Below are 60,948 nucleotides of genomic sequence, written 5' to 3' on the forward strand. Positions count from 1 at the left end.
TTGGTTTCTTTTTGGATTAGGTGGGTAATCTTTTTTCTTTGGAATCCATTGGCTGTTAGTACGTTAGTGAGAGTGTGTAGTTCAGTGTTTAGGTGTTGTTTGTCGGCTAAGCATTTTGTTCTGGAGATGAGTGTCTCGGCTACGGAATTCATCTGTGCTGGGTGGTGGTGTGAGAGTGCGTGTAGATAGAAGTTTGTATGTGTTTTCTTCTGGTAGATGGTGTGTCCTAGGGAGCCATTGGATTTTTTGTATACTAAGACATCTAGGAAGGGAAGTTGATTGTTAGCTTCTGTTTCCATGGTGAATTGTATTTTGGGGTGTAGGCTGTTGAGGTGTGTGAGGAAGTTGTTCAGTTTTTCTTTCCTGTGTGGCCAGATTATGAAGGTGTCATCTACATATCTGAGCCAGAGTTTGGGTTTGTGATCATATTTTTCTAGAGCTTTTGTTTCAAAGTGTCCATGTAGAGGTTTGCGATGACAGGTGAGAGGGGTGACCCCATGGGTGCTCCTTCTATTTGTTTGTATTTTTGTCCATTGTAGGTGAACCAACCTACTCCAAGACCCCACATTCAAACCCCTAAACACAGACCCCACCACCTACCTAGAAAAAACCACCAGATCCAAAATAAAAGCCTCCCCCATCAGTGAAGAAACCCAGCAAAGAATCATACCCAGAGAGAAATCATTCAGATGCCCTAAGCTTTATGGTCTCCCCAAGATACACAAAGAGGGAACCCCACTCAGACCAATAGTCAGCTCCATAGGCTCACCTCTACAAAACCTAGCCAAATGTCTCACCAAACAACTACAGCCCTATGCAGAATCCATCAACTCACACATAAGAAACTCATTCCAGTTCATCGAGATCATAAAGAAACAAAACTTACAACCCAGAGACCTACTAGTGAACTTCGATGTCATTTCCCTCTTCACCCAAGTGCCAATAAAAGAAGCCTTGACAGCCATCCAAAACAAATACAACCACCCCAAGCACATCCTAGATCTGACCAACCACTGCCTATCCAGTACATACTTCACCTACAACGGACTAAAATACAAACAAATAGAAGGAGCACCCATGGGATCACCCCTCTCACCTGTCATCGCAAACCTCTACATGGAACACTTTGAAACACATTACTCCGAGAAGCACAAAGCCGAAGACACAAGCCTGAAGATGATGAATGAGACTTCATCGAAACGTTGCCTAGATACTTCCAATTTTATGCGGGAGAAAACCCGAATAACCAAAGATACACACACACACACACACATACACACACATTATATACTACATTATATACTTTATATATGGCCCAGGCAAAGCAAAATTGAACATTCACATTCTACAGCATTCTTGACAGTTTCTCTTACAGGAGAGTTTCCCAAATTATAAGCTGTACCACTCTTGGGGAAGTGCAGGCATTGTCCAGGAGAGGTGTGAAAAAACATTTAGTTGGACATTATTACAATAAACCCACCTTTCCCAAAGTTTCATTGTATTGTTTTTATTGTTCATTTGTATTCATTTTGGTGTTTGGATTTTTAAGGGAGGTGTGTGTGTGTGTGTGTTTGTGTGTGTGTGTGAGATGTAGGTAGATATAAATATAGCCAACAGCATGAAAACTGTCCAATGGGGTACTGTAGTAGCCTGCAGTCTGGACCAAGTATGTAGGTTGCTGCCAAATGACACAATCTGGACAAGCAGCAGAAGCATGGGACAGCAGTAGCTTAAATGGTAAATAATAATGGTAAATAATATATGCTTCCCATGAATGGGATTTTCAGGCAAGAATGAGCTCATGGGCAGATCAGGCCAACAGATTCAGCACACTGGTTTACCCCCTGGCTTATGCCTCTCCATGTTAGCTAATACTCTAGAGAAATCAGGCCAATGCGGTTTTCTAAGACACTAGTCCACCCATTCAGGTAATGCTGGTACATTTGATCAACTGATTATCCTAACTAGATAGACCTGCATACTTGTGCTATTCTCTTCCCAAATCATGATCCTTTCTTCTAATACACACTGTCTCTTCATTCTCCCCTTTCATCTTGTTTTATAGGAATCAGTATTAGGGTTGTATCTGGGAAGATTCCAAACTTTGTGTTCCGTGTTCTTTAAATCAGCCCAATATCACAGTTCGTGACTGCCACAAAAGAGTCATAGTGCAAAGCTGTACCGCAGTAGGGGTTATTATACAGAACAGACTTCCACTCCCCCAGATAAAATGTTTAAAATTCTTCAAATATTTGCTAAAAGTCCTGAAGCTTTCAAAACCAACCCCTAAAGAAAAAGTTAAGGAGTGAAATTGTGTTAGCTTATTGGGATTGACATAAAAGTTTATGTAACATTTGCTGGATTGGATTTTGGCTTTGAACTGATATGGATGAGAAAATAGTTTTCCTGAACTTGGACCATTTTCTTCTAATCTCAATGTTTGTATAAAGTGAAATGTGCGTCTTGCACAAATCAAACACACTTCAGAAGAATATTTAAACTATTTAGCAATTCAGATAGACTGTGATTTATTTATAGATTTATTCTTGCAGTTTATGGTATCTTTCTTGGAAAAGTCAAATTATTGTTGTTATAGTTGTTTTATCTAGAAATAATTTAGTTAAAAAGTTAATTTCTTTTCAGCGGGATAACAGATTGACATTTTAAGGCTTTTCCCCCCAGAGAATATGAATGAGTATTGTTGCACACAATGTACATTCTTGGCTTTTTTTCTTGCCCCTTTAGTATCTTGATTTGGCAAATTTTTATTCTGCTTCAAGGAGTGGAACATTACTTATTCAGCTTTACAAATCCAATCTGTATGATACATCTTTATTTACATTAACTCTAACGTTGTTAAAATTATCTAAAATTCTATTATATTTGTTACTTCATATAATTCAAAACACAAATTTATTTAAAGTCAATTTACTTCAGTGCTATCAAAAAAGAGGATCCTTCTATATCTCTGTTGATGTCATATAGAAAATGATATGAGCACATTAATAATCTTGTAGAAATGCTAGTGTGCTATTATTAGGATTGAACAAAGTGGTACCATATGTGGGTGGAAATTTTCTGATTTTTATATACGTGTAATATAGCTGGCTCAGGAAATTAAGTCAAATTTTATATCCCTCCCCCCCATCCCCCCAAAAGGGAGAAACGTCTGTATCAAGAGTGTATAACTTTTTATGGGCCAAAAACAGTAGTTGGTTTTTAAGCGGCCAAGTTTACACTACCAAAACTATAGGATAGAAGAAAATCCAATTTGGTTTAGTTGTATTTACATCAACATTAGAATTTAATTAAATATAGTCAATACTGTTACTCTATCATACATTTAAACAATGGTCTCCTACTTTCACTTTACAAGTGACTTATTAATATTTATATTAATACTCATTAAGCTAAGGCAGCTTCCCCATTCTTGGACCCATCATCAGATATATTAGAATGATTTCCATTATTTTCCCCCAGCATATTTACTCTGACTTGATTAGGAATTAGCTAAAGCATTTTGTTGTATGAGCTTTGGGTTATTATATTATTTTGCCTATTATAATGTTTTGAAAGCTGTATTAAAAATCACTCAATCAAAAGATGAATCTAAGCCTTCTAAATAAGCAATACATTTGCCTATCAGTGTGGATCTGGCAGAAGGGTTTTCATAGGATCTCATTATAAGCTCTTGTTCATACATTACCTATTCACAGGTATCAGGCCATAGTTTTCATGTTTAAACCATCTGTTCATTTTCCTCACATACAGCCAGTCAGAAATGGCTCTTGGGAGGGCGTCTTTGAGGAATGATTCAAAGCGAGTTACAATCAGCATGTCCCAAGGGTATCCTTTGTCCCAGACACGACTCATTATCCAGGATCCACTTCTAGAGCTGATGCAAACCTTTAAAAAACAAGGAGAGGATACCAAAATATGAAATCCATATTCAGGGGCCATGCATACCACCCTCTCAACTCCCTTCCATATTCAAGGTATTTTTAATTACGTTTGGAGGCTTCTCACACTGTGAGAATCCAGAGTGTATAAACATTTTCTGTTTGCAGAACAATTAGGCTTCATTGTGGCTTAATATATTATGTTAACACAGTCCCTATCATTCTAACTATCAACTATAGCTTAATATTGGCTGTATACCTCCAGTTAAGATATGGTTTAACACAATGCGAAGTCATATTAGATCACTATGACAGATTGGCAAAGGTTTTCCAAGGTTTTAGAGTGAAGTGTCCATATTGGACTAATGGAAAATTCCTCCTTGTGGATGTATTAGAAACTGAACTTGAATCCTAACCCTAACCCCAACCCTAACACTCTTGTATAATCCCCAATTTACCTCATTATAATCCCTATTTTTTCTCATTACACTATGTGCAAATCAGTGTAAGCAAAAAACACTTTTAAGATTTTTTGAAATAGACCTTCTAGGAAATGGCACAGCTTTGGATAGGTTACTCTGAGAACTAGAATAACTAAAACTAGAATTGAGGACCATCAGGGTAGAGGCAATACCTGAGAGGCTGTGTGACTGAGCTCAACAGCAATGTCGCTCCCAGAATTGCCTAGGCCAATTACCAGAACTTTCTTCCCCCTGAACTTTTCAGGGCCTTTGTATTCCCGGCTGTGGAAGAAGGCACCCTGAAATTTCTCTAATCCTGTGTGAAAAAAGTTTGAAAACAAATTATGATTGTAACAATTGCAATCTTCCAGCAAAACCACTGATACAGCAGACTGAAAGCATATGGAAGTCTGACTTGGATGTACATCTTGAGTTTTCCCACTGATACTATTCTTATCATCTCACCTTCTATTATTACTGTTTCCTAGAGTAATTGGTCTGAATGCCCCATTGCCCTTAAAAATAAAGCTTACTGCTAGCCAAAGGGATTTTCTTTATAGCTTTGGAGGGAAGAATAGTGGCACAGGAGAAAATGGTTTTAAAATTCCTTCTCATCTGCCATGATTCCAGTCCAGTTCCCCATTGCTAGCAACTACTGTTAAAAGTAAAGCTGATATATTAATGTAATGTATTTAACTTTAGGCTCAGTTTTGCTTTCAAATAACTATGAGGAAGAAGATACAATGCACTTGTATCAAGAAAAAGTATGAGAATCTCTTGTATAGAAACAATTAGAAACAATTCACAAATAGAAACAATTCACAAAGTATGTTTCATCGTTTGTGGTTTATCAAAGGTTGGTTCTGTTTAGTCATAATGAAAAACATAAAACTCTCCATGTTAAGAATGGAGAACCAATCCTTTTAAGCTGTGCAGATTAAGTCAGAGACAGGCATGTTTACCACAATATAGATGCCTGCCCAGCAAACACCTTACATCTACTATTGTATGTGAATTGGATTTCATGTGAGTCCAAAACCTGATAGGCAGGATCAGAGGTAGTGTGGAAACACACATATATATACAATATTAAAGGGGGCAGGGCTGCTCCCTCCAGTCAGATAATAACTTCCATTGATTTTAACAAATCCTAAGTAGGACATGTCTTCTTGCTGTTTTTCCATATCTATTTAATATATTTGTCACTTACCAGGAAAGCTATCAACTGGGATACTTGGATACACATGATGTCCCGAGCAAACCATGACAGCATCAAAAGTATGTGATTCCAGCTTGCCATCCTTCTGTGTCTCAACATTCCATTGGCCAGAGATATGGAAATCTGAGTGTTTCTTAATATTGGTCACATGTGTCTTTGAAGAAACAGTCAAGGACATATTTATTTATTTATTTAAATAATTTATATGATTGCCTATCTCACAACTGTGGGTCTGGGCTGCATACAAACAAAGGTTGTGTTTAAGCAACACTACAATAATCAGTGATGCCCAAATATATCATACATTATATCCCTGTCATAAAAATCACACTAACAACACAGCTGGCTTAACTTCCTGGCCCTAATGCTTGAGGAATTAGTATTATTCAAGATCCAAAGCAACTATATATAAGTGACTACTGATGACATCTAATTGGTATGAATGAATGCATCATGTATGAGATATATGTGCATAGATATTATATATGGGTATATATAATTCTTCTCAGTGGTATTAAAAAAATGACAAAAGGATCGTGTAATCCAATCCTATACAAGTTTACTTGTGTAATAAAACTGATTCCTAATCTCTATTTATGTGATTGCTAAGAGTTGAAAGTGACTTAATGGGGCTCAATCAATCAATCAATCCCTAATAAATAAATTTAGGATTGAAACCTGTAATATCTATGTCTTAATCTGTGCAGTATGCTAAACCAAACGTTGACAATACAGCACTCAGTAATGCCAAAATGCCCATGATGCTTTGGATCATGTATAAATAACTCCAAATTATTAAATTTTACTTTAAATGGCAAAATTATTGTAAGATTGCTAACCCTTGCAAGATATCTTTTGAGAACAGTAAGGACTGTGGGATTTTAGGATTGATATTTAAGGCATGTTCTTTAAAAACAAAATGGGGGCAAAGCTGTATCGAAATAGTTTCCAGTATCTGAAAAGCTTGCCAAGTCTGCATGAAGCCATAATAGTGAAAACACCATGATTTATGTACCTCAGTATATGATCAGCCCCTTAAAGGAACCCAGTTTAAATAAATTATATTAGGAACACAGATCTCCTCTCCATAATTCATCCACAGCTTGAATTCAACATTTATAGTCAGAGAGAAAAACAGGCTCTATTTCAGATCTTCTCTTGTGAAAATTAGAATAATGTTCAAGTCAGGAGTTCAGCACATTAGGATTATGCAAAAGGTTAAACCAGTGCCAGTTATTAATTATATTTATTCGTTACAAATTCAACTGAGAGAATCTCGTGAATTATAAATTTTCACTAAGCCAAAGAAAAGGCAATGCCAGGGATATAGACAGAAGAAATGCAAGGTATTATTGTTATTCTGGTTCAAACAAGAACTGAGACAACAGCAGCCATTTTTGTTTGCTCTTCTAATCCTATCATCTTGCTTTACTCACAGAATGTAATGAGAACCCTAGAATGCTTTTTTCCCCTTCATTTGTTATCCTCTCATTATTTTTCCCTTCTTCAATCAATTTTCCATCCAGAAGTCTTTCAAGACCTAGTTTTGTCCCAGGAAACTGGTGAGATCTTGAGATGTCTCCATTGCAAATCAAAGTGTTTGTGTTCACGGTTTAGGTTTTTGTAACTTTTTAATATGATTGTGTGTGGCATGTATATTGTTTTACACTGTTTTTGCTCTGCACTATCCAGAATCACTTCCTGACTATATAAATTTGGTGAACAAATAAATAATAAAACATATTTTGACTGTTATCCAAGATCCATAAGCAGCAGCACAGATCAGTATTTTTGTAGTCTACAAATTAAATATGAACCGGCAGTGAAAGGCAATTGTTAAAAATCCCTTCTCAATCAGCTTATAATCACTTACCTTAAACTGTATGTATTTAAGAAGATCAAAATGCTTGGCATATAGTTCAATATATTCTTGAAGTTTGGAGTTGTGCATATAGTTAGGAAAATTCTCTGGGAAAGGGAAGTCCATGTAGCACATCATTTCTTTGCATGAGTTGGTAAACACAGATCTGTAAATGCTGGCTCTCCCTTCCTCTGGTGACTCCTGGCAGAGAAAGGAAAGCAAAGATGAAATTGAAATTTATTTAAAGAAACAGAATTGCAGAAAGTGGAAATATTTTCTGTTAACTTGAAATTTGAGGTGCTAGATTTTTCTCAGCTGTGTTTGTTGTACAAACAAAAAAGGGCAGGTAAGGATGGTATTTTCCATTGAGAGAAGTGATGGATCATTTTGAACTTGTCCATAAAATCTAGGCTTGCTATCCCAATTTTATTTGCTTGCAACAACATGGCAAGGAAAAAGTTCTTAAATCAGCCATTGGGACACCCAAACAAAAGGTGGGCCAGAACCAATCAAAATAGCTGACTGACACAAATAAAATACATTATTCATGAAGCAAGCAATACTTATAAAACAAGATATATCTATTTTTTAAACAGACCTTTCTATAGCTATTGTAAACAACACTGTAAATAATTAGCACAGAAAGCCCCAAGGGGAGCAGTCTTTCATTATTGCAGCTTAAACATGGTATCTATATGCTAATGGCCAAATAGAAATGGAAATTAGATTATCAATTGGATTGGGAAGATGCATCCAATATGCATAGAGATATATGCAATACAACAGTTACCCAGATTGGATCCTGCAACATTATCCTTCATTCAAATTTTGCCTTCATTTGTGAGAAGCTAGTACTTCGAATAGTTCGACTTTGGGAATCCTTCACAGCACGTGAGGTGTCTACTTAATGCATAGAATAGCCCAAAGCACACATTCTGGTGAGAGAGAAGTTCCCTGAGGATGGGCTCCAGCATGAGTCTGAAAACTCAGAAAACCAAACCACTGATCCTGATGACTGACCCATTGACTCCTGCAAAAGTAGTTACTGTTTATCTCAGCCTTGTGATTGCCATCAGTGGCAGCTTCATTGCCCTCCCCCAAGAGTCTAGTGCAGTATTTCCCAACCTTAGCAACTTTAAGATGAGTGGACTTCAACTCCATGGCTGGCTGAGAATTCTGGGAATTGAAGTCCATTCGTCTGAATTCTACAATTGAGAAACATTAGTTAGAAAACTCTAGGACTTCTGAGGCATTTTTTATCCCATGAAAGATAAGGCTAATAGTCCTATGAATCATACAATCACCAAAAGGGCAAGTAATTGAATTTGTTGGAAGAAAGCCAGGTTTCATAAGATTTTTTTTGTCAAGAAAGAAGAAAGAAAAGTGGCAGTTTTCTCTTATAGATTCTATTTAATCTTTCTTTGTTTAAGAAGAGTCTTTGTGAGGCTGGGAAATACTAATCTACACTTGCCTCAGGCAAGTTCTCAAGAGTACAAATTGTTCTTAATAGGGATGGGGATTATACTTGCAATTCTATCAAAAACATTTTTAAATGTCAGAAGAGGGATCAGTAATCAGTGACATGTAAGCCAGATAACTACCATAGAATGTCAAAATTCAAAGTTTAGAGCGCAGCTTATTTCCAAAGGGAATATATATCTATTTCTGAGCATTGGGTGGCTGACTATAGTCAGAAGAATCTGAAGAATATTTTGGGGATGGCAGCCAAGAATTCTTTTTTCTGGAAAAAAAATTAGGAAGAAGGAAGAAAATGACTGCCTTTGTGCCACAGGCAGGACTAGAACTCATAGTCTCTTGGTTTTAGCCTGGTGCCTTAACCAGTATACCATTTCTCATTTAATAGACTGTACTTTTGGGCCTGCTCTAATTTATGGGAACTTCCCTGATTTATTGCCTCAGTGCTAGCCTTCAATCATTTCTTGAGGGCAGGAATGTACAACATTGTGCTCTAGCCATCCCTCGCCCACTGAGAAGGCAATCTCCACTCCTCATTTTCTGCATTGCATAAAAGTGTTTTCCAAGTTGTGCTGCCTCAAGTGGAAGAGTTTAGATCTGCAACAGATTTCCTGCAACAGATTTCCATAGAAACAAACCTGTAAGCTTTCTCAGAACCAACTCTTTTTTCTTTCTTTTTAAAATCCTGAGTCAGATTGACAAGATTTCTGCCACTTTCCCCTTGTAGCCTGAGTGGCAGAAAAAACAAGAGCACTGGTGTTTTTGTCTTTTTCTTTTGCTGCTCCGGGGGTATTAAAAAAACAGGGAGTTCTACAATCAGAAGCTGTGGAAAATGCAATCCAGACAGAACATCAGCCCAAAGGAGGAATCATCTGAAATCTGGACATGAACTTCTTAAACCTTCATTTCCAGCTCGTTTACTCTTAGGAGTCCAGCATTTTAAGGCTGAAGTGCAGAAAAACCCTACAGCCTTCACAAAGAGCTTGTTAGTTTCAAAGCAATCCAAAAGATTAAGATGGCCAGTACTCAGTCAAGCAGCACTTCATGTTACTCAACATGTTTGCACTTGGATTAATATTCTGCAGATGGCTATGAAAGATTGCATAATGAAAACAAAGCACCACAGCTTATTTCCAGGCAACAAAAGGAAGACAGATGTCAAAGTCCTATCAAATAACACTTATTAACTTGAAGAGAGACTTTTCATGTTATGAGCTGTCCTAGCCTTGCAATACAGTTAATTTTTTCCTGCTATTTTCTGCATTAACTACCACATTGTCTTTTGCAAACATATATATAAGTAACAATTGCAAACTACCATTTGTAGTAATACTAGTTTATTGAAAAACATTTATCTGGAGTATTTATAACTTGCTTTAATCTTCCAGAATGGGAATCCTTACTCACATATTTGCAGTATAAAATATACAACCAAACAAGTAAGCGGAAGCAAAGCAAAGTGAAACATGAGCTTTCAGATACATGAGCTTTCCAATTCTTGTTTTAAAATGGATCTTTAAAATTTAGCTGTAACATTTAATGCTTTTGCAAATTGGAAATAGAAACTGTTCAAAGAGATTACAATATAATAACGATTTGTTGAGTTAAACTTGACTCCTGGGGATTTCCTATACCTTTCTTGATGAACTATGGAAGCAGTTGGCCACTTCTTAATCTAGCCTACAATAAGATCCATAAATGATTTCCCAGTTAAGCCAAGGGCTCTCTCCCTTATGCCTTCTCACACTAGAGCCAGAGGAAGAGATAGCTGGATGACATGTGGGAGGTGGGAAGGAGATAGGAGATAAAGCCTGATGGACCCAGTGAACAGAGTGCTGTCTGAACTCAATTGTTTGCTTACAGACATCAAGAGTGCCAAAGTTACCTAATCAGGTAATGAAACATATGAAAGTGAACAACCAAGCTCAAATAGCACCAAGAACTCCACAAAGTCTGATGGAGCTATTGAGGGTGGAGATCATTTTCATTTCTGCTCTTACTGAATCCTAGAAGAAGAGGTTTATGGCTCACCCAGTGGGATCAAGATTTATGAACTTAATCAGCTGAAATTGTTCATACTATAATCCATACAATCAAAAATGTCAATCCATCAACCAGCCAACTAATTTTAACAGCCAACTCAAGAGAAATAAACTATGTGAAATATCACTCCTTTTCCATTTTCAGTTTCTAAGTCTGCTTCAGTATCTCATACAATTGTATTCCATTTGGAGAGAAATCTGATGAAGGGTACTTGGAGCCAGCCCAATGTGCTTTCACACAATATGTAATTAGATTTATTAAAATTAAAAAGGACTCATTTGGTAAACAGGAAGGAAGGGCAGCAGGCAGTAATCTTATGGGCTAGCATTTCAAATCTTCCCCTCAAATCTCTAATTGCAATTTCTTACACATTGGAGTAGGGGGTATTGTTGCAGAACCATTACATCATCATCCTTTGATGACACTAGCTCATATTTGACTGTGAATTTTTAGGCACTGATCTCTCTCACCCCTTCTATCTTTCTTTCAGATTCCAGGAGTGACCAAGTCAAGCATAAGTCATCTATCTATTCCCAACTTCCATACCTTCAGGCTATAAGTCTGAAGAGGAACTGTGCCCATTTTTTCTTGAATTCTATTATAGCTCTGTGTGATCTGAGACCTGCTCAATGCAAAGAGTAAAGGAATGGAGTAAAGAGATACAGCAATATGAATGACACCTATGCTCTACCCAAGTTTCCTAGCCTTGGTGATCTGAAGATATGCAGACTTCAACTCCTAGAATTCCCCCAGGCTGGTGAGTGTGGGAATTGAAGTCTACACATCTTCAAGCTGCCATGGTTCAGAAACATTGCCCTACCTATTTAAAATGTACCCTGAACTGAATAAAACTGTGGTCAGTACTTTTGCATACACTCTAACACGTTTCTATACATTTTTCACTACCCACTACAAACAATAGCCCTGCAAATCTAAGATATCTTGAGATAAGATCTAAAAAGATATCAAATAATTTGCCAACCAAAGGAACAGACATGGGGTGCACCAGGTATAAGAAGAGCTCCAGCATACCCAAGTAAGTTTCAAGCCCAGTACATTTGTCACACAAATGGGATATTTAGATCTCACCATGAAGCTCCACAATCCGCCAATGTTCTCACTCCTCTCAAAGCATGTTGGTTCCAGTCCCTCATCCAGGCAGCATTTGATGGATGCGAGGCCACTCACTCCTGCTCCAATAATTGCTACACGGCATACCATGGTTACCTAATAGGAAAGGAATTGTTCAAACCAAGCTTGTTCTTGCATTAAGAGCCATGCTGGCACAGTGGTTAGAATGCAGTGTTGCAGGCTAACTCACTGTTCACTGCCAGGAGCTCAATTCTGACCGACTCAAGGTTGACTCAGCTTTCCATCCATCTAAGTTCAGTAAAATGAGGGCCCAGATTGTTGGGGGCAATATGCTGACTCTATAAACTGCTTAGAGAGGGCTGTAAAGCATTGTGAAGCAATAGATAAGTCTAAGTGCTATTGCTATTAAAAATGAAAATGGTATACAACAAAATCACAGCAACCAAACATTGATTACAGTTAGATATCCACTGTTGCCCCTTTATTTCTCCCCAGTGATGCCAGTTTACCCTTGTGAGTCATTTTCCTTAGCCTCTAAGTTCTAGGCAAACATTTTAAAGTATCAATAACTTTTAGGAGCCTCATAATCCAAATAGATACACCTGGATTTTCCAGGTGGAAATGCCTCTGCAAAGAAGAATCTTTCTCAGAAAGATTTTTGGCATTGTCCTGAAGCATGGACATCCCTTCCTATACTTTTGAGTTTCAGGAATGCTGTTCTAAGGAATACAGAACAAGAATCAGAACAGAAATATTGGTATAGTTTTTCACCCCCTCCCCTTCCAGCTCTTGACCTGTTACTCTTATATTTGCCACTGCCTCTACACACATCACCTTACTTCTTTTGGCTGTTGCCCTTCTCCTTGTTCTGTCAGCTTCTTTACAGCACACAAGTGACCCTTGAAAAGCCAAATGTATTTCTCTACTGGTTTTGGAGGTTGGCTCTGAAAGATAGGAGGAGTTCCTCTAGAGCAAGATTACATAACTTGTGGGCTGATTGTGGCTCCTAAATGTTGGCAGCCTTTGGGAAAAGTGCAATGCACTACACAAAAGGGAAATGAGCAGCTCTTTAAAGAAGAATGGGAACTACCTGACTCCTCAGGTGTCGGTTGTGGAAGGTTGACTTTTAACTTGCTTCTAAATGATTAGAGTTAGGAGTGAGCCAGGGGCTGGTCAAGTTTGTTAGAAAATGGATACTAACTAGGCTAAAACAGTTAAATGTCATCAAATGAAAAGTGATCAAATCAGTTTAGATTTGATACATTGATGTTCAGCTGACAATCACTGAAACTCATAAAGGAGTTGTGGGTTGTGATCACTATATGATAAAAACATTAACTAAGTTAATGGTTGTTACCAAAAATATACCCCATGCTAGAAATCATTAGGAAAGCTTCCAAAGTTGGCAGATTTCAAATACTACAAGCCATTTTGATCACTGCACTTCCAGAAACCTACTGTAGAGCTGGTGACATTTCAGAAAATGGAAATTAACATTATTGAAACTTTTAGTTAGAAAGGGATATGTCTTTAGACATGTTTTAACTACCTTACATATTTTGTGCACACTGTATTTGACTGGGCCAATATACTTTTTAAATAATATTAATAATATTAATATTAATAATAATATTAATAATAATATTAATAATAATAATACAATTAAATATACATAATCTTTGTCTTCCAACTTCCAACATTAATATGCACATTATAATTGTAATAGATTCTTTTATATATCAATGTATATAATACTATTTTCCCAATATGTGCTTGGTTTTTTTTAACCATTTGTTAGGGTTCCTCTATATTCACATATATGTCTGTAAACAATACCTTTCTCTCTTTATAATGCTTTATCACTTTATCACTTTCTCCATAAATATATTTAAACATCAATAACATTTCTTCATACAGAAGAAATGTCTCTTCATACAGAAGAAATTTCATATAGAAAACGATAGGTTGTTTGTACTCATTTAAGTAAAAAACAAAACAGGAAAAGGAAAACAAGCCTCAAAAAGGAAATGGATCTTCCCAATCTAGGATCACAAAAGCAAACTAAATGAGAAATTTGGTTCATACATTTTTTAAACAATACAGGGCTAAATTATGGAATCTGCTAGAAGAACATGAAGGGATGGCCAACTTGGAATGCTTTAAATGTGGATTAGAAAAAAATAATGGAAAACTATGCAGGCATATACTACCTCAGGGTCAATAGGTATAGCTCTCACCACAAGCTGTGGCAGAAATAAAGGGGTGGGCCTCAGTTCAGCAGAATGCTGGCATAAATAAGGTTTTGATACAGTAAAGTTCTTTAATGCAATGGTGGGATGCTGCCAGTCAGACCGGTTCAAGCAAATCGGTAGTTCCAACCATCAGCTGGCCCCACTCACCCACCCCTGCCCTATCCTGTCCTTTATTTCCTTCTTTTGGGCTCAGTTGATTTGCATGGCACAGCTGATTTCCATGCCTCAGCTGTTCTACTTGCTGGGGCTGCCCTAGAAGGTAAGCAGTTGAGCTTCAATTTGCTTTATTTTGAATGCTCCACGCATGTGCGAAGTGTGTGTGTGCACTCACAGAACCAGTTGTTAAACCAGTTGCAACCCACTACTGTTTTAATGCCTGACCTCTTGAATCCACCGTTTATATTTCAAGTTACTTAAGTGTAACTACTCTGAGAAAGAAACTGCTAAATGGCAGATTTTTATTTCCACTCAGCAATCAGGAGGTGGTTCTGTTGCAACTAGAATTTAAGGCAGGATTATATCATTATTAGCCAAGATATATATGCAGAGAAAGGGGCAAAGGTAATGAAGGGGCACCGAATGCAACATGTTTGAACAGGTTGCTTCAACTTGCAACTTGCTTCAGCAGCTTGAACACTGACGTAAATTTGAGAAAATGGAGGTCTCTTGTGACAATCTGGGTGAAAGGAAATGCAAGGCAAATGTTTATAGAAAACTCCTGTAGCTAATTCTCCTTGAAAAGTCTTTCTTGGCAGAGAAGAGGCCGTTTACAAACTGAGCTGCAGCCACTCAACATTTTTATTTTCCAACTTAGTTAAAAACCAAAGGAATTCTGGAAACTGGCCTTTGTTTTTGTGGCATGCCAGCATCCTTCAGAATGGCATTCAAAATTAAAATCAAAATTTAAAGACAATTACAAAGTAGAGAGAGGCAAGAAACGTGGGAGCATCAAGGGAAATTTCAGTGGGAACTTTGGACACCATGCTGGGATCCCAACTTAAAGTTACAAGTGCTGCAGCCACTACCACTTATTTCTTTCATCTACAAGTGTCCAGTACTTCCTTTGGTATAAGGGAGGTGATTTGTATCAACATGTACCTGAGAGGTTTTGGCAGAGCTTACTTCTGCTGAATCCCATAATTTCTACTATAATTGACGCAAATACCATCAGGACAACTGTCCATAGTTTCTATTGCTCAGTTCTCTGTTAGGAAAGATAAGAGAAAGGAAAATAGCTTTAGCTGTCCAGTGATGACAAAGATGTGGAATTGCAGAGGTAGAAACAATATATATATAAAAACTGCCTAAAAAACTTAAAGCTGTGAACTAAGTCAGAGAAAATAGTGAATTAAGTAGAGAAACAAGTACAGAAGAACTTCTGAAGAAGAATCTCTTTGTGACAGAAGTTGAGAGGGAAACATTACACAGCATACATGAAATAGCAGGTATTATTTGGAATCAATTCAGTGAAAGCTTGTAAAATAAAGCACAGAAGTTAATAAATGGTGATACTTTTACCCAGTTCCTGTCCACCTGCACAAGAGAGCCTCTGCAATATCTGTACTACTTCAATGAAGCTGAAATAATGCTTAATGCGTAGTGTTTCCCAACCTTATAAGGAAAGAAAAAGAACATACTGTTCCAGAAACCCAATAAGAACATTGTGAAACTACTTCAAATTCTTTATATTTAGTAGAGAGTAGTTGATTTTTTTCTTTTGTTATATCCCCTTCTGATTTTTTCATATCTCTTGGAAGGATCTATAATGCAAAGGGGTATATAATTGCTGTCATGTATAGCAGAAAAAAGAATTGTAAATCCTCCTGAGTTCTGATCTAACCAATCCATGTTATCTTGTGACTGAAGAAGATACAAAGACAGAACTGCTTTTTAAAGTTCAGAACAGCTGGGTTTTTTTCTAAAACCTCCATAATTTAGTCATTTTTTGTGCATTACATTACACTGATAAGGAAAATTGGAAAGGCATGAAGTTATAAGAACTATGAATACAAATGTGTAAAATGTTGTCTATCTATCTAGAGATAGATAGATAGATAGATAGATAGATAGATAGATAGATAGATAGATAGATAGATAGAAAAGTAAGATGTGTGTGTGTGTGTGTGTGTGTGTGTGTGTGTGAGAGAGAGAGAGAGAGAGGGAGGGAGAATGTGTGTGCCTTGGAGATCTTGGCCGAAGGAAAAAAAGGGAGAGATGCTGAGAATCCCTAGGTTTTATACCCTCTCTGGCTTTGAACTTCCTGGGGCACAGGAAAAGTATCCTGATTGGTTGCTGTCCAAGGTCATACCTAGATTTGTAGATTGTTGGTGTGCTAAGTTTGGTTGAATCTTGCTGGGTGATGCAATGAAGGGCAATTAAATGGCTCTGCCTGAAGGAGGTAGGTCTTTGTTATGTAGAATACACTAGTTCAGGCCTTAATGGCCCATTAACAAAGCTGGCAGGGCTGAGTTTCTACCTCTCTTTTAGGGGAAATATTCTGCCCTCTTAATATTTCCTAGAATATTTCATTTTCCTAGGAGAGGGGTGGGTTTTAACTTCCTACATAAGTATGAAAATATTAAAATGTTACAAATGCAATTGGAAAATGTACCTCTGTTTCAGGGTCCAGCCTAAATAATTGTGTGATCTTTGTCTTTGCAAAGTTCTAAAATGATTGGCAAGCATAACAGAATTTCTGGAAAAACCAGATGATGATGGATGGTGCTGTATGTCCTAAGGTAAAGAATGGAGCAAAGACCCTTGTTCCAGAGAGTTTTCTATCTTGATTTTTGAAAAAATGCGCCAAAAGGAAATGCCTCATAAAAGATATTTGTTTTTTTAATAAAACAATTAGAAAGATCTTCAAAGGGTCCCAAATATTTGAAATGGATTTACTGCTTGTGGTGATTATAATGTACAGGTTATCAAATCTGGGCTACAGAAATCCAGATTCTCACTAGATAGCAGCCTAAAGTTCCCGTGATTTTGTGAATCTGTGGCTATCTAGATTTTTACCATCCTGATCTGGTCTTGATAAAATGGATGCATTCCACCAAAACGCCATAAAGCAACTCATCTAAACAAACAACTCATCTAAATTCTATATAGTAAGCATATGTAAGGTTTAATGTACTCTTGGTTTCTGCCTAAAATTATGTCAAGAACCATTATTTGAAGAATCTTTTGGTCCACAAACTATATTCTGCAAGAAGGAATTTATATCTATATTCTGCAAGAAGGAATTTATATGTGACTTCCAGATGCTTAAAAAAAACTTCCCTGAGAATACAGATGATACATTCTGTTCAACCTTGTTGAAGGAAGACTTTTGGAAGTCAGACAAAGACCTGTTTTAAGGCTTTGCTGCATCACAAACAAACAATCTCAAACTGCAACATTCCATAGTAAAGTAAGGATAGTGTACTGAATGTGGCTTATGAGATACAAAATTCCCTTAAATAAGCCAGTAGCAGTGGTGAGATTCAAAACTTTTTACTACCTGTTCTGTGGGCATGGCTTGGTGGGCATGGCAGGAGAAGGATTCTATAAAATCTCCATTCCCATCCCACTCCTGGGGGGAAGGTTACTGCAAAATCTCAATTCTCTCCCCACCCCACTAATCTGCTTTCCAGCTCCGTTCTCCTGTGCAGGGCAACAAAAGAAGACCCAATCAATCAGCTTGGACTCAGGAGGCAGAGAATAGATGGGGCAGGGCAGTCAGAGGTGGTATTTGCCAGTTCTCCGAACTACTCAAAATTTCCGCTACTGGTTCTCTAGAACTGGTCAGAACCTGCTGAATACCACCTCTGGCCAGTATAATATAGAGAAAATATCTGAAATATTCAGGACCCAGCTGAAGGAGAGGTTCTCCCAAGAAACCAGCAGAACCAAATAGAGCCACAAAAGTGCTGGCATGGAGCCCTTCTTTTCAAAATGCCTCCCCAATTTACTTCAGTGCTCATTGCCTGCACACAGGATATGAGCAAAAGCTACCTTTCCTGAGGAAGGCTTCTTAAGCGTCTTTGCCCTGTCATGGCTGCGAGAGGACACTCAGAAAAAGGCAGAGGCAAGAGGGCCACCATCTTCTCACCAGGGCAGGCAGCCAGTGCAAAATTACTCTTTGGATGTTTTCCTTGGATAAAATAAGGATAAATCAATTATGCATTTATTTAAATAATGCATAAACAAATTTAATGTATATGAGTAGTTTAGTTTCAGCTGTGAAGGAAATATTGAAAATAAAACACTGGTTTTGATAGGCAAGATCCTCTTGCACTTAAGCAGATTTGTGCAATGTTTTGATTAGCACTGAGGAATTGATCCATTCTTGCTCAAGGGGAAATGTACTGGGAATTTGACCTTTCCTTTGAATTGTATTACATATTAATCCAATCCCCTTTGAAGCCTCAGGACACTAAATTTCTGACCTGGTGGATGATTTTATCATTGTTTCTAGTTATGGAATAGAATAGAATAGAATAGAATAGAATAGATTGGCCAAGTGTGATTGGATACACAAGGAATTTGTCTTGGTGCACAAGGAATTTGTCTTGGTGCAAATGCTCTCAGTACACATACAAGAAAAGATACATTCATCGAGAATCAAGAATCAAAAGGTACAACACTTAATAATTGTCATAGGGTATAATAAGCAATCAAATCATACTAGGAGACAATCCATATAAATTGTAAAGATACAAGCGACAAAGTTACAGTCATACATACAGTCACAAGTGGGAGGGAATGAGCGATAGGATGGGGATGGGATGATTAGCTGTCAAGAGATACACAGTCACATTTTAATGCTCTTTGAAAGAAATATGATAAAGGCCCTAAAACAATGATATGTTTTATATTTAATCTGCCACTAATGGGTGGAGGGAATAAACTCTCTGAAACCCACTCCTGCCAGCGATTAGTGCTCTGAACCATGTAATATCATGGGACTCATAGAGTATTTGTCTTGTAAAATAACAATCTTTGCAGTTGAAGAAAGAATTGTTAAGGGTTTGCTGCAAAAAGAGGCTTTACTACTTCACCAGAGATCAAATTACTTAATTATGGATTTTACCAGGTAAACATAATAAATTATAGGAGTTGAATTGCTAGAGTCAGGAAGCCTGTGAATATTCTCACAGATTACAATCTCAACTGTGAAATGAATGCTGGTGGTATTATCCAAACCAACTCTTGCAAGGTCTCCTGCATGATAGCAGTCTGCTGCTACTCACTACCCACCTACCCCCTAAGACCCAGTTAAACATCTTTTATGAGCACAGTCTTATATTTTTAAGGTGAAAGTACAAGTAAACTCTTTTGGATTAAACTTTCTGGATATACATGTCATCAGCTGAGAAATCTGCACTTCTTAAATTTATGACAAACTGGATGAATTATGACTACTCCATTGTGAATAGGATCCATTCTATGACTGCCTTGGTCCACCTGCCATCACTTTTCTTGCTATGTGACCAGCTCATTTCCATTTCCATTCCCACTTGATATAAAGCATCCACGAAAGAGGCCTAAAACAAGATGGATTGATGACATCAGCAAGTATTGCAGGCCCAATTGACAAAAGAAAGCTCAGGTTTGTGTTGCTTGGAAACATGCGGAAGAAGCCTTCGTCCTGCAGTGGATAGACAATGGCTAAATGATGATAATGAATTGTGAATGGAAAATGCCCTGTACATGTTCAGAGTTATTTCCACATTCTTTCAGTTAGACACAGTGAGTTTTTTTCAAAAACATTTCATCATGCAGTGGGAATTAGATTTTTTTGGACTTGCTTTTGAGTATTAGAGGTCAAAGTCCATTTAAGAATTTCCCAAGTATCCCATTACACAGCCTATTAAGAGCTATGATGACGCAGTGCTTAGAATGCAGTACTGTAGGCTAATTCTGCTGACTGCTGGCTGTTCGGGCAGTTCGAGTCCCACTGGCTCAAAGTTGATTCAGCTTTCCATCCTTCCGAGGTTGATAAAATGAAGACCCAGATTGTTGGGAGCAATATGCTGCAAACCACTTAGAGATGGCTGTAAAGCACTGTGGAGTGGTTATATAAGTCTAAGTGCTATTGCTATTGCTATCAAATATGTCTGTCAAAAATATCCAGCAAGTGCAAATGATTATAAATCCTGATGAGACTGTCATTATCTGGCACAGACATTCAAATGGGGTGGCTGCATATAGAAATCCCTCCTGAAGGAGTTGCTTTATTTGACAGCTTCTTGGCTAGATCTCTGCCTGCCTGCCTGCCTGCCTGCCTGCCTGCCATATGTGGCATAATTAGGCAGAGCTGCTTTCAGAGTCAGGTTGAAAATAGGAACCAAATGGGTCAAATGTGGATATCTGTCGCCACCTTATGGAGAACAGAAAAATATCTATTAATGCATTCTATTTTCAACTAATACCCTGGTTTAATTTCCACCTCCCTCCTCCAATTCTAGGAACCAGCATTCTATGAAGAGAGCACAGCTGGCACAGAATTCTGAGAGTACCCCTCCCCCCAAAAAATTCCAGAACTCAAATGGATATTTATGGAAATATGGAACACTAGCTAGCTATTTAAAAATTATTACTTTTAACATATTCTATGCATAACATGTTAATAATAATAATGATGATGATGATGATGATGATGTTAATGTTAATATTAAGGGATGAGGTGGCTCAGTGGCTAAGACACTGAGCTTGTTGATTAGAAAGGTCGGCAGTTCAGCAGTTTGAATCCCTAGTGGCATGTAATGGAGTGAGCTCCAGTTACTTGTCCAAGCTTCTGCCAACCTAGCAGTTTGAAAGCATGTAAAAATGCAAGTAGAAAAATAGGGACCACTTGTGGGAAGGTAACAGTGTTCCATACATTTAGTCATGCTGGCCACATGGCCCCAGAGATGTCTTCAGACAGCACTGGCTCTTTGGCTTTGTAATGGAGATGAGCACTGCCCCTAGAGCTGGAAATTACTAGCATGTGTGTGAGAGGAACCTTTACTGCATTGCTATTTTGTCAATAAGAAAATTTATATTTGAAATTTCAGATGAAAATCATTGAAAGGGAAACTTAAATGAGAAGATTCCATAGTGAAGCAACTACCAATTCTATAGCTCTGCTGTGGTAACAGAGAATAATATTTTGTTTTTCTAAAGGCTAAAAAAATAAAAAAGTTTCTTCCAACATATAAATAACAACAACAACAATCAAGAAACAGTCAGTCCACTAAAGAGAGAAGACAGCAAAGAAGTAACCAGCAGCAGAGAGAAAGCAGAACTGCTTAACTCATTCTTTGCATTGGTCTTCACACAAAAAGAATCTATAATCCAACCTATCAAAAACATAATTGTAAAAGACAAACTAGAAATAAAAGTTAAAATAAGCAAAAAATGGTAAAAGAACACCAGTCTAATTTTGATCAATACAAATCATTGGGATCTGATAGATTACATCCCATGGTTCTAAAAGACCTGGCAGAGGACCTCACAGAACCACTGCACCATATCTTCCAAAAATCCTGGAGCACTGGGGAACTGCCGGAGGACTGGAAAAGAACTGAAGTGGTTCCCATCTTCAAAAAAAGGGGGAAGAACAGACCCAATCAGTCTAACGTCTATACCTGGGAAGATATTGGAAAAGATAATGTAAAAAAAAACCAGATCTGCCAACATCTAGAAACAAGTAAAGTAATAATTAGAAGTCAGTACAGGTTTGTTAAGAATAGATCATGCCAAACTAATCTTATTACATTCTTGAACATAGTGACTACATTAGTAGACCAGTGAAATACTATGGACATAATATACTTAGACTTCAGCAAGGCATTTGACAAAGTAGACCACAACCTACTTCTTGGCAAGCTACAAAAAAGTGGGATAGATAGCATCACCATCAGATGGATTTGTAACTGGCTGACAAACCACACTCAATGACTAGTCCTTAATGGTACTATATCTACATGGAGGGAAGTAAGTAGTGGGCTACCACAAGGTTCCATCTTAGGCCCAGTATTCTTCAATATCTTCATAAATGACTTAGATGAGGGAATAGAAGGGGAATTTACCAAATTTGCAAATGATACTAAGCTGGCAGGAATAGCCAGGGGTGGGATTCAAATTTCTTAACAACCGTTCTGTGGTTGTGGCCTAATTTGTGGGTGTGGCTTGGTGGTCATGTGACTGGGTGGCTGTGGCTTGCTGACTGGGCATGGCTTGGTGGTTATGTGACTGGGTGGGCATCACTTGTATGTAAATATTATATTTATGTAAATATTGATTTTTTTTAAAGAGAAACTTTTACCCAAAAGCAGGCAAAGTAGGCAGGCAGATTGAGTTGCTCACAGAATCACAGATTCACTTAGAGATCTATCTGTCTGCAGTTGGCTGAGTCTGTCACATAAAATTTGCTTGCAAGCAAACTCACAAAATTAACTCACAACACACCATGTATGTAAATATTGAATTTTTTATTAAAAAAGAGCAACTTTTATCCAAATGCAGGCAAAACAGGAAGGCAGATTGAATTGCTCACAGAATCACTGGTTAATTTAGAGATCTATCTATCTGCAATTGGCTACCTGAGTCTGCACTGAAAAGCTTCAGTCCTAAGGAAGGTTTGGCTCTGCTTTTAGATTATCTAGAAAGCAAGAAATCCAAGGATTTCCTGCTTTCTAGCTAACCTAAATCTCCTGGCAGAGCAGAAGAGCTGATGGTCAGGGAAAAAAAGGAAAAATAGCAACTTACCAAACCAGACAAGTTGGATGGCTTGCATGCCAGGTAAGGAGTGAGTAGGTGGGGAGGGGTGGGGCCAGCCAGTGGAGTGAATTGGGGACAATTGTGTGTGCAGCATTTTCAAGAAATCATCAGCTGTGCCACCTGGACAGCTGTGCTCGGGTGTGCAGCATTTGAAAATCCTCTTGTTTCCTGCTTTTTCAACCTCAGCTGAGCCGCATAAAGCAGCTGAGGAGGTAAAAGCAGGGAATAAAGGACAGCCTAGAGCCCGGGCATGCGGGCGGGCCAAACACCGAACCAGTTCAGTGTCAACTGCTCTTCTCAGCTACAGGTTTTATAGAACCAGGCTGAACTGGTAGCATCCCACTCCTGGGAATAGCCAACAACCTAGATCAGGGGTCGTAAACCTTTTGGACCTCAGGGACCACCAAACTTATAATTTTAGATCCCAGAGACCACTAACTGGTTCTGTGGGTGTGGTCTATTTGTAGGTGTGGTTTGGTGGTCATGTGACTGGCTGGGCATGGCTTGTGCTGTAAAAACTGTATAAAAGCCCATGTACAAACCAAACCAATTGTTCAGCTGTCCCAGAACTGCAAACTCTGTGTGTTGGTTCTGCTCATGAATAAACTTCCTTTCCAATCAGCCTCCATTTTATTTGTAATCATAGTCTCATTTTTCCACTGTGCTCTTCCATTTTCATTACTAGAACTTGGAGGTAATTTGCATTTTCAGCTATTAACATGGTATCATCAGCCTACTGCAGGTTATTTATGTTTCTTCTCATTTTAAAATCATGCTCATCTTCTACCAATCCACATTCCCTAAATATACTATATATTTTGCATTTAGGTTGAATAAATAAGGAGAGACCATAAGTCCTACCTCACTGCTTTACTAACCTAGAGCCAGTCTGTTTCAGCATGATCTGTCCATACTGGGCTTCATGACTATCTCATTGCATGAGGACAATGAGATGCTTTGAAATGCCTATTTTTAAAAGTACATTCCACAGCTCGATATGACTGATATGGTTGGAGGATTTTCTATGGTAATGGAACATACAGTGACTTTTTAAATATTCTTTGGTGTTTTTAATTATTCAGCATGTATCACCAATCATGCCTATGTTCCTCAGTTTTTCTAAATTCATCTTAAAGTTAATCCAGCCACTGGTAGGTTTTCCTACAGTGTTTCTCACAAAATCAGGCTTGGCCTTATTTTTTTTGACTCCCGAAAAAACAGCTAGGCCGTCTTTTCGGGGGGTGACTTAATTCCCCCCTTGCATCCTCGGGTGGGTGGGCAGTGACGGCTTGGATGTTGACCTCGGCGTTGGTGGGGCATTTCGTATTGGGAGACCTTCCGCCACCATTGCTTTCCCTTCTCCCCGTGCTGCCGCAGCATTTGGAGCAACGCTGTGGTGTTGGGCGCAGCCATGCGGGGCCAGCCAGGGCTCCTTCCTGCAACCAGAGCCTGGCAGAGACACTCGGCTTCAGGCGCTCCTGTCGCCGCCTTCCCAGGTATTGTTCGAAGGCAAAGCCCATTCTTTTAAAAACAACGCCCTGCTACCGGTACGACAAAGCCTCCCCTGCCTGAGAGGGCAGCCCAACCCCACGTGGGGAGGTGAATCTCCCGGGGCCACAGCACAGGATCGGCCCACCCTGGGAGAAGTGCCCAGCCACCATCCCTGCCTGGCGTCGGGCAGAGCGCGAAGAGCTTCACCTGGGGTGCCCAGCACAGCTGACAGATGGGCCCTCCTGCTCAGCAGGGGCGCTCTGGGCAAGGCAGCGAGCACCTCCCCGCCGGGCCCTCCGCTCATCTCAGGACGGGCGGCTTCAGGCTCTCTCCGCCAGACCCGCCGGCCAGGGAAGCAGTGCTGCCGTCACCTCGCCTTGCTGTCCGCAGACAGGTGGGTGCTATCACTGCCTTGGGCAGCCTCTCCCAGTGGCCCCTTTGGGGTTGGGCTGGGGGGACTTGGGAAGCCAAGCTCGGGTCAGCCCAGCTCTTTTGCTTGGCAGGCAGGCATGCACCAGTGGCTCGCTTTCTCGGCTCTGCCCAGCTCGCCTGGCTCAGGTGCGGCCCTGGTGGAATGAACAGAGGGCTCAGCAGGGAGACACTCGCTACCTTGGCCAGAGCTCCGCCGTTGAGCAGGAGGGCCCACCTGTCAGCTGCGCTGGGCGCCCCAGGCGAAGCTCTTCATGCTCTGCCCGGAACCAGGCAGAGATGGCGGCTGGGGGTTTCTCCCGGGGTGGGCTGTTCCTGCACTGTGGCCCTGGGAGACTCACCTCCCCATGTGGGGTTGGGCTGCCCTCTTGGGCAGGGGAGGCTTTGTCTTACCGGTAGTAGGGCATCGCTTTTAAAAGAATGGGCTTTGCCTTCAAACGATGCCCGGGAAGGCGGCAACAGGAGCACCTGAAACCGAGTGTCTCCACTGGTCTCCAGTTGTAGGGAGGAGCCCTGGCTGGCCCCACGTGGCTGCGCCAAACACCACATGGCTGTGCCAAACATTGCATGGCTGCGCCAAATGCCGCATAGCTGCACCAAATGACACGGCATTGCTCTAAACGCCGTGGCAGCATGGGGAGAAGAGAAAGCAATGGTGGCAGAAGGTCTCCTGATATGAAGTGCCCCACCAATGCCGAGGTCAATGCAGGCAGCACCATATCCGAGTGTGTAACAAAAGTACTTCCTAACAGCAAGCCCTCCCGCCATTCTCCCCCATTTCACATGTTTAATATAGGCCTTAATTTGGGGGGAGGGGCTTAATTTCATTTTATGCCTATAAAACATGCTGGGACTTCCTATTGGGGGAGGCCGTATTGTTGGAGAAACATGGTAATATCTGTCACCTTGGCTGTACACCAGTGGGACATCCTATGCAAGGACTTGTCCTGTTATGGCATTTTCTCTGTTTGTTTCCCATGTCCGCTGCTGCCTCAGGCATTCTCTCAGCAAGTCATATTTGGGTGCCATCTTATTGATGTACTCCAGGATGCTCTGGGTTTCATTCAGGACAGTGGCTTTGACACTCACCAGATCTCAACCACCCTCTTTCCAGCTGGTGTTTAGGCTCTGGGTGTTGGACCTGTTATGGAAACCTCTGTACATTGAGAGAAGCTTCCAGGTCTTCATATCAGAAGATCCTCCTTTGGCCAGCTCACTAGACTGGCAAGGTATTGATGACAGGCAGGCATACATGTTGATGGCATGGATCTTGTTCGTTCCATTGAGCTGACTCTTTAGGCCCTTTAGGTACTTTGTGGTACTTGGATGTTGCTGTCTTCCTTGTCCCCTCAACATGATAGCTGATCTGTATTGTTTGCTATATGGCCCACTAGTAATTCTACCCAATCAATCTTGATAATCTTCCCTCCCTTTACTGCTATCTGATCATACTTCTACAATCTGAATGACATCCCAATGTCCTCATTGCAGATCCATGTGAATCAGCAAGTTGATATCTCATTCACTCTTCACATACAGCTTGATCTAGAGGCAGTGACTGATGGTAGTTCCACTTTAGAATTTGTGATTGTCTGGCTGGAGATGTTTAAGACTATGTAGAAGAGTTGTAGGGATAGTGCATCACCATGGTATACACCACACTTGATGGCCATTTATGTGAACTCTCTTGAGTTAATTCCAAAACTTGTCTTCCATAACCTCATTAAGATAGGTGGTTTCTATGTTGTTAACTTTGTATAGTGTCAGGCATTCACCTAGTAATTGGTCTATCTCAAGCTGTGAGAGCAGCTTTCTCTTCACTATGTTGAAGTGTTGCTTAAGTAGCTGTTTCTCATTTAGTGTGAACATAGATCTTTTGTCCAACCATATATCTTCTCATTAGGTCTACTATTCCATCAATTCCAGGCTCCCTTGTCTCATCCATGTATTATTTGTTCTAATAGCCCACTTACATCAGGTTGTCCTGGTTCCCCAACATCTGATGTAGAACCTGTTAATCTGAATGAGTTGACATGACTTTCCTAATACTTGTCACTCTCATTTTTGAGCTGAAGTATTAATAAGTCTTTGCCCAAGGAACTCTACTGATAAAGTAGGTACCAGCAAGGTTTTGAACCTCGGTCTTCCACATCAAAGGCTGATGCTCTGACCACTAAACTATCCAGCTGTGCTTTCTATGTAACTGTTCTTTATAAATTCACATATAATGCCAAGAGTGCACAACTTTCTTGTTTTATTTTCTCCTGACCTGGTTTTTCCTTAGGTTTAATACAGATGTTCAGGTCAGGTTTTGACACCTGGCAATTGCCTGGACTACTGTATTCCCTGCAGTTTTCTTGGCAAACGAAGGGCTTTTGGGGGGGGATGGCTTGTTTTTGCCTCCTTCCTAAGATGCAGAGAGAATGACTAGCCCAAGTCCTCTCAACTAGCTTTATGTTTAAGGCAGAACTAGAACTCACAGTGTCCTGATTTCTAGCCTGATGCCTCAGCCCAGGGATGTCAAACTAACAGCCTGCGGGCTGGATGGATCACACGCAGACTGTGCCTACCCCAGCTCCATGAAGGGAAAATCATTGAGAAATGTCATGTGACAGCAATGTGATGCGGCAGATTTGACATCCGTGCCTTAGCCACTACATCCGACTTGCTTTCACTCAATAGTTTAGTTACTTTGCGGCAAAAGCCAATGATTTTAGTTTGTAATACATGTTGTTTTTTTTAATTCCTCAAAGGACTCTGCATTTTCCCTTCAGTTTCCATATTGTTTTCACTACCTAGTAGTTTTCCTATTGTTGTCATGCACATTGCTTCCACCTCACACAGTGCCCCCTGATCAGTGACTATCCTTGAAATACAGTCCTCAGTTGTGGAAAGACTCAGGTTTATCTTTGGTAAATAGCAGATATTGTTCAAGGACACTTGCATTTGAAGGGGGAGCCCCTTCTGTCTTCTGTCTTGTTGGACTTTCCCTCCATGTCTTCTCCTTGTTGGATTGTTTTCTCAAGGGATGAACACTGATTTTAAAAAGTGCCATGTTTGCTCCTATTCTGTTGCCGGTTGATAATCTAAAGTGTTCCCTGATAATACTTAAGGACAAAAAAAACCCTATTTGATGGGCACATTTGGGATTTTTGTTTTTTAAAAGAGATAACAAAATATTGTCTTATTAAGGAGGCTTATTACCATATATTTTTTAGAATGCTGAAATAAGTAGGGATACCAAGAAATATTTGGATGCAAAGAGGATTTCTAAAATACAGCGTTTAACATCATAAAAGAGTTTTAAGAAATGTATCATTAAGAGTACCATTTAAAACCTAAATAGTTCTGGGAATTTATTTGATATCAATTTCTGTGTTGGTACTTTGGTTTAATTTATGTCAACAACTTCTTGAGAACTTATTTTTGTCAATGTGTGAATTTTATGATCTGGATGCATTTAAAAACTTTTTTTATTCTTTGTCCCGATAACAAATAATAATATTCTTCTATTTTACCTTATACTATTACCTTATACTATACTATCTACGATCGCGGATTTCTGTCTGTCGCCGAAGAGACTTCAAACCGAATGTCCCCAATTGAGCCCAAAATTTCTGTTGCTAAGTGAGATAGTTAAGTGAGTTTTGCTCCATTTTACAACCTTCCTTGCCACAGTTGTTAAGTGCATCACAGAATAACAGGGAAGAGACCTTGGAGATCTTCTAGTCCAATCCCCTGCTGAAGCCAGATAACCTGATCATTCCAGACATATGATTGTCTAGTCTCTTCTTAAAAACCTCCAGTTTTTCCTCCACAACTTTCAAGGCAAGCCATTCCAATTGTATCACTGCAGTTGTTAAGTTAGTAACACAGTTGTTAAGTGAATCTGGCTTCCCCATTGACTTTGCTTGTCAGAAGGTACCAAAAGATGATCACATGACCCCAGGACAATGCAATGGTCATAAATATATGCCAGATGTCAAGGGTCTGAATTTTGATCATGTGACCACAGGGAAGGCGCAGCAGTCATAAGTTTGAAAACCATCATAAGTCATTTTTTTCGGTGCTGCTGTAACTTTGAATGGTCACTAAATGGATGATTGTAAGTCTAGGATTTCCTGTATTGGTGCAGGATTAGTAGGATAGTTGTTTTGTCAGAGCCTTAGTCTGCCATAGAATTTCTGCGCAATGAAACATGAAGCAACAATGAAATAATTTCCCCTTCACAAACTGCAGCCCTATTTTATTTCTCTCTGAAGAATTAGTAATTGCTCAGTTAACTCAGAAGATAACAATGCTTGTTTTGCTCACTTAGTTCCCAGCATACATGTCTTATCTGTACACCATAAAGCCTAGGACAGAAATGCTGCTTAAAGAAGACTAACTATCCACTGAAGGATGGTGTGTCTCTGTCTCCCACTCTTCAGAAATATCAGACAGGGTCAGCAATAATTTAATGGTCATTATGATACCTTAACTAAGGACTTTACACTTGTTAAGATAGAGAGCATAATCCAAAAAGGAAAGGCGAGCCAGATAGGAGAGGCTATAACAATTGGGTGCATAATTTTATTTTTCAATTTTAAAAAAACCCTTTCAATTAAATAAAAACATTCTAACTTATCCAGTGTTTCATAAAACCAATAGGTTCTTTCTCAGAGAAATATAAAACTTGAAGAAAACCAAAGAAAAGAAATGTCATTGTGCAACCATATATTGCTGTAGTTTTCAAGAGATTTAAAGACAATTTTTGTTAGAATGTTAAAAAGCTTTCTTTAATATTATTAATATTAATAATATTATGGTCCCCTATATTATTAGAAGATTATCCCTGTTCCACTGGAAAACTTCAACAGAAAAGACAGTAAAGCAAAAATGAAATATAACTCTTCATTTCAGACATGCTGCTCTACCTCTCACTGAAGATTTAAAGGATGGGGCGTTAATCACAAAATAGCTATTTACCCAGGGCATTTGGTTTCTTGTGCACTTTCCTTGCTCTTATGAATTTCTGGAGAAATCCCACATAGAAAAAAATGACTGGAGAAAAAACCAAATTCTCATGCAGACAACTATATTGCATTTCCTTGTCTCCTTCTAGATCAGATTCTCAATCCTGATAGTAAGTCGGCAGGAGGAGAGCTTCAGGGCACTTAATTCTCTATGCAAATCTGCATTTCTGTCCCAGCTTGGAAGAGACAAAAACATGCTGACTCATCCTATTTACAGCAGGTTCTTAAGTTCTTGGTATCTTTCTTTATAAATATGGCTTATCAAAAGTCCTTGGATTTCTTCTGACTGGTTCATTCTTCTTGCGGAACACCACCTGAGCTGTTGGAGACTCCTTCTACCACTGCGTGTATGTATGACTGTGTGTTTTCCATGGCTTGCTGTTGTATTCTCTCCCTCTGCTGTACTTATTTCAGAGAAGCTTTGTGTCTTTTTGCTCCATGATGCCTTCCTTTCCTTTGTGATCTATATTATTTTTATTGTATTTGAACACCAGGAGTTCTCTGGGAAATGGACAATCAGTTAAAACTTATTATAATAAAAGGAATAATCATATGTAACAACAGTACAAAGATAATAAGAATTTATTTACTTTATTTGTATAACATATAAAAATTCAATTTCAATCAAATAGTCTGTTGTCTGGGTACAGTTGTTTTTAGGCAATTATGATCAAAATGTTTACAACAGCCTTCATCACAATAACATTAATACTATAATAACAATAATAATTAGCTTGTCTATTTTAACAAATTTCCATTTTAATATTTATCCTTTTTATGTCCCTGCATTTCTAACTTCTGTTTTTATTGTCTAACCATTGATAAAATAAGTCCCATGTCAAAAAGTCTTCAGTTTCTTCTTTGTCCTTAATAGTTAGTTTATCCATTTCAGCATATTCGAATATTTTCTTAATTACACTCTCATCTGTCGGGATCTTGTCACATTTTCATTGTTGAGCATATACAATTCTAGCTGCAGTTAATACATGTAAAATCAAGTATATAGTCCCTTTGTCATATTTTCCCAGCAGAATGCCCAATAAAAATATTTCTGGTTTCATGTCTATATGCTATTTTATCATGTTTTCCAACCAAGTAGTTATTTTTGTCCAATATTTTTTGGCTTTTGGGCATGTCCACCACATATGGTAATATTGCATTTCCAACATTTAGCAGATCTACCTTTATACTTTTTTGCCACTCTTATTGGTGCAAAATGCCATCTATAGAATATTTTGTACAAATTTTCTTTATATGCAGTTACATAATCAATTTAACATTTCTATCCCACAAATTTTGCCATTTGTTAATTCTATTTTCTATCAGCCCAGGGAATTCCTGTGTGATACCTATATGCCATGTATTGTAGCTTGCAGAGCTATACTTAAGCTTGCAGAGATCAGTAGGGAGCAGTTGCAAACCAAGGGTTAGAATTCAACATTCTGTTTCTCCCAGAGATTTGAGGTTAAGTATAATAGAGCTCTGAGTCTATGCCAAAAAGTCTCATTAAAGAATTGGAGAAAATGAACCATATCGTATAAATAGTTTATGAATGTGAAGGGGAGACAAAAATCACAGAAACAGGAATTGGATTTTTTTTTCTATTATGGAAACAGTTTATAAAAACAGGATATTGGTCCTATTGATCAAATTTCAACCAATACCAGTCTCATGCCAAAAAAAAAAAAAAGGAAGGAAGGAAGGAAGGAAGGAAGGAAGAAAAATGAAAGATAAGTACATGAGAAGATCTTTCTACTTCTTTAGGCAATTGTACAATTTGAAAATGTGGGCAAGGTATTTTTAATCAAATCATGCTCATACTAACAGAATGCATTAAGTGAAAAAAATATCAAGGATTTGCTTTTTAGAGTGGATACTAAAACCATAGGTATTGTTTATTTCTAGCAAATTCTTATTGCCTTTTCATTTTAAGTTCTAATTTTTAAAACCTACCTGAATCTTTCTAAGAGAGCGCTCTTATTGAATTAAAAGAAGCTGAAGGAGGACAGTTGACTTGCTCCATCTGCTTGCTTGGAGAGTGTAGAAGCCTTAGGGGAAAAGATCAATATATAAATATTCTTGAGTTATAACCATCAATTTAGTGACTGACAGCACTAGACAAATGGACTTACAACTGGTACTTGCACTTAAAACTGTTGCAGCATCCCCACAGTCACGTGATCAAAATTTGGACGCTTAGCAATTGGCAGGTATTTATGAGAGTTGCAGTGTCCCAGGCTCATGTGATTGCTATTTGCGACCTTCCCAGGCACTTCCCAACAAGCAGTCAATGTGGGAAGCCAAGTTCACTTAACAACAGTTATTAACTTAACTACAAGTTATTTTCTTAATAATCGTGAAAAAGGTTGTAAAATTGGGTGTGACAACTGTCTTATTTAACAATGGAATTTTGGTCTCAGTTGTGGTTGTAAGTTGAAAATATGACAAACATGGCAGCAAAACTTTAAGCTGACTTAATCATAGACTGCATTTATATTTTTATTTTACAGAGCCACACAAATGTGCCACTGCTGCCTCCTAAATCAAAAGGAAAAATTTTCCAAGTGTGTGCATTGATTAAAAATAAACAATAGAATCCTGCGTGATTTTTCCAGATTTTCACTGGTGGAAATACAGCTGAAATCTACTTTGGCAACATATTAATTCTCTTATTTGTACAACAAATGTTAGTTGGACAGGCTGTGGTTATCTGTTGTTTGCTGTGTATTGATTCGATTTGGTTTTCAAGAATCTGTGGAAGCAAAATATAATAGCTCATTCCTTTCTGTTGCAGAACAGAATGGCCAAAAGAGTAGCCATCATCGGAGCTGGGGCGAGTGGCCTTACAGCCATTAAATGCTGTTTGGATGAAGGTCTTCAGCCAACATGTTTTGAGAGAAGTGAGGACATAGGGGGGCTATGGAGATTCCAGGTATGTTTTCTCATAGGCAATATTGACTGTTCTGTAACCACCCCATCAACTAGCCTCACTAGAATGCTTCTTTTTTGTTGTCTTCAACAACCAAGTATTCCTCTTTCTCTCAGCAAATAATTTTTTCTTCAAGAATCTCCTACTTTGGACTCTGCTCATTAGGGTGACATTTCCCCTTTTATCTATCAAGAGATACCTAGTTAATTAACTATTAATTGTATGGATAGGAGAGAAGAGAAATAGATAGATAGTACATAAAAAACAATGATCTACTTTGTAATATCCAAATATGAGGTAGTTGATCATCGGTGCAATATCAGTAAGATGAATAGGAAAATTGGATGTAAGATTTGTGTAGTTGGGGAGCTTTTGACTGTTTAACATTTGTGTCCAGATTGTGTGCATTTTAAACTGTTATATTTAGCATGAAAATCAGAAGTTTCGGAACCTTTTCTGAAGAGAACTTTTTGTGGCCCAAATATTCTGATTCTACAATTTAAATAAACAGGCTTTCAGCAGCCTCTTTGGATTATTTTAAATTAACACAATGCTATATGAACAAATGTCTTTCCTTTTTTGTAAACCTGAAGTGATCTAGATGGGCACAGAGACAATATGCTGGGTTTTTCTTCTCGGTTTGTGCCAAAATGTAACTCTTTTAGGTATAGAATTATGCATGTGATTCTAAGTGTAAAACGTTAGGTTTTATATGGCTGTTTATATGACTAAGGCACTCTCTTAGCTGTGTTCAGCCACTGTGTACAATTTTTTTTTCTTTTTTACTGTTTTGATCATGGTTAAATAACTAGTTAATAGTTAAATACATTGGAACTTGATATATTGTGCTATTTTTTTTTTCATTTCCAATATGGTATATGGTCAGACATGTTTTTCAAAGTACTATTGGGACTTGAAGAAAACATAAATTAGACAAGAAATCATTGTGAGGATTCATGGTCAACAATTTAGGCCATCACCATATTGATCTGTCTTCAAAAATCCCTCTTATTAACGTGAAAAATTTCTTGCAGGAACATGTCACTGAAGGCCACAGCAGCATTTACAAATCATTGACTACAAATAGTTCAAAGGAATTGATGAGTTTTAGTGATTTTCCTATTCCTGAGGAATACCCAAACTATGTGCATCATAGTAAAATGATGGAGTACTTTAGGATGTATGCAAAGCAGTTTGATTTGATTAAGTACATACATTTCAAGGTAAGAAACTGAGAATCGAGATTTTGCTGGGAGGATGAGTGGATATCTTGGTAGTAAATGTAGTTGCAGGATACAAGATGCAGAGGTAACTATAAAGAGCTCTTCAAACAGCTATATCATATAAAATGGAATTAGCAAAGTGTAATAATGAAAGTTCAAAAGATAAAACTCTAGAAAAATATAATTTTCTAAGAATCAGTTTTATGAACATTACCATAATAACCCTTCCCCACAAGACAATAAAATGGCATTCTTCATTAAGATGCTGCCTATAACTCTCTTAGAACCTTGCACTTCAATAGAAATTTTATTAAAGATTATAATTACAACAATAAAAAGATATAAAAGTGAAAAGAAAGAGTAGAAATTTCAGAAAAAGAGAAAAAGAAAGAGAAAAGAAAGAAAGATAGGAATATAGTAAACTTTTCTTAACTCTCTTAGAACTTGGAACATGTAAGGCACTGGTTTCTATCTGAACAAGCTCCTGCTATCCAGGGACTTGGATAATTCTGTCTAATCCTAATCCAGATTTTGGTAAATCCAAGAGAAAAAGACTGAACCTGCAATCATTTGTATCTAGAGCAGAGGTGTCAAACTCGCATCATCACAGTGGAGTCACGTGACATATTGGGACTTTTTTTCCCCCTTTGCTAAACCGGGCATGGGCATGGCCAGTGCATGATGCATCTGGCCTATGGGCTGTGAGATTGACAGCCCTGAACTAGACTTTTCTCTTACCTGTAAACTTACTGCAAGAAGTCCCATTTGTAATTATTTATAATTAATAATTAACAAGTAAGTAACAATTGAAACCATCATCATAGTGTTTAACTGTTGGATCAAATTACTCTTTTCCTGGTCTGAATAACATCATTTGTTAAAAAGCAAAAGTAACTCAGCCTTTGTTGTTTTATATAAGCATCTCAATAGCCCAAACTAGATCCTCAATTCACAAATAAGCTATTACAAACTGTTCCATTATCCCCAGGATATATTCAAACAGTACCCTTGGATAATTAATCCCCAGTTTAAGAATCATTGGACCACTATAATTAACTTCAAGGTGACAGACTTGATCAAGCAGGCCCCAAAATACAGATCATTCAGGAATCACCAAGCGACCTTGTAATAAATACCAGAGATGACCGTGATTTTCAGTTTTTGGTTTATTAGATCACCCCAAATATTTATATGCTTGATTCCTAAGGGGCACCTGGTTCCATACTCCATTTCAGAGGTGGTATTCAGCAGGTTTTGACCAATTCTGGAGAACCGGTAGCGGAAATTTTGAATAGTTCAGAGAACCGGCAAATACCACCTCTGACTGGAGATTTTACAGTATCCTTGCCCTGCCACGCTCACCAAGCCACGCCCACAGAACCGGTAGTAAAAATATTTGAATCCCACCACTGCTCCATTTGAATAGGTGCATAAAGCTGGTCTCTATTCTAGAACTGATGAAGTCCAAAGAGGAATATTAACGGTAAGAATTAAGCAAGTATATTTCTGGATATTTTGAACCAGCCTTGTTCTCTTTACTTTACTTCAAGTGCTTCACTTATCACTGTTAAAAAAACTCCATGAACCTGAATCTAAAAAGAAGTATCTTTTATCTTAAGGCTCAAGTCTGCCATTTAAGAAAATGCACAGATTTCCCCATCAGTGGACAGTGGGAAATTGTAACAGAAAAGAACGGGAAGCAGGAAACAGCTATCTTTGATGCTGTTCTACTTTGCACAGGCCTCTATATGCAACCTTATTTTCCTCTGGACTCATTTCTAGGTAGGAAATTGTGATTTTCTTATAAGCTAATTGAGAATGCTGATTCAAGCAGAACATGCAAAATAATAATATATTTCATTCCATTATTCATTAGGAGTTAAACGCAGATCTCTTTTAAATTGAGTTCCACATGTAGTGCTTTCCTAGACATATTCACAGAGTTTGTATTGTCTTCCTGGCAAATATATATGTTTGTGTGTGTGTGTGTGTGTGTATGTGTATGTATATGTGTGTATGTGTGTATGTATGTATGTGTGTATGTATGTATGTATGTATGTATGTATGTTTTCTGAGGTTTTCTCAGGTATTTGTATGTGGATCTTTGGTTATTCAGGTTTTCTCCCGTATAAAATTGGAAATGGCGACGTTTCGATGACGTCTCATTCATCATCTTCAGGCTTCTGCCTTCGGCTTTGTGCTTCTCAGAATAATGTGAGCTTGCAGCTGCTTCTTCCTTTTAACTGCTAGTGAGGGTGTGACTTGATTGGGTGGGGGCTTGGTTGTGTTCTGATTGGTTGGGGGTTTGGCTGTGTTCTGATTGGCTGGGGGTGTGTTCTGTTCAGGTGGGGGCTTGGTTGTGCTCAGGTTAGTCTTAGTTGCTGGGGGATTTGAGCTGGTGAGCTGTGATCCTATTGTTTGGCTTCGCGTTCGTGGTCATGCAACATCTTCATGGTGGGCATCAGTTCGCTTCATGTATGGTTCGGAGGGGTTTGAAGCGGGTAGTGATGCAGCTGCGGTACAGCTTCTGGTCCGTGGTCGTGTCTTATCATCTGTGTGGGTGTGAGCCTGCTTTCTACGTGGAAGTGTGGTGGTAGCATCTTGTGTGGCCCTCGTGGGTGTGGGTCTGGTGTCCTTCTTCATGTTAGGTACTCGTTTGTTAATGAGGGCGGGTTTCCAGGTGGCTGGTAGGCGGGATGTATCATCTCATTTATTCATGCTGTGTGGGTGCTTTTCTATCTCTATGGCTTCTCTGATTATTCTGTTGTTGAAGTGTTCGGTTTTGGCGATAGTTCTGGTATTTTTAAAGTCAATCTCATGTCCTGTGGCTTTGAGGTGTTGGACCAGGGAAGAGATCAGTTCTTCTTTTTTGATTGAGTTCTTGTGTTCTTCAATGTGTGCACTTATTCTTCTGTTAGTTTGTCCGACGTATGTGGTGGGGCAGGCGGTGCAAGGGATTTCGTATACTCCTTGGTTTTCTAACTCGATTTTGTCTTTAGGGTTTCTTAGGATGGTGGATATTTTTCTGTTTGTACAGAATGCTGTTTTAATGTTGTGTTTTTGGAGAATCTTGCTGATTTTGTCTGTAGTGCCTTTTATATATGGGAGGAGGGCTTTGCCGTTCTCTTGTTCTCTGTCTTGGATTTTGGTTGGGGTTTCTTTTTGGATTAGGTGGGTAATCTTCTTTCTTTGGAATCCATTGGCTGTTAGTATGTTAGTGAGAGTGTGTAGTTCAGTTTTTAGGTGTTGTTTGTCAGCTAAGCATTTTGTTCTGGAGATGAGTGTCTTGGCTACAGAATTGATCTGTGCTGGGTGGTGGTGTGAGAGTGCGTGTAGATAGCGGTTTGTATGTGTTTTCTTCTGAGAGATGGTGTGTCCTAGGGAGCCACTGGATTTTTTGTATACTAAGACATCTAGGAAGGGAAGTTGATTGTTGGCTTCTGTTTCCATGGTGAATTGTATTTTGGGGTGTAGGCTGTTGAGGTGTGTGAGGAAGTTGTTCAGTTTTTCTTTCCTGTGTGGCCAGATTTGAAGGTATCATCTATGTATCTGAGCCAGAGTTTGGGTTTGTGATCATATTTTTCTAGAGCTTTTGTTTCAAAGTGTTCCATGTAGAGGTTTGCGATGGCAGGTGAGAGGGGTGATCCCATGGGTGCTCCTTCTATTTGTTTGTACTTTTGTCTGTTGTAGGTGAGGTATGCATTGGATAGGCAGTGGTTGGTCAGATCTAGGATGTGCTTGGAGGGGTTGTATTTGTTTTGGATGGCTGTCAAGGCTTCTTTGATAGGCACTTGGGTGAAGAGGGATATGACATTGAAGCTCACTAGTAGATCGCTGGGCTGTAAGTTTCGTAAGCTTCACATGTACAAAACTCCAAATCACAAATGTGTCATCGATGTATCTTAACCATAGTTTGGGTTTGTGGATGGCATTGGCCAGGGCTCTGGATTCGAATTCTTCCACGAACAGGTTTGCAATGACGGGTGACAATGGTGATCCCATAGGGGCTCCTTCAATTTGTTTGTATCTTTGTCCTTTGTGTTGTGGCTCCGGGCTTGGATTCAGCTCCTGTGATTGATATGAGTTCAAGTGAAGAGGTTACATCAGAACAATTTGAACCAGCCTGGCTTACTGATTGGACTGATAACCAGGATGAGGAGATGGACGTGACAAAGGACGACAAACCTGATGTATTAGAATTGTCAGGACCTTTGATCTCCTCTGGTTCTTTATCTGATGAACAGCCGGGAATGGCTGACAGGGAAGTTTTGAGAGAGTCTTCTAGTGGAGATGAGAACTTGGAAAATTTGTGGTTAAATGTAAAAAATAGAAGACGGTTGAAAAGGCAAAATCAGCTGGAGCAAATGAGAAGAGCAAGTCAGTAAATTAGCACGTTGCCTTAATGAGTATAAAAGGACACAGCTGGGCTGGTGCATTTCGCCAGAAACAAAATGACTATTTGAGTGAGGACGTTACAGCAAAGAGCTCTGAGGCTGAGGATTTATTGCCAGGACTGGTTTGCCGGACAGAGTAAGATTTATGCTGTGGTTTCTGCCAGCCGTTATCTAATAAGACTTCTTTCCATTTGATTTAATTGTGAAACGGCTGCTTTCTATTTTGTTCGTTTGAATTTCGAAGGGGAGTCATAACACCTTTGTATATGAAATATGTGTTGGTTAAGCAGTGTTCTGTTAGTTCCATGAGGTGTTTAGCTGGTTGGTATTTATTTTTGATGATTTCAAGGGTCTCTTTTATCGGGACTTGAGTGAATAGTGAAACCACGTCGAAACTTACAAGCAGATCTTCTTGCTCCACATGTAGATCTTTGATCATTTCCAAGAAGTGGTATGAGTTTTGTACATGTGAAGCTGCTGTTTCAGCATGGGGCTGTAGCTGTTTTGCTAAGTATTTGGCTAGGTTTTGTAGTGGTGCTCCTCTGGAGCTGACTATGGGTCTCAGAGGTATGCCTTCTTTGTGTATTTTTGGGAGGCCGTATAGTTTGGGGCTTCTGGAAGATTTTTCTCTTGGGATGATTGACTGTTGGATCTTTTTGCTCATGTGGCTGTTTATAATTTTCTTCTTGGTTAATTTTTCCAGGTATGTGGCTGGGTCTGTGTTTATGGGTTTATATGTGGAGTCTTGGAGTAGGTCTGTCAATTTTGTTTGATAGTCTTTTCTGTCCATTACTACTGTGGCATTCCCTTTGTCTGCTGGGAGTATGATTATGCTGTTATCTCTTTTCAGGGTTTGTAGCGCTTTAATTTCTTCTTTCTGCAAGTTGCTTTTGGGTGGTTTGCTTGTGCATAGGATGTTGGTAACTTGGTGTCTTATTTTATCAGCTTCATCTGTAATTTAATTTGGTTAGGCTGGATTCTACTGCACATATGATGGACTCTGTGGGGATTTTTTGGGTGCTATAGCATCATTGAATCCTTTGGTTAGGACATCTGTTTCTGTTTTGGTGAGTTCTCTGTTGGAAACGTTGTATACTAATTGCTTCAGGTGTTGTTGTGAGTTGTTGGGGGTTTTCTTGTCCTGTTCTAATTTCTTTAATTTTTCCAAGAGTTTATCATTTTTGTAAGTGCTTTCAGATTCAGCTCTCCAAGTTGTAAGTTGTTTAATTTTGTCCCAAAGTAGAGGGTGGATTTTGCTGCTCAAGTCCAGGTGTAGTGCTAGCAAGTCTTTGTTTAACTGATCTAATTGGAATCTCTTGCTGTGGAGCTCGTTCCTTAGTAGAGCCATTTCAGTTCTTTTCAGGATACGTTTAGTGGCTGCTGTGCTTTGATGAAATGTTAATTTGAAGCAGGTTGGTGTGGTATTGTTGTCTCTGCAGCTGCGTAGGAATTGGAGGTCACATAGTATTCCTGCTCTTTTAATTTCCAGTTTCTTGTAGGTTTTGATCTGGCTGTTTATTTCCTCCCATAGAGGTTTGATATTTGTTTTCTTAAGTTTTTATGGGTACTTACATCTATGGCATTCAGCTTTGTCCAGGTATTTTCCTACGTCATTGTAGTTGTGCTTTTAAAGTTGTAGCAACGTTTCGGCAGAATCTCATCTGCCATCATCAGGCTTCTGTATAGTGTTCATCTGAAACCACTATAAAAGCCTGACTCACAGATGAACACTATACAGAAGCCTGATCATGGCAGATGAGATTCTGCCGAAAAGTTGCTACAACTTTAAAAGCACAACTACCATGACGTGGGAAAATACCCGGACAAAGCTGAATACACACACACACACACACACACACACATACATACACACATAGACACATAGACACACACACATGGTATGACATAAAATCTTTTTTTTTTAATTTTGTAGTCTTCAGTTGCGTTTTGTTTTTTACAAACATTTTCCAGTAGCGATTTCTTACTGTGCTTGATGTAGTATAATAACTTAAGCTGTATTTTTCTTCTTACCTTGCTTGCTTTACCTAGAGTAGTTTCCTCTCACTTTTGGCAAAGTGAGCCTGCCAATATCACTTCTTGAGTGAAAAACATAATTCATGGTCATTAACTTTCTTGTTTTTATATCAATATGTCTAATTAATCTTGAGCGCATATGTTTTTAAAAACTAGTTCTTTTTTCTAGAGGAGGGGTTAGGGCTCTTCATCCACACAGCAACATTGACTTTCTTGTAAGCCATTTTAATCTTTGTGGTATTCAGTAAAGGAAGTGGGGAGGGAGGGAGGAAGAGAGGGAGAGAGGGAGAGGGAGAGAGATAGATTTTAAATTTAGTATATATTATTTAGGTTTCTGAATCCAGATTACTATAGCTTAGATAGAGTACCTTTACTAACATTGTATAGTGATAATAAGAATGCAAAAAAGATATTTTGGCAAGCTTTATAAGCAAGAAGTAGTAATGGGAGAAAACATTAGATACTATTTGGAGGGAAACGGTCTGAGCCCAATCTCTGAAGAAAAAAGAGAAATACTTAATAAAGAAATAACATTGGTAGAGCTACAAAAGGTGATACAAAAACAAAAAAACAAAACCCCAGGCAAATTATATAAAAATCTACATGAAATATTTGAACCAATACTACTAGATTTATATAACAAGGCATTGAAAGGATCAGAAGGAAAGTCAGGATGGTGGAGGTGAGAAAGGCGAGACACGGAGAAAGGAGTGACTGAGCAGTTTTCAAGCAGAAAGAGACAGCAGGACATTAATGGGAGTGGAGAAGAAGAAAATTTGGCAGAGAGTGGGCTGAAAGAGATGACAAAAGAGGATTGGAAAGAAACAGAGAAGATACGAGTGGAGTCATAAAGAGAGACTTGGAAGGAGTAGTAGAAAGACAAAGCAGAAGAGAGGAGAGTGGAAAATGGTTTGGACTGGGACGGTGAGATTGGAGGGAAAAGAAAAAGAAATCTTTGAGTGAGGTGTATGAACTGTAAACTTTAAAGATAACAAAATAGGCTGGTATTGAAATATAAGTTTGATTTATATGATTAACATGATCTGTATGACCTGTATGATTTGAATGTATTTGTCTATTAGAGCACTGTCTTAAGGCGATTGTGGGTATAAGAAATAAAAAAGGAGGCTTTCTCCTTCTTTAATTTGAAATAACTTGATGGTATAATTATCTATACCATCTAAATAGGATTATTAAATAGGACTAAATAGGATTATTGGGTTAAGAAACGTAGTGATAAATAATCTTAGAGTAGGATATTAGGAGTTTAAGATATTGTTGTGAGTATAGAGAATCTAAACCGTGACCCCTCTTTTATTGTATAAAGGAGAAACTAGAATACATTGTGTATAGAAAGAAATCGAAAAGGGGTGTTTGAGTAAGAGATATAGAGATAAATGCAGATGTAGATCTTTCAATTGATAAAAACCCGACTACTGGATTACTCCTCTAAGTTAAAAGTGAATTAAGAAATTAAAAAGGGGCCCTTTTTGTCTTTCCTTCTCTATTGGGGTGATATTTGAGGTTATAATTACTTTGATTAAATATTGTATACTGAACTAAGGAAATATAGTGATAAATAAATTTTGATTACAATATTAAAAGATTAAGAGATTAAGGGGAAAGTATATTTAGATGATTATATATAAATGGAAATTAGATTTCCCCTTTTATTATAAATAAAAGGAAAACAAGAATAATTTTTAATACTTTGTGCATAAGGAAAGGCAGGAGGGCTTTGTCTGAGTAGGATATTGTTAGATATAACAATAGTGATATTGACCTTGAGATAGAGAAAGGGATAACAAGTGGTGCTAATTCTATATAATATAATTAAGAGATTTGAAAAGAAGAAGGAATAAATTGAAAGTAAGAGATTAGTTTAAAATATATTATAAAGGAGATAATAAAATAGGTAGAAATAAAAAGACAAGGGCCATGACATCAGCCTGGAGAACGGCAAAGAAGGCAACATCTAGTCCAACATTGACAATTACATCACCTGCCAGTCAAAAGGCAATTGAAGGAATGTCAGGGGCAGAAAAACAAACTGTAGCCAATATGCAAACAATACAGGGTTCGTTAATGACCATTCAAGAAACCATGCTTAAAATGCAAGAACAACAGATAAAACGCAAGAGAATATTTTGCAAAATCATATGGAATTGAAAGGCAATATTAATAAATTAGAAGACAAAGTTGATACCATACAGCAAACAATGCAAAAGAAGGAGCAGAAACTAGAAGAGGTGGAACTTAGAACAGTACAAAATGAAAAGAAACTGGAACTAATGGACAATAGGATGATGACAATAAATAAAAGCTTAGAAGAACAGATTATCCACCTAGAGATGGACCGTGCTGCCTATTACTTGAGGTTTCCAAATATCATTGAAAGTAGAGATGAAGATCTGAATGTGCTTATGGCAGAATTACTTGTGCCAGCTTTACAAAGGGAGACCCGAGAGATCCTGCTAGAAATTGACAAGGCCTAAAGAGTTCAAAGGAGTTGTGCTCGATGTAACAGGTTACCCAGGGAAGTCCACATGTGATTTGCCAGGAAACAAGTATGTGACATAATATACAAGATAACGCGAGATGAACCTTTGGTTTATAAAGATAAAGAAGTGCAAACCTTGAAGTAGGTTCCCAAGAAGGTGTGTGAACAGAGAAAAGACTATAAGTTTTGGGCAATACAACTTATCCAGAAGAATGTAATGTTTTGATGGTTAATTCCAGAAGGCTTGTTGGTAACATGGCAGGAAAAGAGAATCAGGATAGATAACTTAGACAAGGCGCAAGATTTCTATGAGCAGATTGGAGGAACAGAAGAAGAAAGCAGTGGTAGAGAGGAGCTAGAGACAGAAAGCCAAGAAGAACAACAACAGCAAGATATAGGAGGCCTAGAACAAGAAGGAGAGAACAAGGAGAAGAAGATTAAGAACACGCCCGCAAAGAGAGACTAGAATTAACAGAAGACAGATAATATCCCACAAGTAGAAAGATGGAAACGGAAACAAAGCTATTATCATTAAACATAAATGGTCTAAACTCACCCATTAAAAGGAAACAGATACTATCTAGATTAGCCATACAGAAATTAGAAATAGTATGCCTGCAAGAAGTTCATATTAAAAAACAATTCTGGAAATGTTTAGAATATTCTAAATTAGGAAGGTTATTTGTAGCCCTGGCAGATCAAAAACAGAAAGGGATAGCGGTATATGTTAAAAAAGAAATTAAGGCAGTAGAAAAATATGTAGACCCACAAGGGAGAATTTTGATACTTGGAACTAGAATTAGGGTACAAGCCAACGTTATTAGTTACAATTTATGCGCCGAATGATAACCAAAGTCAATAAAGATTTACACGAGAGAATCATTGAGATGGGACAAGATAATGTGTGCATTGTGGGAGATCTTAATGCCGTAGTAGATATAAGGAAGGATTATTTTAGTAATGCAAAGAACAAAAGAAAAGGAAAATTTTGCACAGATCCTCTTTCAATATGACACAGGAACTAAATTTGATAGATCAAGTGGAGGAGAATAAATTTGGGGAGAAAAGAATTCACGTTCTACTCTAACCCACACAAATCGTGGTCTAGATTAGACATAGTGTGGATGAACACAGAACTAGGATATCAACTAGATTCGATAGAGATTATGACAAATGTATGATCATAACCCATTAAAAATAATTTGGAAAGGAAGGAAAAGGAAGAGTAGAAGGTGGATACTTAATCCCCAAATTTTAAAGGAGAAAGATTTTGTAGAGAAAATTAAGAAAGAAATGGAACTTTTTTTAAAGGAAAATACAGTGGAGCAAACATCATTACAGAATTTATGGGATACAGCAAAGGCAGTCTTGAGGGGGCTGGTAACAGCATATACAGCGAAAAGGAATAAGGAAAGATGGCAAAATCAGAATAAATTACAGGAGGAGATTAAAGACCTAGAAAGTAGATTACAAAAAAACCCACAAGATGAAAAATTGAGGAGAGAGATTATTTTTACTAGTCATAAATAGAACATTATCAATCAGGAAGAGAGAGTTAAAGAGGTGAAAAGGGCAAAACAGAATTTTTTTGAACATGCAAATAAACCAGGGAGGTGGTGAGCCCATAAATTAAGATTAGAAAGAGAAAGAAGGTTGATACAAGAATTGGAGGATGATGATGGAAAATTAGAATACTGAATGACTGAGAAATAGAAAATAGTACAAAAATATTTAGAACAACTATATAGGGAGGATGGAATAAACCCTGAGAATATAGAACAATATTTGAAAAGGAAAGGTCTCTCAGAAATTAAAGAGAAACAGAAAGAGATATTAAATAAACAAATAACTGATGGAATTGAAAAGGGCGGTTTAAAAGCAGAAAGATAATAAGACGCCAAGGCCGGATAGTCTTCCAGCGGAATTGTACTAATGTATTTATGAATGTCTTGAACCAGTGATGTTAGATGTGTACAATGAGGTATTAGACTTTGCCAAATTACCCGATTCATGGAGAGAAGTGAATACCTCACTAATTCCTAAAGAAGATTTAGATCACAAACAGATTAAAAATTATAGACCAATCTCACTCCTGAATGCAGACTATAAAATATTTGCAACAATAATGTCGGAAAGGCTAAAAATTATATTAAATGAACTTATTCATATTGACCAGAACGGCTTTCTACCTTCTAGACAGATAAGGAACAATAGAAGGATAGTATTAAACATATTAGAATACTATGAGGCTCACCCGGGAAAGCAGGCAGCATTGATTTTCTTGGGTGCTCAGAAGGCCTTCAACAATCTCAGCTGGCAGTTCTCTATCCAACAGGTCAAAAATATGGGATTTGGATCTAAATTCAAGAAAATGATTGGCACAATTTATTCCAACCAAAAAGCTAGGGTAATTATAAATGGGGAGATTACTGAAAACTTTAAGATTATGAAAGGTGTTAGACAGGGATGTCCAATGTCACCTTTGCTTTTTATCTTGACCACCAAAGTGCTTTTAAATCAGATTAGACAAAGAAAGGAGATAATTGGACTGAAGAGCAAAAAAGAAGAATATAAAGTACAGGCATTTGTGGACAACTTAGTGTTTTTTGTGGAAGATCCAATGGAGTCAGGGACCTATCTAATCCAAGAATTAGAAACATATGGGATGGTAGCAGGACTAAAAATTAATAAAGATAAAACAAAAGTAATAACCAAAAACTTGATAGAAAGTAAAAAAAACAACTGGAAAGGAAATTGGGACTACAAAATATCAAAAAACTTAAGTATCTAGGAATTTGGTTAACAGGAAGATGCTCTTCCATAAAAGAGGATAATTATATGAAATTACTTTCACAGATAAAGAAAGATCTGGCCAATTGGGAAAAATTACAACTATTGCTATTAGGCTGAATAGCAGCCATAAGAATGAACATACTACTGAAACTATTATACTATTTTCAAACAATACCTATAAAATTGGATAAGAAATTTTGTCAGGAATTAGATAGGACAGTAATGAAATTTATATGGATGGGGAAAAAAGCACGAATAAAATTGAAAACGTTACAAGATAGTAGAACCAGAGGCGGCCTTCGACTCCCAAAATGGGAAACATATTATCAAGCAGCAATTTTAATATGGGTTAAGGAGAGGATAAACTTAAAAAATAAAAGAATTTTGGTGATAGAAGGTCATGACCTCCAAGTTGGGTGGTATGCCTTTCTATGAGATAAAAAGAATAAGATCCACTCCTATTTCCATAGACATTTGATAAGGGATTCACTTTTACAAACATGGGAGAAAATTTTAAAAAGCATTATTTGAAAAGTCTGAACTGGATCTCACCTATGAAAGCTATATTATATCCAAATACAAGGGACACTAAAAAAATGATTAGATATAAAGAATTGGTAGATGAACAGGGGGAATTAAAAACACTGGATAAACTAAAAGAACAAGGGATAATATTAGACTGGTGGGTATATTCACAAATTCAAACTAAATTTAAGAAAGATGTAAAGGAGCTAGGGATAGATAAAGACTTACAAAAATTGGACCAAATCTTGACAGGCAAGGATATAAAATTTATAACACGAACATATAATTATTTGCTGGAGGTAGAGCTAGAGGAGGAAATTGTTAAGGGACCAATGATTGCCTGGGCAAGAAATGTGGGTCATAATATAAATTTGGATGAGTGGAAAAAGACTTGGACCGAGAACTGGAAGCTGACTTTGTCGACGGCATTCAAAGAAAATCAATATAAAATATTTTGTAGATGGCACTTAGCGCTGGCACGACTAGCGAAAATGTATATAACCTTGAAATCAGAATGCTGGAAGTGCAAACAAAAGAAAGGAACATTTTTCCATATGTGGTGGCAATGTATAGAGGTCAAAAAATAATGGAAGAAAATACAGAGATGGCTTTTTGAGATTACAAAATATAAATTGAATTTGGAACCCAAAACATTTTTATTACTGTGTTTCTCACAAAATAAGGCCCGGCCTTTTTTTTTTTTGACCCCCTGAAAAAACAGCTAGGCCGTCTTTTCACAGGTGACTTAATTTCCTCCCACACTAGAGCGGCCCATATGCATGTACCTCACCGCGAGGCCGCTTCTATCGGCCAACAAAAGCTCCTTGAAGGCAGAGTCCCCAGCCACTTCAGGGCGTGGCATGGCTGCCCGTGTCCCCTCGCCTTTAGGCAGTCTCTTTCGGGCGATGGAAGCTCCCCAAGTGCAGTCACCAGCCACTTCGATTGGCCGGTAGAAGCGGCCTCGCGGCGAGGGGTGTGTGTGTGCTCGTCCTGAGGCCGCTTCTACCGGCCAATCGAAGTGGCTGGTGACTGCACTTGGGGGACCTTCCATCGCCCGAAAGAGACTGCCTAAAGGCGAGGGGACACGGGCAGCCACGCCATGCCCTGAAGTGGCTGGGGACTCTGCCTTCAGGGAGCTTCTATCGGCTATCGAGGTATTCTAGCCTAGGCTACCTGCAGGGCACTCCTAAAGGCAAGTTTTCTCCCCCCCCCACCCCATTTCTCTTCACCTCGTGTAGTTCTAACGAACAATGTGAGAAATGGCGAGGAAACACATGGCTTAAATAGGCCTAAATTTTGGGGGCGGGGCTTAATTTCACCTCATGCCTAGAAATCATGCTGGGCCTTTCTATTGGTGGAGGCCGTATAGTTGGAGAAACACGGTAGATATGATCAAAGGGAATTTGAGTAAAGATAAAAGATACCTTATTGTACACATCTTAACTGCAGCAAGAATCATGTTAGCACAAAATTGGAAGAGTGATAAAATACCACCAGATGAAGTTTTGATTCAAAAAATAATGGACTGTGCTGAACTAGATAAATTCACTATGGAACTGAAAGGCAAAGAGGATCGAGAATACTATGTGACATGGGAGAGGTGGTATGAATGGGTGAAAGATAAGGATAAAAATAATGTATAGTTACAAAATAAGAAACATGTATATACAATGACACAATAACTGTTAATGGAAATGAGATTTTTGTATTTTTTGTTTTTAAAGAATAATTTTTTTAAAAAAAGATTAGACTTAAGGAAAATGGTAAGCTGTAAGGAATTATTAGATAGTCAAGGAAAATTAAAATCAAATCAAGAATTAAAGGAAAATGGAATTATTATTGATTGGTGGCCCTATTTGCAAATCCAAAATAAATACAAAAAAGATTTGAAAGATTTTGGCTTTGACAAAGGGCAAAAACAATTAGATAAAATTTTAATGGGACCAAAACAAAAATTTATAACCAAAATATATAAATATTTATTAGACTTCAAAATGGAAGAGGAAACAGTGAAAGGTACAATGATTACATTGGCGCAGAACTTCGGATATAATATAGAATCATTGTACCTTTCACTGTGGAATGGGAGAAAATATGGAATGGAAATTATAAGCTAACTATATCCTTAGCATACAAAGAAACTATATACAAAATGCTTTACAGATGGTATTTAGCCCCAACGAGATTAGCAAAAATTTACTCCAACACAAGCCCAAAATGTTGGAAATGTAAAAAAGTTGATGCTACATTTTACCACATGTGATGGTTATGCCCCAAGACCAGGACATTCTGGTCCTGGCTACAAGTGATTACTGGTTACCAGATTGAGCTCAGACCAGAAACTTTTCTCTTAGGAATCATCAACGATCAAAAAGCAAAAGAAGTAAAATACTTCTACTAATACCTGGTTATTATTTAAAAGCTACAGGGTTCATCGTCATTCTGTCCAATATGTGTGGGTCATTTCTGACAATAGTATGAGGAAGTATTGAGAATGGGACATATCAGGCAACAATGTGACATTAATAATAACCCAATAACCTAATAATCTAACCATGACAATTCTTCTTAAAGTTCATTTCAAATCCAGCACCTATATTGACTATTTTTTTCAGTCTTCCAACAAAGATATGCTTTGCTTAGCAAAGATGGGTCCTTATTTATTTATTTATTTATTAGGTGTTGAGAAGTTTAAGGGGAAAATTATTCACAGTTCGGCTTATAAGAATCCTGAAAAATACCAGGACCAACGAATCCTCATTATAGGTGTGGGAAATTCTGGAATAGAAATTGCTATTGACCTCAGCCATAACACAAAGCAGGTATGGTGTATTTAAACAAGTTTTTTTTTAAAAAATCTGATGATAACAGCAGGCAATTTTGTCAGGTTTTGAGCTCAAATACTACCAGGGTTCATTTGTTGCTTTGTGGGGGATAGCATTTCAAAGATTAATTCTATCAATTAGTAATACATGTGAATGCTTCATTAAATTATTCATTGAATAATTAAATTGTTAGTAATATATGTGAATGAAAGTTGAACTTTTCTCAGTAAGGCTGGAGGGCTTTGCAATACTTTTTATCAAATATGCGTTCCTTACTGAAAGATAGTCCTACTGGCCTGGAAATCAGGGAGAGGAGGAACATCAAAGGTTGAGAACAAGATTCTTCTCTGTCTTTTTTTTCCTGAACATCCCCACATTTCCACTCTTGGGAAAAATATATTAGCACTCACTGTTGTCCCTTGGGACTCAATGGAAGGAGGAATGGGCTGTTGTGGGGTTTTGTTTTCATTTTTGCCAAAGTAAGGAGCACAATGCTGAAGAGAAGAACCATGCTCATTACAATGATCATTGGGTACCTACTTTAAAAGAAGAACCCTAACCCTGAACAATGGAAAAGAAAGGTTTTTTTTTATAGAGGTTGAGGGCTGCAAGATAGGAAATCCCAGGGTTCTGATTTGCTGGCTAGTTTGGGTACCTAAGCAAATCCTTGTTGATACTTAGGATTACTTCTAAAGGCAAAATGGGCCTTTCAGAAGGTCAGCAGAACTGAGGAAGTTCATTGTGAAGGAAATGGAAAGTTGGAGTTTCTCTAGGTTACATGTTCCTTGAGAGGGTTGCCCTTGAGCCATACTGTGAGCTGAGGATGAGGCTGCTATTCTTTGGTCTAGATGGGATTGCAGGGACCTTGGTCTGAAGTAGGGAGGTCATTTTGGTTCTGATGGGATTAGGCAAAGAGACGAACTGGGTATGACCTTGGTTATATCCGAAAGATGGCGGGAAAGGGATTCAGTCTCCATTTTGTTCGCTAGATTTATGTTTTGTATTACAAGACTGACTGGGGAAGGAGTTAGTGCTGATTTCCCTTTCTCCTCCACAGGTCTTTCTGAGCACTAGAACTGGAGCTTGGGTGGTCAATCGAGTCTCTAATGATGGGTATCCTTTGGATGTAGTTTATTTTACACGTTTCAAAAATCTCCTTTTCCATAAACTTCCTGTGGCACTGATAAACCAATGGGGAGAGAGGAAGCTGAATATGAAATTTAACCATGAGAATTATGGTGTAAAGCCACAGCACAGGTAAGGGTGGAATTTCTCCATACTCTGACACTTAGGAAGACATGGAATATACACATTAAAATAAATATTAATCCCATTTTAGGAGCAACTTAAATGTGGAGAAATAATAGTAGTCTTAGCTGACATTCTGGTTTCTTTACCTAATTCTGTATCTTGTGACTTTTCTTCATGCATATTTTTTTTTACCATTATACCTTTTACAAAAAAGCTGAAAGCCTGCATAGAAATTACTCTGCCAATTTTAGCTCTTCTGAGTCTAGCTATGGTGGTGATGAAGATAAAGGTGATGTTATCCAAAGATTCCCTGAGAAAAAGGCACTTCCAGGGTCTCTAGACTGAAGCTCCATTTTCTGCCATTTTTGTACCTGCTGTTTCATTACTTTGCAGTAAAATATATTCCCAAAATGTGGCATTGGATACAAAAAAGAAGTCAACAAGAATGTAAAAACAGAAAACAATTAGACAAAACTGTTATAAAAATACAAAGCCAGTAAATAATGTACTGTATATTTGGTATAAATACACGGGTAAAGAGAATACATCAACGTACACTGAATTACATCTCTGACATAAATGAGCTAGCTTTTCTTCACCAAGGCTGTGCTTTCTTGGCCTGTTTGAAAAACATCTAAGATGATCATTTACTGTAGCTTACTTAACCCCCCTTTTTTCAAATGATCATTTAAGGTTAATAAGCGTATGTTCTGGAGTAAAATATGGCCAGTGTGGTTTTTTTTCTTCATTTTGCAGGTTCCTAAGTAAGAGCCCAATTATGGGCGATGATCTACCAAATGCTATAATTACTGGCAGGGTGCTAATGAAACCAAATGTGAAGAAGTTCACCGAAAAAGGTGTGATATTTGAAGATGGCAGCACAGAAGAAAATATTGATGTGGTAATTTTTGCTACAGGATACAACTTCTCATTTCCCTACACTCAGGACTCTATCCTTGGGACCCAAACAAATAAACTCTCACTATATAAATATGTTTTCCCACCACACTTGGAAAAGCACACATTAGCTGTGATTGGCTTAATCAAACCTATGGGAGCCACTATGCCTATATCTGAGCTCCAAGTTCGCTGGGCCACAAGAATCTTCAAGGGTAAGAAACAATATTAAAAAATGATTGATGTTTTGCTTGGTTTGAAGGTTGCACTGCTGGTTAATATAATCAACTCCCTCTTTTGTATAAGAACAAGAAAGCCATGTAATATATATTTGTGTGCCCATGAAGGTAACCGCCATCTCTCTAAATATTTGCATATGACCAATTGTGTTGTTCATGTAACACAGAGGTGGGGAACTATGATCCTTTTATGACGTGTGGATTTCAACTTCCAGAATTCCTGAGCCAGCCATGTTGGCTCAGGAATTCTGGGGTTGAAGTCCACAAGTCATAAAAGAGTCATAGTTCCTCATCCCTGATGTAACATAATATATGTATATAGCAAAAAGACTAACAAGGAAACTTCTTGGAATTATCCCTGTCATAATGTTATCATTCTTCATCCCACCCAATAAGCAGTTTGATGTAGTGATGAAGGTGCTAGTCTGGAAACCAGGAGAATGTGAATTCTAGGATCCCTTTAGCATGAAAACCAGTTATTAACCCTTCCACTCAGTCGTCTAGCAACCATTTGTTTTGCCAAAAGTATACTTTTCTCAAGCTGAAATGGTTACAGAAGTAGTATAAGCTGAATCAGAGTTTTTCCTGTGCAAACAACACAAAGGAAAGTCGTCCTCCCCCGGCCATCCCCCAGTTATCAGCAAATGTCTATTCAGCTGCTTGTATATTGTTCAGGAAACAGGTACTCAGTTCCCAGCTCTGCATATCATCAATGACATTGACTGGCTGGAGCTTCTCACATGATTCAGCTGTGCTTCCATCCCTCCCTTTCTTCACATTCCAATTCCGATGATGATGATGATGATGATGATGATGATGATGATGATTACTACTGGGACATCAGATTGAGAAGGTTCTGGAGATCGAAAAAGTCAAGATCTTGTGGGACTTCAGAATTCAGTCTGACAGGCACTTGTCCCACAACACATCTGACATAACAATAGTTGAAAAGAAAAAGGTTTGGTTCATTGACATTGCAGTACATGGTGATGTACGAACTGAAGACGCGCAGCAAGAAAAAAATCACAAAGTATCGGGACTTACAAATTGAAGTTGAGCGACTTTGGAAAAAGAAATCGTGTGTGATGCCAATTGTAATTGGAGCCCATGGAGCAATACCTAAAGGGCTATCTCACTGTTTGGAAATTCTGCCTTATCAGACTTGAATACCCTGATTCTACAAAAAACCACCCTACTTGGAATCGTTTATACCCTCCGACGCTATCTTAACAGTTCCTGGGTCCTTGGTTAGGACTTGAGCTGTTGAGCTACCAACCAACCCCAAAGACTGTGAATCTCACTAAAGATTAACCAATAACAATGATGATGATGATGATGATGATGCAAAACCAGCAGAGCTGCAAAAGATATCGCTACTCAGAACAACATACATTTTAAGAAGATACTTGGTTGATATCTAGGATGCTGGCAGCAACCCATATCAACCATTGGAGCCAGTCAATGATATTTGTGACACACTTTTAAATGTTCAATTGACCTAGTTTCATGTTTAATGAATAAAAGATAATAATGATGATGATGATGATGATGATGATGATGATTAGCCATTTTCAAGAGGCAGCTCTACATGAAGCAGCTTACATCCTGCAACCATCCAAAAATACCATCCAAAAAAATTTCCATGTCCTAAAAAAAAATCCCTATAATGCTTTCGTATTAGATCATGTAACAGAATAACAGAGTTGAAAGGGGCTTGAAGGTCTTCTAGTCCAACCCGCTGCTCAAGCAGGAGACCCTATACCAGTTTAGAAAAATGGTTCTTCTTAAAAGCCTCCAGTGTTGGAGCACCCACAACTTCTGAACGCAAGCTGTTCCACTGCTTGATTGTTCCTACTGTTAGAAAATTTCACCTTAGTTCTATGTCTTCTATGTACTACAGAAAGGCATACCAGTAGTTCATTTTTCAAAGGGATAATTTTTCATAATTAACATTTCATTTTCATACTTGAGAATCATTTTGTAAGACTTCATAACCAAGAAAGAATTACAGTATACAAGTGGAATATAGGTGAAATTCCACCAAAATTGTTCTGTAATTTCAAATAAGGTCATTTCACATGTATCTTTAGAAAAGTTACTTCTCCTAGCCCTGGTGCCCTGCAAATGGCCCCACGACCCATCACACCTGGCATTAAGTTAAAAAAACCCTACTTGGTGGTTGGTCTGCAAAATACCTCTGGCTGAACTCTTGTAGAGTTGCCAATATGCAGATAGACTGGACATGATTCAATAATGGTCATAACTGGTTTTGTTTAATTCTCTTGGATTAAAGGGATTAAACTCTCAGATTATACTATTGTGTGTGAGGTATTTGTTTGAATAGAAACAAAATTTACCTTTTTTGCAGCCAGAACACTTTTATATTTGAGTAAGGAAATGTAAAATTAATGAATGTGATTGCAAACCATAAGGAAATATATTGACATCTGATTTAAATGGATGGGAGTGTTTATGCCCATGATAATCTGAAGCATAGTTTATACTGAAGTAGTAAAGCTAACAATTGTGTTGAACTACTACTGATATTCAGTTCAACAGAAAGCTGAGATATACAGAACACCTATTTCAGTCCTGAGCTAGTTCATCTTTCAACCAAATTGATGTTTGGGAGCCAGGAGGCTAAGTGCAGTGGTTCTAAATTACCAAGGAATATGTGTCTGCATGCATTGTTGCATACCTATGCAGAAGCAAGCCACCATTAGTAGTTAAATACCCCAGGAAGTCTGCATTGGACTGCAGTCTTAGTACTGGGTAAGGCTATCAGATTTGATTTGCAAACATCTACAGCCACAGTAGCAAGTATGGAAAACCAATGTTTGCTGCTGTTTAGTGTTTATCCAGCATCACCTTCTCCACCATCCTACTATTTCTGGAGGTCAGGAGTAGCCATATTCCTTCTTCAGAAAATTATCCTAGTGTTTTGCTATATAACCACAATGCTTTGTCCTTTATTGAAATACTTTCATTTCTCTAATATCTCTATACATGTAATGAACACAGTTACAGTCTACTTCAGTTTCTCTGTTCAGTCCACAATACGTTCTGTATTTCTGCATTACCTGTCTGCAAACTGTTCTGCATTTCTCAGGCTAAGGGGGCACCAGAAGATTAAACTGATGTTGTTTTTCAGGCCTGAACAAGTTACCTTCAGGTAATGACATGATGACTGATATTGTTAAGAAGATCCAGTATAATGAAAAAAGGTAGATCAGCTGTGTATATATAATGTGCTTATTTCTCCAGAATGTTGGAATTGAAAATATTTTGGCCTTGTATATAAAATGCCTGTGTGAATAAATTTTAAAATGACAATTGCAAATTCACCCATAGCATACAAACTTAGCTACATATTAAACTTATTTTATAAGTTTATTTTATAAACTTTACTGCTTGCAGAAAGAGATGGGACATATAGACTAGGTTTTTATTTTATTAATTAATTAATGAAATTTATATGGCTATCCATCTCACCAAAGGCAACTCTAATTAGATTAGATTAGCATGTGGGGGAGGGGTTGTCACATGTCCTAAAATTAAAAGCATTCAAGTTCTATTGTAAATTCTTTATTTCAACCATAGCCTATCATTAGAGAACAAAAACTGTGAAGTTTACAATTCCTTAAACAATCTACTTCTAGACTATAAAATATAGACAATAATTAAAGTATTAGTATTACTATCACAAGTCTTTGATATTTCACAAGGGCAACATTAACACTACATACAGTGTTAATGAAACATATCATATAGAACAAAAACTTTAACATATTAATTGATGTGTAGAACAATAAACCACTTACCATTGCAGCTCAACTGGAATGCTAAATATGTGACTGTAAATTGATAGAAGGGGAAGGAAGAGGAAGCAGGATCTCAGGCAGGAATTGGGTTTTAGTAGAAGATCTCCAAGAGCTCTTCTAACCCTATAATTCTATGATTTTATGATTCTATTATCAGATCTTCAACTTATGTTTTGCTCTTAGGTATACAGCCATCCCAATCAATTCCTTAATAGTGCAGTATATTGATTACATGGATGAACTGGCTTCCATATTAGGAGTGAAGCCCAAGCTGCTGAGTCTTCTTCTGACCGATCCAAAGCTGGCCTGGGAGGTATATTTTGGACCTTATTCAGCTACTCAGTTTCGTTTGACCGGTCCTGGGAAGTGGGAGGGAGCCAGAAACACCATCTTGACCCAGAGAGAAAGGATTATCAAGCCTACAAAGACACGGCCTCTGCAGTCTTCTACCAACACTAAAGTAACTCTGGTTCCTTCTTTCTTCATTAAAGCACTCGTCTGTTTGGGACTTCTCGCTATTGTCTTAACTTATCTCTAATTTGAACTTGTAGTAGTCTGAAAACTGCTTCTTCTCCTGAAAATGAATTTTTTGAGTGGCATTTTCCCTACATGGTAGAAGAATTGTAAACAGCATATATCTATGATCTGAAAGGTTTCCTTGTTTTCTACTTGTATTTGGTACATATTAGTTATGGCAAGCCAGGACACTATTCCTGATAAATGTGATTTGGCTTGCAAGCTGAGTATAATCTAGAGTATATCTGCATTATAGGGCAGATTTGGCTATTTTGACCTGAAATTCCAAATTACCAATATTTATGCTGAATATCTTTTGTAGATTACATTATTTCTAATATTTCAATAATGGCTCTTTAAAAATTGGAACACAATTGAATATAAAGAATTTCCACATTTGTTTTATTTTTTACACCCTATACCTCTGTTTCATTAATATCTCAACAGCTTTTACTTTTTCTAATAACTAATATCTTACATATGAAATATCTACTTTTACACCACTGTCCTTTGTCTTGGGCTCTCTCTAGTTCTCTAAACTCTAATTCAGTGGAATTAGAATGTAGCCCAATTTCTGAATTTCGGGGTGGGGGTGGGGATTAAATTTCAGGCAATAATAGATTTCAGCCCAAACAATTACTACAAAAAAAGTCCATGTTTGATGACTCAGTCTAGAAAATATTTATACATTTTATTATACATAGAGTCTTCATACTTTTGGGTGCATTTTGTGTACATTTTACACATATAAAATGTTCACCACTTTGAGTTGTTTATAAAAACATAAGACCCATGACATAAATAAATAAATTTTAGAAATCCTATTTGTCAATTAATATTCTTTTCTTATGCGTTCCCCTTGCATCCTATTGGTGCACTAAACTGAGAGTTTGCTATTTTGTAAATCAGTGATAGGCTACGTTGATAGTATTGGTGGGAAGAATTTACTTTCTGAGACCAAAGTATGAATAATGTAGGTGCAAATAAAGAGGATGACTTTGAAAGATAGAGGGAAACAATCAGATAAATGAAACTCGAGCCCAAACCAAGAAAATATTTTGTGAAAATGCCTCAGACACCTCCATCCCAAATGAAGATGAAGGAGGGAAGAAAAAAACTATATTCAGATTTGCAAGACTATATTTCAATAGCTGTTCTAATAAAAGTAACTTTAGATATGCATGGTATGTTTTTTAATTTGTCTAAATTATAGGGATAACATTAGATGCTGAATGGATGGTACCTCAGGTGGGTTGCATCTCACAAGGATTAATAAAATATGTTTAGCAAATGTGTAATCAAACCAAATCAAACTGATAAACTGAGTCAAACTGAATCAAACTGATAAACTGATTTTATGGACTTCATTGTCTATATACACTGATGGTCAAGCTATGGAAACAAACAAGATAAGCTCTTAGTATATACAATACGGTAAAGGCAAAAGTACTTGAAAGATACAATAGTGATCTAGAGCAGGAGTCCCCAACGTTTCTGGCTCCATGGACTGGCAATAGTGGTGGTGGTGGTAGGATCAGATGGTTTCACATGCGCACCTGCCGCTTGTGCAAATGGAGACTTGCCCGTCACTTGCACACCCCAGTACCCAATGGCTGTCGAATGTTTGGAGACCTCACTGGTCAGAGCATAGAGAGGTCCCACCTCTACTGTATATTTTTAATGACTTAAAAGAAGGTGAAAAACAATTGCAGCAGACTCATCCTGGATTCTTCTTCCCAATTCTCTCTATCTCTCTTCAATTTGACCAATCAAAATAAACAAAACTGTTCGGGGTTGTTGTTTTTTTGACAAAGTGAATCTGACAGAACCCAAGTACACATCCACATTCAAGCCAATTTGTTAGTATTAAGAGATATGAAACACCATTTCTTCTTTCTTATTCCTTTAGCAGGTGGTTTTCTGCTGGTCAATTCTCTGCCAGGACAGAACAAACTTCAAGAGTCTCACCCATTGCTTGAATAATTTCTTTTGCAAAGCCCATCTGTTCCAGCTGTAATAACATGAATCACCAATTCACATTATCAAATGCCTTCTGTGCATCTAGAAATATCAGAGCCATTTGTTTTTCAGGATGTGCCTCGTAATATTCCAAAGTCTCCAAGATTACTCTCATATTGTTTTTAATTTGTCTCTTTGGCAGAAATCCATTTTGATCCGAATGGATAAAATTATTTAAGTATTTTTTGAGTCTTTCTGCCAATATTGAAGCAAAAATTTTATAATCTGGGTTTAGTAAGGAAATAGGTCTATAGTTCTTGATTTGTAATGGATCGGCCTCCTCTTTTGGAACAAGTGTAATATAAGCTTCTGACCATGATTTAGGTATTCTCTTCTTTAACATAACTTCATTCATAACTTCTAGCAATGGAAGGTTCAGCGATTCTTGTAATGTTTTATAAAATTCTGCAGGAAGTCCATCTGGGCCTGGTGCCTTTCCATTATTTTGCTTCTTGAGTGCTTCAGTTAACTCCATCATCGTTATATTGCTTTCTAACATTTTTTCAATCTCTTTAGGTATCTGAGGTGAGTTAGCATTCTGTAAATTCTGCTTAACTCTCTCTTCATCAATATTCTCTTGCATATATAATTTCCCATAGAAGTCTCGAATGATTTCCTTCTTCTCTTTGCTACCATAGCAAACTTGGCCTTGGTCATCTATTAAATGTAATATTTTCCTTGATTCTTTCTCAATTTTTATGCTAACCATCTACCTGGTTTATTAGTGTCTTCAAAGCAGTTCTGTTTAGCACCTCTAATTTTCTGTGCTAATTCTTCTTTTTCTATCTGACCCATTTTGTGTTTAATTATATCCATTTTTAACTTGATGTCCTTTTTCTGTGGCATTTTCTGTAGCTCCTTTTCAAGTCCTTTATACTCATCCTCTAATGCCTTAGAGGCTAATCTTTTCATAGTATTTCTTTTCCTTGTATAGTCTATTATCAAGCCTCTAGCATATGCCTTCATTGTGTCCCATACATTCTGAATTGATGTATCTTCTTTTTTGTTTTCTCTAAAGAAGAAAGCCAGTTCTTTCTCCATCCACTGTGTGAAGTCTTTTTCCTTTAAATAGTATTATTTAACGTCCATCTAGATCTTCTTCTTTGTCCTTTCCATTTAATTGTCATTGGATTGTGATCTGCCCAAGTACTTGTTTCAATATTTATTTCTTGAATATTAGTTAACAATTCCGTTGACATCCATATCATATCTATTCTGGACCATGATAAATGTCTATTTGAGTAGAAGGTGTATTGCTTAGTTTTAGCATTTCTTTCTCTCCATGTATCTTTTAAGTTTATTTCATCTACCATTTTTAAAAAAGATTTAGGGAGAGTCTTTCTGTTTTGCTTTATTGTTTTTTGTGCTGTGTAGTCCAGTTTATTGTCTACAATTCCATTAAAATCTCCCATCATAACTATATTAGCATAGTCAAGTTCAATTATTTTCATATGTAATTTTTTATAAAATTCTTCTTGATTGTCATTCAGGTCATAAATTGCAATCAGGAGTATTTTCACATTATTGTCCATTATTTTCACCATTAGTATTCTTCCATCGTCATGAGTATAAATCAATTTCACTGGGATAATATCTTTGATATATAGAACAATTCCTCTTTTCTTGCATTGTGTCAAAGAAGTAAACATTTTCCCTAATTTTGGCTGTATCAACAATTGTTCATATTGCTTTTTGATATGTACTTCTTGTAGGCAGATTATGTCAAATTTTAATTTCTCTAATTTATGGAAGGTTTTCCTTCTTTTAACAGCTGAGTTAAGTTCATTTATATTAATTGTAATCAGTTTTTTCTCTTCCATGATTATATTTTGTAGTTAGGTTTAGCAGCTCTCGTAGATCTTGGTTCACGTTATTCTTTGGCTTCCACCTTTCCACCTACTGCTCCTTCTTTTTCAGTCGTCATTTGGCAGTCCTCTTGGAATTCAATTAGTGAAATTTCTTTTTCTGCCTCTTCCTCTTTCCCTCCCAAAAATTCTGTGTAAAATGATTCAGCTTTCTCAATTGAGTCAATTCGGTCTCTGTTCTTGCCATGTGAACATTAAACCTTCTGGAATCAGCCATCTATAATTCACCTCTTTTTAAGTAGCATTTTGGTCAGGAATCGGTATTCTCTTCTCATCTCTCTCACTCTTCTGGGTACTTGTTTCAAGATCACAATCTCCTTGTCTTTATATTTCAACGTTTTCTCTTTTGCCACTTGCAATATTTGCGTTTTAATGGCTTTCTTTGTAAATCTGATGTGAACTTCTCTTGGTAAGCTATTTCTCATTGCATATCTTGTGAAGACTCGATAAACCTCATCTATTCCATCCATCATCTTCTCTTCAGTTTTTCCAAAGCTTTGGCCAATATTTCTATCATTATCCCAGCTAGGTTTTGTCCCTATTCTTCCTCTATGCTTTGGAATCTAAGATAAAATTCTGATCTGTCCATCTCCCATCTCAACATACCACTTTTATCTTGTTCAACCACAGTTAATCTGTTATCAATATCTCCAATCTTCTTATTCAAGCAATAGAAGCTATATATCATAAGCAAACGGCAAAGGTAATGATAGAGAGAGAACTGACAGACTCTATTGATATAAGAAAAGAAACAAGACGAGGGTGCCCACTATCACCTCTGTTGTTTGTGTTAACTTTGGAAGTGCTAAACAGAAATATTAGAGATGAAAAGAATATAAAAGGGATGAAAATTAAAAAGGAAGAATTTAAGTTGCAAGCATTTACAGATGATCTGGTTTTCATTCTAGAAGACCCACTTAGAAACAACATCAAAATTGATAGAAAAGATAGAGACATATGGAAAGGTGGCTGGTTTGAAAATAAATAAAGATAAGATAAAGATCTTGACAAAGAATATGCTATCAAGACAAAAGGAAGAACTGGCAGATTTACTGAAAATCCAGGTCATGAAAAAGATCAAGTATTTGGGGATACACTTGACAGCAAGATGCAGTACACTAAAAGAGAATAATT

The 60,948-nt window shown here is 37.8% G+C and overlaps 2 protein-coding genes across 4 annotated transcripts in view; one reads left to right on the forward strand and one right to left on the reverse strand.

Moving 5' to 3' along the window:
• Positions 1 to 15,854, reverse strand: part of LOC113438157 (flavin-containing monooxygenase 3-like) — a 22,340-nt gene extending 6,486 nt beyond the window's left edge. Inside the window, exons 1-7 of one of the 3 annotated variants that reach the window (XM_087930512.1) lie at positions 15,822 to 15,854; positions 15,402 to 15,507; positions 12,049 to 12,186; positions 7,453 to 7,641; positions 5,571 to 5,733; positions 4,534 to 4,676; positions 3,707 to 3,906 (exon numbers count right to left, since the gene is read on the reverse strand). In XM_087930512.1, the coding sequence (XP_087786638.1) occupies positions 3,707 to 3,906; positions 4,534 to 4,676; positions 5,571 to 5,733; positions 7,453 to 7,641; positions 12,049 to 12,180 (827 nt within the window). In that variant the 5' untranslated portion in view covers positions 12,181 to 12,186; positions 15,402 to 15,507; positions 15,822 to 15,854. Of the gene's footprint in view, positions 1 to 3,706; positions 3,907 to 4,533; positions 4,677 to 5,570; positions 5,734 to 7,452; positions 7,642 to 12,048; positions 12,187 to 12,885; positions 13,001 to 15,401; positions 15,508 to 15,821 lie in introns of those variants that run through there. The other 2 variants (XM_026703424.2, XM_026703423.2) reach the window with 2 other exon arrangements.
• Positions 15,855 to 32,777: 16,923 nt separating this feature from the next.
• Positions 32,778 to 55,952, forward strand: LOC113438163 (dimethylaniline monooxygenase [N-oxide-forming] 2-like). The gene is made up of 8 exons (XM_026703431.2): positions 32,778 to 32,915; positions 33,947 to 34,135; positions 35,755 to 35,917; positions 49,061 to 49,203; positions 50,264 to 50,463; positions 51,214 to 51,569; positions 54,745 to 54,817; positions 55,598 to 55,952. The coding sequence occupies exons 1-8, from the start codon at positions 32,784 to 32,786 to the stop codon at positions 55,950 to 55,952; spliced, it is 1,611 nt and encodes a 536-aa protein (XP_026559216.1). The 5' UTR covers positions 32,778 to 32,783.
• Positions 55,953 to 60,948: the final 4,996 nt, after the last annotated feature.

Source organism: Pseudonaja textilis, chromosome 3 (assembly GCF_049901715.1).
Source record: "Pseudonaja textilis isolate UNSWEBS1 chromosome 3, rPseTex1.2, whole genome shotgun sequence".
NCBI lineage: Eukaryota > Metazoa > Chordata > Lepidosauria > Squamata > Elapidae > Pseudonaja > Pseudonaja textilis.

What these genes read in the sequence shown, in the direction of transcription:
- LOC113438163 (XM_026703431.2), top strand. Translation starts at nt 32,784, where the DNA reads ATGGCCAAAAGAGTAGCCATCATCGGAGCTGGGGCGAGTGGCCTTACA. An exon ending in TTAAGTACATACATTTCAAG is followed by an intron (nt 34,136 to 35,754) that starts GTAAGAAACTGA and finishes TTTTATCTTAAG; the next exon opens with GCTCAAGTCTGCCATTTAAG. An exon ending in ATCCAGTATAATGAAAAAAG is followed by an intron (nt 54,818 to 55,597) that starts GTAGATCAGCTG and finishes TTTTGCTCTTAG; the next exon opens with GTATACAGCCATCCCAATCA.